At 52.0% G+C, this 70454-nt stretch overlaps 2 protein-coding genes across 2 annotated transcripts; one reads left to right on the top strand and one right to left on the bottom strand.

Annotated features, from left to right (window-relative positions):
- Positions 1 to 14233: 14233 nt before the first annotated feature.
- Positions 14234 to 25116, top strand: LOC102942192 (C-type lectin-like). The gene is made up of 6 exons (XM_043522003.1): positions 14234 to 14266; positions 14780 to 14859; positions 16113 to 16207; positions 17006 to 17146; positions 21117 to 21228; positions 24798 to 25116. Exons 2-6 carry the CDS (start codon positions 14793 to 14795, stop codon positions 24863 to 24865), a joined length of 483 nt encoding a protein of 160 aa, XP_043377938.1. The 5' UTR covers positions 14234 to 14266; positions 14780 to 14792; the 3' UTR covers positions 24866 to 25116.
- Positions 25117 to 55243: 30127 nt separating this feature from the next.
- On the bottom strand, positions 55244 to 68017 carry LOC114021053 (regenerating islet-derived protein 4-like). Its single transcript, XM_037903344.2, has 4 exons — positions 67814 to 68017; positions 67226 to 67363; positions 59398 to 59512; positions 55244 to 55602 (listed from the first exon to the last, which is right to left on the bottom strand). Exons 1-4 carry the CDS (start codon positions 68003 to 68005, stop codon positions 55535 to 55537), a joined length of 513 nt encoding a protein of 170 aa, XP_037759272.2. The 5' UTR covers positions 68006 to 68017; the 3' UTR covers positions 55244 to 55534.
- Positions 68018 to 70454: the final 2437 nt, after the last annotated feature.

The raw sequence follows: 70454 nt of genomic DNA, 5'->3' as shown, positions 1-70454 counted from the left end.
AATTCTGCTCTTACCCTCTTTACTTAGGGCTTGCTCTAGAGGAACACTTTCCTGAGCAACAACAGACTCTTTCTGGGTCTCCCTTACATCCAGAATTACCTCTGGCCCATCCAGCGGAATCCCCTTTCAGGCAAACTGACAGACTTCCTAGATAAAAGGTCAGAAGCATTCTCCTTCCCTTCGCCACACACAAGCTCAGGAATCTTTTCCTTCTTGCGACAGGTTTCCACACCCTCAGTAGGTAACACAATCACACACCTTCATGCTCTCCTTGTGCCCTGGCTAGGATCTCACCCTGACTAGACAGAGTTGCTCCACCCTTTCCCAACCACACACTAGCAACAGGCAAAATACAAGCACCAGAATTGTCTGGGCTCTGGGATTTTACATAGACACGAACTGGATGCGACCTAGTTACAGGGCCATTCTCCCGAGCAGACACAGACTTAGGACCCTTCCCTTTCTGGGCTTTATCTGAATCCAGAACCAGCTCCGAGACAACTGCACTACCCTCAACCGTCACAGGCTGAAAGGCCCCTTCTGTCTGCTCCACAGACAAAGAAGAGCTGGAGACACTTTCTCCTTTCCCAGACACACAGCTTGGGATCTCATTCCCCTTGTCCCAGCACACAAGGCTGGTCACAGACAACTGCTCTGAGATCAGGGTAGCTCCCTCCATAGGCAAGTCAATACCCCTGACAGACACAGGCACGTTTCCTTCCCTGTCACAATTCTCCACCCAGCTAACAGGTAAGGTCCAGGGACACTCATCTTCCACTCTCCTCGCCTTCCCACCCTGCTGACTAGACACAGCCATCCGCTCACAAGGCTGTCTAGGCTCATCCAAACTCATCCCATAGAATATCAGGGTTGGAAGGGACCTCGGGAGGTCATCTAGTCCAACCCCCTGCTCAAAGCAGGATCAATCCCCAGTTTTTTCCCCAGATCCCTAAATGGCCCCCTCAAGGATTGAACTCACAACCCTGGGTTTAGCAGGCCAATGCTCAAACCACTGAGCTATCCCTCCCCCCCTTTCCTTACCAAGCACCTTGCCACTCCCTACAGATAAACTGCTGCTCTTCTCACTACCCTGGGCTACTTCCAGCAAATCATATTTACCTTTTCCAGGTTCACTTTTGCAAGCTGTACTAGCCAACAATCCATCACCCATCAAAAATCTACCCTTTCCTTCCTCAGTTAGGGCTTTAACCTCACCATTCACTTTAATCTGCTCCTGAGAAACATTGTCCTCAAATTTGGATAGCATGGGGTTCTGACCCAAAGTTTAATTGACCTGGTTCTGTGGATCCTAGCACGACTACGCCACTGTAATGATGCTGGTTCAGGCGGGACCCAACTGAGAGAGCCAATTCTTCCAGCAGGGCAGTTACAGCCCAAGGTGGGGGTTTCTATGCACACCAAGTTTCAGAGTAGCAGCCGGGTTAGTCTGTGTTCGCAAAACGAAAAGGAGGACTTGTGGCACCTTAGAGACTAACCCATTTATTTGAGCATAAGCTTTCGTGAGCTACAGCTCACTTCATCAGATGCATTCAGTGGAAAATACAGTGGGGAGATTTATATACACAGAGAACATGAAACAATGGGTGTTACCATACACACTGTAAGGAGAGTGATCAGGTAAGGTGAGCTATTACCAGCAGGAGAGCGGGGACGGGGACGGGGACAGGGGAGAAAATCTTTTGTAGTGATAATCAAGGTGGTCCATTTCCCCCCTTCAGTAGTTGACAAGAATGTCTGAGGAACAGTGCAGGGGGGGAGGGAAATAAACATGGGGAAATCGTTTTACTTTGTGTAATGACCCATCCACTCCCAGTCTCTATTCAAGCCTAAGTTAATTGTATCCAGTTTGCAAATTAATTCCAATTCAGCACTCTCTCGTTAGAGTCTGTTTTTGAAGTTTTTTTGTTGAAGAATTGCAACTTTTAGGTGTGTTATCGAGTGACCAGAGAGATTGAAGTGTTCTCCGACTGGTTTTTGAATAATTCTTGACATCTGATTTGTGTCCATTTATTCTTTTACGTAGAGACTGTCCAGTTTGACCAATGTACATGGCAGAGGGGCATTGCTGGCACATGATGGCATATATCACATTGGTAGATGTGCAGGTGAACGAGCCTCTGATAGTGTGGCTGATGTGATTAGGCCCTACGATGGGGTCCCCTGAATAGATATGTGGACACAGTTGGCAACTGGCTTTGTTGCAAGGACAGGTTCCTGGGTTAGTGGTTCTGTGGTGTGGTATGTGGTTGCTGGTGAGTATTTGCTTCAGCTTGGGGGGCTGTCTGTAGGCAAGGACTGGCCTGTCTTCCAAGGTCTGTGAGAGTGATGGGTCGTCCTTCAGGATAGGTTGTAGATCCTTGATGATGCGTTGGAGAGGTTTTAGTTGGGGGCTGAAGGTGATGGCTAGTGGCGTTCTGTTATTTTCTTTGTTGGGCCTGTCCTGTAGTAGGTGACTTCTGGCTACTCTTCTGGCTAAATTGTTTAGTCTCTAAGGTGCCACAAGGACTCCTTTTCTTTTTGCGAATACAGACTAACACGGCTGCTACTCTGAAACCTGTCTTCTGGCTCTGCCAATCTGTTTCTTCACTTCAGCAGGTGGGTATTGTAGTTGTAAGAATGCTTGATAGAGATCTTGTAGGTGTCCCTCTCTGTCTGAGGGGTTGGAGCAAATGCGGTTGTATCGCAGAGCTTGGCTGTAGACAATGGATCGTGTGGTGTGGTCTGGGTGAAAGCTGGAGGCATGTAGGTAGGAATAGCGTTCAGTAGGTTTCCGGTATAGGGTGGTGTTTATGTGACCATCGCTTATTAGCACCGTAGTGTCCAGGAAGTGGATCTCTTGTGTGGACTGGTCCAGGCTGAGGTTGATGGGATGGAAATTGTTGAAATCATGGTGGAATTCCTCAAGGGCTGCTTTTCCATGGGTCCAGATGATGAAGATGTCATCAATATAGTGTAAGTAGAGTAGGGGCATTAGGGGACGAGAGCTGAGGAAGCGTTGTTCTAAGTCAGCCATAAAAATGTTGGCATACTGTGGGGCCATGCGGGTACCCGTAGCAGTGCCGCTGATTTGAAGGTGTACACTTTGTCCCCAAATGTGAAGTAGTTATGGGTGAGGACAAAGTCACAAAGTTCAGCCACCAGGTTAGCCGTGACATTATCGAGGATACTGTTCCTGACGGCTTGCAATCCATCTTTGTGTGGAGCGTTGGTGCAGAGGGCTTCTACATCCATAGTGGCTAGGATGGTGTTTAGTTTCAGTTCCTAACAGCCAGAAATTTTCTGTGGTGAATGGATCCACTGACTTTCCTGTTGAAAGATCCAGTGTGGATGGCTTTGAGAAGGGCTCAGATGGGGTGAAAGTTGTTAAGAAAGTTAAACAGTCCTATAACCAAGTGGCTGTGTTGGGCCAGCTTGTTGGGGAGACAAGGTTGTCGAGAAAGGAATGTCTCCACGCTGATTCTGTGAGTGAACAGTCTGTGGCCCAGGTTCAGAGGGACGACTGGGGAGCTGAGGCTGCAGAGCAGAACAGCTGGGCAGTTAGTCTCTCGAGAGTGCAGGGGATGGCAGGTCTACTCTCATCTCTAGACACTTCGGATAGGACTCGTAGTCTCTCAGTGAACTTAACATCTGATTCCATGTGGAAGCCGAGCTTGGTAAGGGAAGGACCACGGGACTTGGAGTCTGGCTTGTTAGTGAAAATGGACGGTTTCTCTTTCAGACGGAGTCCAGCCTTGGGATTGGTAGCAGTGAAGGATCTGAACACTGGTGAACTGGCTCCTGCCTGTGGTAATGCGAATTACTTGGCTGGCAGGGAGCAGAAGGCCTTGCTCATTGCTGTTCGCACAGAGAGCTCGCCCAACCAGCCAATGAATTCCGTTAAGCAAGAGAAATCAGGGTTTGATCCTTCAGGACAGGAAGGAAAGAGACACCTTAATTTTGCAAAGGGAAGCCACAGGCTAACCCTAAAAGGCCCAAACCCAAGTGGTATTGAGCCAAAGGGGTGGCATGACAAAAATGGTTGTAAATGGACACTTGCAATGAATTTGTTGTTATTGCTAATGGTAATTCTTGTAACGAATGTGTTGCTAATACCAAAAACTGCAAAAATGTACAATGTGCCTAATCTTTTGGAAAATCCCTTGAACATGGTAGAAGGAATACATGAGAACACACTTTGTGTTAAAAGGCCTTGTTATACGGATGTTTCACAGTTAATGCCTGTAAACAGTCTTGGAACTTTTCACAGGGGAAAAGACATTCCAAACCTGATGTGCTGTATGAAAAGGGAAGGAGGACTTGGGGCACCTTAGAGACTAACCAATTTATTTGAGCATGAGCTTTCGTGAGCTACAGCTCACTTCATCGGATGAAAAGGGAAACTGAGGCACACTACCATATTGCTTTCATGGCTAAAGGCCAAGATTCCTATACTATGGACAACATTAATATCTACATTGACTTGATGTTAATTGGGTTTCAAACATTTGCCAGAGATTGTATGGATAAGGTAGCTACATTCTTTAGCTCTTGGCAAGATCACATGAGACATACAGGAACAATGCTGGAAAAGCAGATACAATCCGCTATTGTTCTAACCAAGTTTTACCTTGAGTTTGTAAAGAGATTCGTTCATGTTATTGACCATGACTTTGATAAACCATTTCTGTTGTACACTGGTACGGCTTCGAACCCAATGCTGGCTGTAGTAAGACGGAACCCAGGATGGGGAGCTCTTGGGACGCCGTCAGTGACGTTTGTGTCATCCCTTCCTGCAGCAATTTTGCATTGGGGCTGTGATGTTATTGACTTGAACTGGGACCGTATAGATCATCGTTGCAACCAAGGTCCTGTAGTGGCACCAAATCTTATATAAAGGGGGTAAAATAAGGTGTCTAAGACAAGGTGATGGTTTGCTGGTTAGGATGATGCTGTCTGTGTGTGGGTATCATTTTTACAGTTGAAGTTATGAATATTGACTCTGTACTGTCTGTATTTCAAACCTGTGCTCTGCTTCTGGGTGGCGCCCCAGGTGTCAGCTCTGCCTAGCCTGCTGGGTGGCCCATTAAGGACCATCAGCTACACACCTGACCCATTGAGAGAAGGCAGCTTGTGACTCAGCCAGGCATGCGGGGACCTGCCTATGGACAGAACTCTGAGGTTTTTCTATGCCATGTGCTGGATAGCGTGTCCTTGGGACAAAGAAAGCGAAGACCACATGGCAAGAGACTATAAAAGGGTGATGTCTCATCTCCATCTTGTCTTCAGTTCTGCTTCTTGCCTCTGGAGGAACGTTGCTACAAACTGAATCTCTGAACCAAGGACTGAAGGACCCATCCCAGCTGGGGATGTTCTCCAGAGACTTGATTTGAACCTGCCGTTTATTCCATCACTGCTACAAGCCTGAACCAAGAACTTGGCCATCACTGTATGTCATTGATTCCATTGAACCAATTCTAGCTCTCGTCTCTATCTTTTTCCTTTTATGTATAAACCTTTAGATTTTAGATTCTAAAGGGTTGGCAACAGCGTGATTTATGGGTAAGATCTGATTTGTATATTGACCTGGGTCTGGGGCTTGGGCCTTTGGGGTCGGGAGAACCTCTTTTCTTTTACTGGGGTGTTGGTTTTCATAACCATTCGTCCCCATAACGAGTGGCCCTGGTGGGGATACTGGGAAACTGGAGTGTCTGAGGGAATTGCTTATGTGACTTGTGGTTAGCCAGTGGGGTGAGACCAAAGCCTTCTCTGTCTGGCTGGTTTGGTTTGCCTTGGTGTGCACAGAAACCCCAGCCTTGGGCTGTAACTGCCCTGCTTGAAGCAATTTGTCCTGAATTGGCACCTCTCAGTTGGGTCCCGCCAAAACCAGCATCATTATAGGGCGCCCCCCGGATGGGGCAGCTCCTGGGAAGGGCTCACTGGCCAGGGATTGCTGCCGGCTCCGCACGGCCCCTTGGGCAGGGAAATCAAATCCAGGGCCGGGGGAGGAGCAGTGGCGATGGGAAGGTGGCGCCGGGCACTCACCTGCTAAGGGTCATAGAGCCCGATCCAGATGTCACCAGCTTGTGGGAACTGGCTGAGGTACCTGGTGTGACGCAGCAGGGAGGGGGAGTGTTGACCTGGGAATGTGGCAGGGGAGTTTCACTGGGGATGGGAGACCTGAGAGCCTGTCACCTGAGCCGGGAGGGGGAAGGGAGAGGTAACACCTCTGCCTGGGAAACTGGACAAAGGCTGCAGGAGGGAGCCTGCTGGGCGGGGGTTTGTTTTCAGTTTTGGGCTGGGCGGTGGAACGCAGGGAACCCCAGGGCTGGGGTCTGAGCTCCCTGCCCCCCAGAAGGACTTGACTGAGGGGTCCTGGTTGTACCCACAAGCTCTGTTTTAGACTGTGTTCCTATTGTCCAATAAATCTCCCATTTTACTGGCTGGCTGAGAGTCACGGTGAATCCCAGGAAGAGGGGTGCAGGCCCCGGACTCCACCACACTCCGTGACAACTGGCAACAAAACCATCTTCTGCTGCGCTGGGAATGGAGGCGAGATGGGCCCCGCGGCTGGAGCTCCAGCACTCAGCCTGCGGGGAGAGCCACGCAGTCACCTCCACTGTGATCACGGCTGGGGGTACGCTGCCCAAAGGGGCTATGGGGGCCTGGCAGGAGCTATCGCTGCTGAGTCACTGCCTGCCAGCTGGAGGCTGCCCAGGGGGCTGTGAGGTGGGTGGGCCCTGCATCTGGGGCAGGATCGGGCCCTGGCTGCTGTGTGCTGAGGGGGCAGGATGGGGCCCTGGCTGCTGTGGGGCGGGCGGGCCCTGCGTCTGGGGCAGGGTCGCGCCCTGGCTGTGGTGGGGTGAGGGGGCAGGATGGGGCCCTGGCTGCTCAGACAAAGGGCAGTTTGGGTCATTTGAGAGGTGGCATCGACGTCTCCTCAGACTCCTTCGGGGCACCCCCTCCCGCCGAGCCGACACTGGGGGGCAGCCCTGGGTTTCTGGCGGAGAGCTGATCCAGTGCCCTCATGCTCACCCCTGGCCAGAGCCCAGCGAGTGAGTGGGGTGCCTAGGGCATGGCACTTCTGCAGCGCCCGGGCGCTGACGGTGATACCCAAGCCCTGCCCCCACATGCTCACTCCCTGTCTCGGACCCACCTGTCTCCTGCCTCTTGAGGCCCGTCCCCGAGGTCCCTGCTCAGAAGCTCACCTTCCAAATCTGCAAACGCCTCTGCCCCTGAGTACCTGCCTGCGTGAGGCACTGCGTACCATGGCCTCACACCCGGGCAGAGTGTGTGTGTTTGCAGCACCAGGGCGTAGCTCTGAAATGAGGCCACTGGTGGGGCTAGAATCGCTGGGCAGGAGAAGGGAAGGGATGGCAGACCCGGGCGCGGGGAAGCCTTGGGCAAGGCAGCTGGAGTGTGGGGAGCGCTGCTCGGGGAGGAGCTCCAGGGGGCTTAACCTCCACGTGTTCCACCTTGCCCCACGGACACTGCTAGGTTTAGGGCTGGGCCTCGCTTGGTGTCCATTTGATACATTTCTTGTGACTGTATTTTTCTTTCCTCTGCCTAATTCCACTCACCTTCCTTCTGCCCAAGTTGTCAGAAGTAAGTGCTGAGGTTTGGGATGGTCCTTCATTGCTGTAGGAGTTTCTCCCAGCCTGGGACCAGTCCCGCAGAAAGCGGGCGGAGGATCTTTACCCTGGCTGCAGACAGCTCCCTGGGGCCAGACGCGTGGGGCTGTTGCCCATGGTCTTTGTCCTGGCTGGGTCCTGGGTCACTGAGCAGCATCCTGAAGATAAGGATCGAGACCTTGAACTTGCCCAAGGGTCTCTGGGAGGCCAGCGTAGCGAGTGGAGGGCGGGTGTGGCGTGCTCGCGGTAGCCAGTGCTGTTGGGGAGATGCGCTGCAGCGTTCTGTGCCAGCAGGAGTTATTTAAGAGCGACCAGCTTCATGCCCAGCTGTATCGCGCTGCGGCCGTGCCGCTGGGAGGTGACGAAGGCGTGAGTAACTGAGGCCAGGGCACCGTATGCAGGACGGAGCAGGGTCTCCTGGACAGACAGAGGTGGTAAAACACATTCCCTGCAGATGCTGCCATGTGTCAGGCTGGCAGGCCTGCCCTTCTAAGGGGAGACAGGTCCCAGCTGACCCAGCTGATTTGCCTCCCCAGGTGAAGAGTGTGACGGGTTACCCCTGGGGTGCCCTTGGAACTGGGGTACCACTGAGCCCCTCCTGTCCCACCAGCCTGGGCTCCCTTCATGCTGCACTGCTGAGGCAAGCCAGCCAAGCCCTTTGCCAGGCTTCAGAGAACACATACACACACACACACACACCAGTTACTCAAGTGCACCCCCCTCTGTAGTGTAAACCCAAAATTGTCCCGCCTTGTGCTGCACAGAGAACTGTATAGCATCGGTTCATGGAATCCGCCCCCTCCCTTGGGGTGGAGGACGATAATGCAACAGCTTTTTGTCCCGTCCCCCCCCCCGCCCCGTCATGTTTTCCACACTCTGGTCTTAGACCAAACTAAACAAGTTTATTAACTGCAAAGGATAGATTTGAAGTGATTAAAAGGGACAGCAAACGGATCAAAGCAGATTACCCAGCAAATAAAACAAACACGCAAACTAAGCTTAAAATTCTGAAGAAACTGTTGTTTTAGGCAGACGGCAGAGATTCTTGAAGGCCGGCTGCACTTGCTTTCACCTTAAATCTCCAGTTATTCCGTCCACAGGCCAGACACCCTCTAGCCTGGGTTCAGCCCTTCTCCTCTAGTTCCGTCTTTTTCTCCATAGGTGTTTCCAGCAGCCTTCTTTCTTGGGCGGGGAGCCAGTGAAGGATGACCCAGGATGATGTCACTCCCCTGCCTTAAATAGTTTTTGCTTACGGTGCGAATCCTTTGTCTCCCACCCCGGTCAGTGGAAAACCACCAGTATTCTCATGGAGTCCAGTACCAGGCGACTTGGTCACATGTCCCCATAGGGCCACCATAGCCATGACTCAAAGGCTGTTTGCAGCACCCCCAGGAAGGCTCCCTCCCCACCCGGTGGGAGATTAGCATCTTCTAAGACCTATTGTTCTCCCTAATGGCCCTTCCCAGCCATCCATCGAGACGGCTTGCATTGTGTCCAGTGGGCATTCTCCAAGTGTAAACACATTTGTAATAGATGCACAGACAATATTCCTAACCTCAGATACAAAAATGATCTGCCCCAGTTCCTGCCCCAAAGCTGCCCCGATTGCCAGGCCGTGACTGAGCAGCACTATCGCCTGCCCCCTTGGTCCCTCAGGGGCCCCTCTGCACTGGGGTGGGAGTGTTGGTTCCTTTAACTATCACCACCTGGGATGATTTGCCCATTCAGCCTCTTCCACGGCCCCTCCCCCCAGCAGTGCTATGCCCCCCCGCCCCAGGACCAGCGCCCAGCACAGGCTGAACTCAAATCCCCAAGGCTACGAACCAGACAGACGGACAGGTGAGCCCCTGCCCCCTCTCCTCCTCTCTCCCCTCCGCGCTGGGTGCTGGGCTCTCAGTGGCCGGCGAGCTCTCAGGGCCTCATGGCCAGACATGCCCTGTGTGAGCTGCCTACCCGGCTAGCCACCACCCACAGGCCTGCCCCCCTCTCCCCACCGCGCATGGACCGGAGCTGAGCAGCCTGTCCCAGAGAGCGGTGCCCAGGGCCCCATGCTCCTGGCTGGCACTGAACCGGTGTCTCCCTGTTTGTGACTCCTGACACATCACCCCCTGCAGGGTGGCACCTGGCCCCCATCTCACTCCCGCAGCCCCAGACTGTGACACTGTATGATTAAAATATGGCCATGTTTGTCATTGTTGCTACCACTGTTACAGAATTGCAACAAATCCTATAGGGAGTATGTCATGTACGGTATCAATGGAAAAGTTACAATCAAATATGATTATCCTCTTTATATGCATGTATCATTTTTGTATCTGAAGTTATGAATATGGACTGTGTACCTGTATGTCAAATGTGTTTGCTCCTGGGGTAACACCCACAATGCAGTTTGCATCCAGTCAGGCCAGCACATTGTGAATGGACTTTTCAAGTTGACGGCCCATTAAATGACACTCGGCTTGCAGGATGGGCCTTCCTGTGGAGGCGTTAGCCAGAATATGGGTAACAGCTGCTCCTATGACTCATCAAAGCAGGCAACGGCATGTGACTTGTTCATGTCTCTGTTGGTGTCCATTTTTAGCCCCAAAGGGGGCATACCGGAAATGGCCGCTGTTCATGTTCAGAGATGGGCTTTATTTCTGGGGGCCCATAACTATGATATCAGATTTAAGGGAACTTATGTAGTGGTATCCTGTTAATTAAATTGTCTCGTTAAGCAACTCCCATCTTTTCATGTATTTATACCTGCTCCTGTATTTTCTACTCCATGTATCTGATGAAATGAGTTTTAGCCCACGAAAGCTTATGTCCAAATAAATTTGTTAGTCTCTAAGGTGCCACAAGGACTCCTTGTTGTTTTTTGCTGATACAGACTAACACGGCTACCGCTCTGAAACCTGTTAAATGTTTTACTAGTTCTGCCGTTTAAAACTTTCTTTTACCTGAATCAATGTCAGAAATTGACCTGTTTCAAAGTACCTGGTGTAATGGGACCTGAGGGCAGCTGGAGGATGTTAGGGAAACATTATGACAGGTTTCAGAGTAACAGCCGTGTTAGTCTGTATTTGCAAAAAGAAAAGGAGGACGTGTGGCACCTTAGAGACTAACCAGTTTATTTGAGCATAAGCTTTCGTGAGCTACATTCGTATGCATCCGATGAAGTGAGCTGTAGCTCACGAAAGCTCATGCTCAAATAAATTGGTTAGTCTCTAAGGTGCCACACGTACTCCTTTTCTTTTAGGGAAACATTAGCCACTCAGTAAACACTTTGGAGATTAAAGGAGGCTTCCTTGGAATGTTTACAATCATGCAAATGTCCAGTCCAGGCAGTAGAGTGGAGGAGGAGCCCTCAACATTAAATCAGCAGGATCCCAATTTCAAAAATTGTTTGAATGCTTTTCTTAGTTTCTATGCTCTCCAAAATGACGTGGACTCCGAACCGCAAATGTATTTTATTACCTAGGGCTGGCCAGTTTAGGTCTTTCTGGAGGTTAAACTGCAGTTTTCAAATCAATGCAGAGCCCTATGTGGCTGATAAGGCACAACCCCACCTGTAAATGTCCATGATTATCATGAAAACAAACTGATCTATGTTTGTTATGTTGACTGTAATATTGCCTTTGTAACACCAGGCAAATGATTGATAAGCTTGTAAAGCTGGGTTGTGTTAAATATTACACAAATAGCAGTAATCAGTAAGGAAATGTTTTTTTAGGATAATATTTTTGTGACAGAATCATCTAGGCACCAGGATTTGGGGTGTAGCTGACATTTGGGATGGGAACTTTTCTAGCTCATGTTATCTTTAGGATCAGATTTATGGTGAGGCAGCAGCCTCTGCATGGCTAAGCTTACCATTACATTTCACTTTGGAGCTGAATTTTGCATTGCCTCTAAAATCTAGGAAAAAGAATCCTAGACTCGTAGAACTCAACTCCTGAAAGAGCTTCAAGCCCAGCGCCCTTGGAGCGTGAACAGGAACGCGGAGGGGACTGGCTCCTCAGAACGGGGTCTGAGCCTAGAACCGCAGCACAGGTCCCTGCTACACGAGCTAGGGGAGTAACTCCTTTACCCAGCACTAATAGGCTCTTATGGGGATCAGTGACTAGCAGGGACCACCTAACGAACCAGTGAGTCATGCTGACTTAGCCCCATAATTAATTGCTTTGAACCAATGGGAAGCAGGTATCCTTCACCTTTTACAGCAACAGTAATTAACACAACTCACCAGAGAACTAATAGGCAGTTCTTAAGTATCTAGGGGGTGGGATAAGGGTGTATGATCATTGCAGAGCCCTAGAGGGCAGGTGTGTGCAGGGGTCTAGACACAAAGAGTGGCCGACACCCTGTTTCCTGGCACCTGATGGCCTGGCCCTTCCCCCCTGCAAGGTGAGAGCTGAAGGGTTGGAGAACAAAGGGATCAGGTGCCCTCCTGGCCCAGGAAAGTGACAAAGCCCAGAGGAGGAGGGGCTGGAGGGAGTTTCAGTTTGGGGCTGGCTGGGACATGGAGTGAAGTGCAGACGTGGTTGTCTGGCTCACTGCCCCCAAAATGGACCCAGCTGAGGGGTCCTGTTCTCTGCACCTACAAGCTCTGTGTTAGACCATGTCCCTGTCATCTAATAAACCTTCTGTTTTGCTGGCTGAGAGTCACGTCTGACTGCGGAGTTGGGGGGCAGGACCCTCTGGCTTCCCCAGGACCCCGCCTGGGTGGACTCGCTGTGGGAAGCGCACGGAGGGGCAGAGGATGCTGAATGCTCCGAGGTCAGACCCAGGAAGGTGGAAGCTGTGTGAGCTGTGTGTCCTGCAGACAGGCTGCTCCCAGAGAGGAGACTTCCCAAGAGTCCTGCCTGGCTTCATGGGGAGCAGTTCCAGAGCATCGCCCAGGGACTTCAGTGACAGGGACAGTTCCTCAGATTTGTCTCCTTAAAAGCATAGTTCAAGTTTGGGAATCTTCCTCACACCCTCAACCATGAAGACCGACGCAGTGAATTCATTTAGTTTCTCCGCAAAGGCCTTACCGTCCTTGAGGGCTCCTTTAGCGTCTCAATCGTCCAGGGGCCCCCAGGTTGTTTAGCAGCTTCCTGCTGCTGATGTACTTTAAAAAAAATATTGTTACGTTTTGAATGTTTGGCCAGCTGCTCTTCACATTCTTTTTTGGCCTTCCTAATTACATTTTTACACTTCGCTTGCCAGCGTTTATGCTCCTTTCCATTTTCCTCACTAGGATTTAACTTCTACTTTTCAAAGGATGCCTTTTTGCCTCTCATGGCTTCTTTTACTTTGTTTAGCCGTGGTGGCACTCTTTTGGTTCTCTTACTATGTTTTTAAATTTGGGGTGTGCATTTAAGTCGAGCCTCTATTATGGTGTCTTTCCATGCAGCTTGCCGGGATTTCACTTTGTCGCTGTACCTTTTAATTTCCTCATTTTTGTGTAGTCTCCCATTACAGTGCTGTTACATAAATCAATGGTGTGGCCTCGTCGGGATGCTGTGTGCAGTCTGGGTCAGCTCCGGGGTGGAATGATGCCCACATGGAGAGAGATTGACAGATTGGGATGGTTACCTTACAGAGGTGACGCAGGACAGGGGACACGCTAAAGATATATTTCAGAGTAGCAGCCGTGTCAGTCTGCATCCGCAAAAAGAACAGGAGGACTTGTGGCACCTTAGAGCCTAACAAATTTATTCGAGCATAAGCTTTCGTGGGTTACAGCCCCCTTCATCGGATGCATAGAATGGAACAGACAGTAAGATATGCATACATACATACAGAGAAGGTGGAAGTTGCTCTAATAAATTTGTTAGTTTCTAAGATGCCACAAGTACTCCTGTTCTTTTTGCTAAAGACAGAGAATAATGACTGCTCTAGGGAAGGGAGATCAGGCATGTCGGTTCAGCCCATCTCCTAGCATAAGAACACAGGGATTGTTGAATACTGAAAGGCACTAGAAAGTTAATACTTTTCACAAGCATCTTGTGATTACTGTGGCAGTGAGTTCCACAGTCTATATTATGGAGGTCAATAGCTGGATTTACCTGGATAACAAGAACATGCAGAGCTCTAACAGTGAGGATAAAACTATCCCAGAGCTCAGGCTGGCCTATAAACCCTCCTGCTTCAGGGCATGAGCTGGGCGCTGAGCACTGGGGGTCAGGCAGCGACTTCACCAAAGCAGGTTATCTCCTCGCTGCCACTGCTGGGATTCTTGCCCCATCCCATGAGGCAGCTGGTCCTGGCCATGGCCAGAGACAGGAGACTGGGCTACAGAGCCCCGGGCTGGGGAAGAACCGGCTGCAGCCTGGCCGAGGGAGACGGCAGCGATGTGGGGGGAAGAAGGACTCCGGTTCCTGCAGAGGCCCAGGATGGGCCCGTTACCCAAAGCCTCTGCCTTTGATCTCACCCTAACAAAGGCTTCCTGATGGTCCCAGTTCAGCTGAAGGGCAGGTCACAGAGTCTCTGTTTGCTCTGGGTTGGGATCCTTGTATTTGCCAGCCGGGCTGATTTGCATGTTCAGCATCCTGCCCCCCCTTCTCTCCCCCACACCACACCCCCAGTAGGTCTATAAATACCCCTGAGAGAGAGCACCCTGTACAGGCTGAGCTCCGATCCTCATCGCTCCAGACTCGCCACCCAGACAGGTGAGTCCCTGCCCCTCCCGTCCTTCCTTCCTCCTCGCTGGGTGGCAGCCGAGCCCGTGATGGGGCCTCATGGCCGGACTTGCCCTGGGTGAGTCCCTGGGGCCGTCTCTGCCCCACCCCTTCCCCCACAGCGCGGCCCCCGCACCCTGTCCCCCGGGTCGGTGCTGAGCATCCTCTCCCTGGGGCTCCGCTCCCCACGCCCCTGCCTTGCCCTGCCCTGCCCTGCCCTGCGTGGCTGGAGAGGAGGGGCAGGGAGAGCCGCAGGCTGATGGGCCCATGGGAACCAGCCCAGGGAGACAGGCCCCACACAGCTCCCCTGCCCCACGAGGGCCTCTGAGTTGAATCCCCCCGGGTCTGGTATCCCTCTTCGGGCCCATCCAGCCCAGCCAGGCCCCTTAGCAAACAGCCCAGCTCCGAAGCGTCTCCCCCCGGGAAATGCCCCATGGCGGGGTGGGGTCACTCCCAGGGTGTCTGACTCTTGTGGCCCATCTCCCTGGTGTGTTTTGCCCCCAGGGGAAGCGAGAAGATGGGGCCAGTCGCCTACTTCAGCCTCTGCCTCCTCGGCTGCCTGATCTTTAGCTCCTCGCTGGCAGGTAAGTCCCTGCCCGGCCCCTCTGGAAGTAAATTCATTTTCCTTGTCACTCCCAGAGCCTCTGCTCCTCTCCTGCTGCTGGGGGTCACTCCCCAGGGGGAGTCCAGGCCCTGCGGCCCCTCCCCAGGGAGCGGGTGAGAGAAGGTGGATGAAATGCCCCCCAGGGTTGGCTCTTCCCATGAGGACTGGGTGGGGCCAGTCCCTGGGCAACGGGCGCTCAGCCCCCATCAGCTACAGGCTCCCACCCTGCCCTCCCGTGGTCCCCTACCACTGCCTGGATGTGTCCCCATGGGGTCCCTTTCCAAGGGCTGGTCATGGCTCTGCTCCAGCCCTGGCTTCTCCCCCATCTGATCCCAGCTGGGCTGCCCCATTCCCTGCACACTGTGCCTTTCTCCTCTAGACTGTCCCATCCCTCCCTCTGCTGGGATACGGCTCTGCCCCGTCCTTCTGTGCCCCCAGCCCTGAGAAGGGCAGTGCCTGCACAGTGTTCCCCCTCCCCTCCGTCCCAGCCCCACAGATCCCTGCTATCTCCCCTCTTCATGCCCCATCTCCCTGGGCACCTCTCTCCCCTTCCCTCCTCCTACCCCCTAGATCCTTCCATCCAGAACTGGGCCCTGCTCCCGATTTCTTCTCTAGTCCCAGTCTGTGCTAACCCCATTGCTCCCCCAGCTTCACCCCTTGCACCTGGTTTTCCCTTCCCCAGCTCCCTCCCCTCGCCCCCCCCCCCCCCCCCCCCCCCAGTTTCCCTGGTCCCACTGTCCTCATGGCCCAAGGAGAGAAGGGGACAAACTCAGGCTGGAAGGAATTCCCTCTGCCCGAGGGCTTCAGCTGAATTGGGGCCACTGTGGCTGGCAGCTCCATATTCCCCTGCTTCCCAGGGCTGGGAGTCCATGGGGCTCCCTGGGGCAGGGGAGGGTCTATCAGCCACCCCACAGTGCACTGGCTCCTTCCTCCCCCCAGCGAGCCAGGGGGAAAGGAGCCCACGCCCCATTCAAACCCAGAGGCCCTGCCCTGCTGGGATCCCTGCTCAGGGCTGGGTTCCAGGGGCCCCGTTCTGCCGATGTGGGGTCTGGCCAAACCCAGCTTCTTCCTGCAATGCCAGGGCCTGGGGGGTCCTGCCCGCCAGACGCAGCCCCAAACGGGCTCCCGATGTTTTTCGTGCTAATGGGAAAGCCACGGCTCTGCCTCTGAAACAGCCTCTAACCGCGGTGTCCTGTCCTCACCATTGCCCCCCTCAATCCCCTCTCTCTGCAGGGGCACGAGATGTGACCTGTCCCGAGGGCTGGCTGCTCTTCCAAGGCAACTGCTATGGATACTTCTTCCAAGAGAAAACCTGGATAGAGGCTGAGGTGAGAGGCGGTGACGGGGGGTGGAAGTAGCGGGGCTCAGGGGCGCTGGGCTGGAGCCGGAGGCTGCGGGGATGGGGAGGGTTAGGCTCAGTATCGGAGTCAGTGAGTGGGGCTGGGCTGGGGAATCAGCTCCGGTGGGAGGGTGAGAGCCCAGGGCTGGCACATTTCACACTGTCCCAGCCAGAGCCCCGGGAACAGGCTGTGAGGAATCAACCTGCCCTGGCCAGGCTGGGGAGCAGAGTACAATGTAAACGTAGCTCCCGGTGGGGCGCGATCTCCTCTGGACCCAACGCGCCTGTCCTGTGCTGTGTCTGCCAGGGACGGCCTGGGCCAAGTGGGGTCCCGGCTCCAGAGGGGCCTGCTCCTTACTCGGTGTTACCAGAGCAGCTCCCTTGGCTCCGGGGGCAGGGCTGTGCTGAAGGTCTCCGGTTCCATCCCCACTGCTGGCTGGCATGTGGCCAGGGAGTCACTGCCCGGGACCTCATGGCGGGGCTGTGGCCCCGTGTAATGCTGGGGGGGCGCTGGGTGCATGTGGATGTGACCATGGGGCTGGGAATTCCCTGTGCTCGTGCTCTGGAGGGGCTGGGGAAACTGTGGTTCCTGTCATCTACATTCACAGGAGGAGGGAGGCTTCTCCTATTGGTGCTGGGGGTGGGGAGAGGCGCTAACAGGGGGTCCTGTCCCCTCCCAGCCCTTGCTGCCCGGGGGAGGCAGGGCCCCAGAACAGGGCTGGACTCGCTCCTGCTGCTCCCTGCAGTGGGGCTGGGGGGTAACTGGTTTTCTTTCTTCTTGGCCCAGGTTGAGTGCCGGCACCATGGGAACGGGGCCCATCTCGTCTCCATTCACAGTATGGGAGAAAATAATGTGTTGGCCCTTTATGTCAAGCGGTACCACAGAAAGAACAGTCCCGTCTGGATCGGACTCTTGGATCTTGAGCTGGTGAGTGCCCGGTGCCCGCTGGGCCCCTGGCAGCCCCCCTGTGCCCCGGGTTCTGTTTCTCTGCTCAGTGAGGTCATTGTTTGGGGGGGGTGCCACCAGAGCAGGATTTCCATTGGAACGGGGTGAAAAGGGGCTGTAACCGTTTGGGTTTTCAGTCACCGGATCGATCCCCAGCGCCGGGGGCAGAGTATAAACTGCTGGTATTAATATTCACATTCGTTACACAAGCGCCCAGGGACCCCCACACCGGCCCGTTGTGCCAGGCGTGTAAGGTCTGAGCACGAGGGTCAGCCCCAGCCTCACATGGATGAGACGTCTAGACGAGGGCTCGGGGAAAGGGGCAGCCACACGGGCAGGGCGAACAATGCTGAGCCCTGGGAGTGCTGTCGCTCTGGGTGTATTCATCCTCAGGGTGGGCTTAGTGATGGGGGGATCCCCTGGCCAGAGGCGCTTCAGCTCCAGGCCTGTAGCGGGAGCCCTGGTGGGGCCCGATACCCACCCAACACAGGTTCAGGACAAGGCAGTTCCTGGGGCTGGTAGGAACGGGAAGGTGGCAGATACCCCTAGCTACAGAGGCGTAATCACTTACAGTTCAAAGTGGGCAACTGCGGTTCTTGTTTGGCCCCTGGGCCAAGCCAGTTGCGAGTCAGGGCTCTGCAGGCCAGTGCCGGGGGGAGGGGGGCAGCGGGGGGAAGCGCTCCAGTCCAGTCTCTAGCCCAGCAAAGAGGCTGGTTTCCAGGACAGGATCAATTAGTGTCTCTCCCTGGGGCCCTGCCCAGCTGCTGCTGCTCCCCCATGGACTCAGGGGCAGGACGCCGGCAGGGTTGCTGTGTATGGTCGTGTGTGTGACGTGGGACGTGCATGAGGACAAATCTTCTACGTAATCCACACAACCAGCTGCGGAGGCTGAACGGGCCGTTTCTGAGAGCTCTGGGCTGGTGGCTCGTGGGGGGGGGGGGGGGGGGGGGGGCTGGCCCTGCTGCCCGGCGGGAAGCCGGAGGGCAATGCCGCCGGTGGTACCGATGGGAGACGGGGGAGCTCTGTGGGCAGCACTGCGGGGCCGCACAGACGCTCCCTGCTGCAGCCGCTCCTGTCTGGACCAGAGCACGGGAGAGGCTGGTGCTTCGGGGGGCAGCGACGGAGCAGACTCCTGCCCCAGGCTCCCTGCAGCCGACAGGCGAGAGGCTGTCACTTGCTAAACACGCCCGGCTGCTCTTGGCTTCCTCACTTCTCACTGTGATCAAATGCCAGAGACAGAGACCTCCTGGCCCATAGAATCATAGAATATCAGGGTTGGAAGGGACCCCAGAAGGTCATCCAGTCCAACCCCCTGCTCAAAGCAGGACCAAGTCCCAGTTAAATCATCCCAGCCAGGGCTTTGTCAAGCCTGACCTTAAAAACCTCTAAGGAAGGAGATTCTACCACCTCCCTAGGTAACGCATTCCAGTGTTTCACCACCCTCTTAGTGAAAAAGTTTTTCCTAATATCCAATCTAAACCTCCCCCATTGCAACTTGAGACCATTACTCCTCGTTCTGTCATCTGCTACCATTGAGAACAGTCTAGAGCCATCCTCTTTGGAACCCCCTTTCAGGTAGTTGAAAGCAGCTATCAAATCCCCCCTCATTCTTCTCTTCTGCAGACTAAACAATCCCAGCTCCCTCAGCCTCTCCTCATAAGTCATGTGCTCTAGACCCCTAATCATTTTTGTTGCCCTTCGCTGGACTCTCTCCAATTTATCCACATCCTTCTTGTAGTGTGGGGCCCAAAACTGGACACAGTACTCCAGATGAGGCCTCACCAGTGTCGAATAGAGGGGAACGATCACGTCCCTCGATCTGCTCGCTATGCCCCTACTTATACATCCCAAAATGCCATTGGCCTTCTTGGCAACAAGGGCACACTGCTGACTCATATCCAGCTTCTCGTCCACTGTCACCCCTAGGTCCTTTTCCGCAGAACTGCTGCCTAGCCATTCGGTCCCTAGTCTGTAGCGGTGCATTGGATTCTTCCATCCTAAGTGCAGGACCCTGCACTTATCCTTATTGAACCTCATCAGATTTCTTTTGGCCCAATCCTCCAATTTGTCTAGGTCCCTCTGTATCCTATCCCTGCCCTCCAGCGTATCTACCACTCCTCCCAGTTTAGTATCATCCGCAAATTTGCTGAGAGTGCAATCCACACCATCCTCCAGATCATTTATGAAGATATTGAACAAAAACCGGCCCCAGGACCGACCCCTGGGGCACTCCACTTGACACCGGCTGCCAACTAGACATGGAGCCATTGATCACTACCCGTTGAGCCCGACAATCTAGCCAGCTTTCTACCCACCTTATAGTGCATTCATCCAGCCCATACTTCCTTAACTTGCTGACAAGAATACTGTGGGAGACCGTGTCAAAAGCTTTGCTAAAGTCAAGAAACAATACATCCACTGCTTTCCCTTCATCCACAGAACCAGTAATCTCATCATAAAAGGCGATTAGATTAGTCAGGCATGACCTTCCCTTGGTGAATCCATGCTGACTGTTCCTGATCACTTTCCTCTCATGTAAGTGCTTCAGGATTGATTCTTTGAGGACCTGCTCCATGATTTTTCCAGGGACTGAGGTGAGGCTGACTGGCCTGTAGTTCCCAGGATCCTCCTTCTTCCCTTTTTTAAAGATGGGCACTACATTAGCCTTTTTCCAGTCATCCGGGACTTCCCCCGTTCGCCATGAGTTTTCAAAGATAATGGCCAAGGGCTCTGCAATCACAGCCGCCAATTCCTTCAGCACTCTCGGATGCAATTCGTCCGGCCCCATGGACTTGTGCACGTCCAGCTTTTCTAAATAGTCCCTAACCACCTCTTTCTCCACAGAGGGCTGGCCATCTCTTCCCCATTTTGTGATGCCCAGTGCAGCAGTCTGGGAGCTGACCTTGTTAGTGAAAACAGAGGCATGCCATGTCGCAGCCTGTCACCCCTCGGGGCGTTAACAGAGCCTGGGGCAATGTCAGCACGGCCTCTGCCCCTCGGCAGCTCCCCCTGGGCAGCTCCCCCTGCACCCACCCACTGAGGAGCTGCCCACCGAGGGACACGGCCCCATACAAAAGCCTGGGGAATTAATAACAGGGACAGGTCAGGGTAAGGAAGCCAGGACCAGGAGCAAGCTGAGGCGGCCAGGACTGAGCAGGAGCAAGGCTGGGAAACAAGCAGGAGCAGGCCATGGAGCAGGGCTGGAGCAGGACAGGAGCACGGCGAGGCGCAGCAGGCACAGGGAGGATCGCGGCCGTGGCATGAACACACTGAGCAGCCAGAGAGCTGCTGGGCTAAGAGCCGGCCAGCTGCCCTTCCTGCCCAGGCAGGTGGTGCAGTCAGTCCGGTGGCCTGCAGCCGGCTGGCTGCGCTGGTTGGGTTGCCAGGTGACTAATTCTGCTGCAGGCCCTGATCCCCGGCAGTGCAAACCCCAGCTTCATCCAGCGCCCCTGTCCCACAGAACTAACTCCGTGATCTCTGCAGCGGGGAGCAGAGTAACTCTCCTGTGGATGGGCTTTGGGAGCGTCGTCGTGTTGGTCGGTGCACACGGGAGAGAACGGGTCAGCAGCGTGGGTCCGCGGGACAGCGCGTGGGATGACGCTGCCGCGATTGCCTGTCGGGCTGGGCTGGAGATGGACGTGGAAGCTGAGGGCAGGTCGGGGTGCGCTCCCCTCGGCGAAGTGGGGATGGCAGGGGCAGGGGGTGCTGGAGACTCTCCCTTCACTTGCTATTTTCATGCTTCCGAGGGCTTGGGCTGGTCCTGGTGTAACTTCAGCTGCCAGTAAGTGTAGCCCTGGTTGTCAGTGCTGACATTTCATAGCAATGATCAGTGTCTCCAGTGTCACTGGGCAGCCTCTGCCCGTGCCCTTCTCCTGGCCCCTGGGCTCTGGGGCATGTCTCTAGCTATGTAATCTTGGTTTTACAGGGGCTCTGCTCTCCTTTGTCTCTGCAGAATCAAAGCTGGAGATGGGCCGATAAATCCCTGGTCAGCTTCAGTGCTTGGGATAACGGGCAACCTGATAATCAGAACCTAAACGAGGCCTGTGTAGTGTTAGAAAGGCCAGGTAAGTCGGTGGATCAGACCCACATGCATACAAGGGGAACCCTGGCAGTTCTCTGACCGCACAGGTCCTGAGATACTGATCCGAGTTGTCCCCAGTGCGCTCTGGGGTGCCGATCCTTGCTCCTCTCTCTTCCCTGCCCCATGCTGGGAGGGCAGTCAGGAGAGAACCCCTTGTCTGACCTGGTAAAACTCCTACTTACCAGATCCCCGCATCAGATCACATCTCTGCTCCAGTGACAGGCAGGAGAGACATGTGCACGCATGCACGCACACACCCCTCTGACCCCAGACGGGGACTCTGCTGAGCTGTTAACGGGAGATGGCTCTGAGTTGCTGTTGCGCCCCGACGAGGGCCTTGAGCAGGCTGAACTGTGCAAACACTGATCCACACAATGTGGGCACCAGAGCTGCATTTGGCCCCCTCATGGGGTCGTGCTAATCACAAGCATTCGCACACTCACTGGCTGCTTGTGAAAGTGTTGCATAGTCTCAGAACGTTCACACATTGAGCACGAATGACCATGGGCGGCGAGTTCTGTGGGCCCGTGGTGCCCGGGCACCAGGAATGTTCCTGTCCCAGGGGCCCAGCTCCAGCAAAGTCCCCCCCCCCCCACCCAATACACTCACTCCCCCCGCGCTTCCCCCGGCCCCACCTGCCGCCCCATGGTGATTTAAAACAGCCGGGGGGCTCCCGCCACCATCCACGGCGCAGCGGGGCTGAGCGGCTTCCCGCGCGCTCGCTCCACGTGGCTGCCGGCAGGTCCTTGCAGCCCGTGTGAGGGGGCTGGGCCGCTGCGCGCTGCCCCCGCCCCAAATCACCCTGTGGCCAATGGGAAGCTGCAGGGGCGGTGCCTGGAGACAGCAGTGTGAGGAGACCCCCCCCCCGGCCTGCCCCACCTAGGAGCCGCTGCCAGAGGGGATGCCCCAGGTAAGGACTGAACCCCCCCCATCCACTTCCAGAGCTTGCACCCACAGCCCCTCTGCAAACACACCCTTCGGCCCCCAAATTTCCTTCTGCGCCCCCACCCCCGCACACCCTCTCGCTCCCAAACTCCCTCCCAGAGCCTGCACCCCTCACCCCCTTCTGCACCCCGCACCCCCTCCCCCCAACTCCCTCTTGCACTCCCACCCCTCCCCTGCACCTACTTTTGTCCCCAAACTCCCTCCCAGAGCCAGCACCCCCACCCCCCCCTGCACCCCCGCCCAGAGCCTGCACCCAGCACCCAAACTCGTTCCCAGAGCCTGCACCCCAGACCCCCTCCCCCACCAAACTCCCTCCCAGAGCCCGACCCCTCACACCCCCTGCACCCAAACTCCCTTCCAGAGCCTACACCCCCACCCCTCGTGCACCCCAATTGCCTGAACCCCAGACCCCCTCTCCCACCCAAACTCCCTCCCAGAGCCTTAGGCAGGTGTGTGTGAGGAGTTTGCCGGGGGTGGGGCGGGTTTCTAGGTGTTCTGGGCACCTCCAAAATTTCTACAAACCTGCCGCCCCCGCGAATGGCAGTTCCCATGGAAACTGTCTCCTCAGGGGATCATTAGCAAAAGCTGCAGCCTTGGAGCAGACCCCGCGGGGAGGGGAAGAGGTTCCGACGGAGACCGGCCAGTGTTGGTGGATAACGACGGGTCGCTTGGCAGAGAGGTTTTGAACAGGAAAGGGGTGAATTTCACAACAAATCCCCTGCCCCCCCCCCAGATCACTGAGTGCTGTGTCCGCGCGGGGCCTGCCGTGCCCATGGGTGTGGGGCCGGAGGGGCAGGGCTGGAGGGGCAGGGCTGGGCTCAGACCAATTCCACTTATCACTGGGAGAGGCCTGGGCCCGCCATGAGCCGGGTGTGGTAGACAGTCCCACGCTATGGTAACAAGCAGCCAGTGGAGCCCTGGGCTCTGTAGTAATTGTTTAACCTTTGATTGAAACTGTGGTTCGTGCTGCGGAAGGTTGTTCCCTCTGCAAGGTGGTAAGGCTGCTACGTGCTGCTGTGCCTGGCGCTCCCACGCCAGCCGCGCTGGCAGAGAGTGCCCCGTGCCGGTGCCGCCGGCCTCCGTCTCATTCGTAAAGACAGACCACGGGCTGCGTTCGGCGGCAAAGGCGCTCGGCCAGAGCTAATGCCCTGTGCAACGGGTCCCAGGGCCACTAACACGTGACGAGGGAAAGGTTCTGTCAGGACACCAGGGTCCTGTCCCCTCGACCGATACAAAGATTTCCCTCCTGTGACTTCCCCTTGCAGACATTGATACAAACAGGTTACCTATTTCACTCCAGATGTTGTTAGGTACCCCCCTGATTTTATACCCGCTAGTTCAAACAAACATCCTCATCCATGATCCTGTCATCCCCTCCTTACCTTTACAACAGTTGGTGAGTTCTCTTGCCCTCGCGTGGGAATTGGTTTGCACAGTTCCTTGGGAACTCTGGGTGTTCTTCCACCATCCTCGCTGGTCAGGAATGTGCTCACTTAGTTAGCCAATACCTGGTGCATTGCTATTCTGCCAAGGCCAGGCCTAATCGGGTTCACAGCCTTTGATTCACACTGCTAGTTATGCCTAGGGCTCCAGCAAGGCCTACAAAATATTAATAATTTGTTACTTTTATAAACTATTTGTAAAAACCCAAAAAAATACGTTAAAGGAACATGAAGGTCCCAAAGTCAAGGAAGTGGCAGACTAAGGCTGCCCATGTAACCTTAACGGAGCCCCTGGTACGTGTGCATCGTGATAAGGTCTTGAGTTACAGGCTCACTGTCCGTCAGGCCTGATGCCAGCAGATGGGCACAGCCAGGGCTGCAGTCACTGGACGGGGGATAGAGCCAAACAGCAGCAGAAACCCGCACCCATGAGAACAGGGCTCTGAGAGTGGCCTATTCCCGCCGCGGAGCTCCCTGCTGGCCCTGGGGTGCTGCTGAGGGCCTGAGCCCACCCACCCCAGCCCCAGGACTGTCCTCCCCTAGGCGCTCTCTGGCCTGACTCAGCAGGAATACGACTGCCGGGGCAGCCCGGGGCAGGACACAGACACCCCCAGAGCAGAGGGGTCACGGAGTCTGAAGGGGGAACGTGCTGCTCAGTGCACAGTAGCCGGGAACACTGACTCCTGGGCAGGGACACACCCCTCTGCATGGCGGCTGAGCCCGGCCTGGGACAGATGTTCCCATGGGTGTAGCCAGACCCAGGCGGGCAGGACAGGGAGGGGGCCTGGCTGTGGGGCAGCTCGCTCAGCAGGGAGGAGGCAGCAGCCCGATTCCTGAGCGGGTGCCCCCAGTCCCGGGGCAGGGCTCTCGCTCTCTCCTCTGCCCTTTGCTGGGGTGGGGGGCACGTGGGGTGGGGGAGGTAGGAGGAGTAGCACATGGCCCAGGCGTCTCCCCTTTCACGCTGAGCCTCAGCATCTCTTTGTGGGATGGGGCTGCCCCAATCTGGGGTGCTCAGGCCTCCATCCCATCTTCCTCTTCCTCAGGCCATGCACAGCAGCTGGGATCTTCTCCGAGGGGCACGGAATGGGCAGGATTGGGGTCACTGTACGAGCAGGAACAGCCCAGCCTGCCCCACCCCATGGATCATTTCTGTTTTTCTTTCTAGGTTTTCAGAAATGGCACGATTATCCCTGTGAACAAAGATACCCTTTCATTTGTAAGCGCAAACCCTAAAGGCAGCTCACCTGCACCTGGGGGCTCTGAACACCTGGGCTGTGAGTGAATCGGGTCCCTCCGGCTCCCCTGTCAGCTGTCCCAGATCCTGTATCGCCCAGCTGCAAAGCCCCTTCGGCAAAGCACCGCTGTGTTACGCTGTGTCACTCCCGCTCTGCTGTGCCCCCTTCTCTCCCTGTCGCACCCACGCTCTGCTCTTCTCAGCGATCTCAGCACAGTGACGTGAAAATAAACTTTCCCTGGAGCATTCAGCTCAGTGTGTGTCTCCTTCCTCCTGTTCCTGATCCTGGCCTGGACACTTCCATATGTCGCCTGTTCCCTAGTTGTCATGGAGTGTGGGGGAGTCCAGGCCCTGCACCCCTCTTCCTGGGATTCACTGAGACTCTCAGCCAGCCAGTAAAACAGAAGGTTTATTGGACAACAGGAACACAGTCCAAAACAGAGCTTGTGGGTACAACCAGGACCCCTCAGTCAAGCCTTCTGGGGGAGCAGGGAGCTTAGACCCCAGCCCTGGGGTTCCCTGTGTTCCTCCACCCAGCCCCAAACTGAAACCAAACCCCCCGCCCCCACCACCACCACCCCCAGCAGGCTCTCTCCTGCAGCCTCTGTTCACATTCCCGGGCAGAGGTGTCACCTCCCCCTCCCCCCTCTTGGCTCAGGTTACAGGCTCTCAGGTCTCCCATTGAAACTCTCCTGCCACATTCCCAGGTCAACACTCCCCCCTCCCTGCTGCGTCACATCCTCACATCTCTCCCCCCTTCGAGACTGAACTGAGCGGGGTCACTGTGACCAGTGACCTGGGGAAGTTCAGGGCCCCCTCTCCGGGACAGCGCATCCGCTATCAGGTTGGCACTTCCCTTCACGTGGACCACGTCCATGTCGTAATCCTGCAGGAGCAGGCTCCACCTCAGGAGCTTGGCGTTGGCTCCTTTCATCTGGTGCAGCCAGGTCAGGGGAGAGTGGTCGGTGTAGACGGTGAAGTGTCGCCCGAAGAGATAGGGCTCTAGTTTCTTGAGGGCCCACACCATGGCCAGGCACTCCTTCTCAATGGCCGCGTAGTGTTGCTCCTGGGGTAGCAACTTCTTGCTCAAGTACACAATGGGGTGTCTCTCCCCCTTTCCATCCTCCTGCATTAACACCGCCCCAGTCCCGTGTCTGAGGTGACAATGAACACCGTAAAGGGCTTGTCAAAGTCTGGGTTTGCCAAAACTGGGCCACTGACCAGAGCCTCCTTCCATATAACAGTTCGAAAGGTGAAAATCCGGTAGACTCCTGGGGCACCTCCCTGTACGCGAACAGCAGGTGAGGTAAGTACTTGTCCCAATCCTGTGGGTGCTGGTTCATAAAGGTTTTCAGCATCATCTTTAGCGTCCCGTTAAACCTCTCCACCAGCCCATTGGACTGGGGGTGATACGCTGAGGCCCAGTCGTGCCGGACCCCACATTTCTCCCACAAGCACCGGAGCAGGGCCGACATGAAGTTGGACCCTTGGTCTGTTAAGACTTCCTTGGGGAACCCCACTCGGCTGAAAATGGTCAGGAGCGCATCTGCCACGGTGTCTGCTTCAATGGACGCTAAGGGCACTGCCTCGAGGTAGCGGGTGGCAAAATCTACCACCACCAGAATGTATTTCTTCCCCGACCGGGTCGTCTTGCTGAGAGGTCCCACGATGTCCATGGCCACCTTCTGGAAAGGCTCCTCTATGATGGGCAAAGGTCTCAAAGCCGCTTTCCCCTTGTCCCGGGCCTTTCCCACCCTCTGACAGGGGTCACAGGATCGGCAATACTGCCGGACAGTGGTAAAGACCCCGGGCCAGTAAAAGTTCTGTAGCAACCTCTGCCGGGTGCGCCGGATTCCCTGGTGCCTTGCGAGGGGGATGTCGTGGGCCACGTACAGTAGCTTGCGGCGATACTTCTGGGGGACCACCAGCTGCCTCCTGATCCCACAGGACTCTACTTCCCCTGGGGGAGCCCATTCTCGGTACAGGAACCCCTTCTTCCACAGGAATCATGGAATCCTAGAATATCCGGGTTGGATGAGACCTCAGAAGGTCATCTAGTACAACCCCCTGCTCAAAGCAGGACCAATCCCCAACTAAATCATCCCAGCCAGGGCTTTGTCAAGCTGGGCCTTAAAAACTTCAAGGGAAGGAGATTCCACCACCTCCCTAGGTAACGCATTCCAGTGTTTCACCACCCTCCGAGTGAAAAAGTTTTTCCTAATATCCAACCTAAATCTCCCCCACTGCAACTTGAGACCATTACTCCTCGTTCTGTCATCTTCTACCACTGAGAATAGTCTAGAACCATCCTCTTTGGAACCCCCTTTCAGGTAGTTGAAAGCAGCTATCAAATCCCCCCTCATTCTTCTCTTCCGCAGACTAAACAATCCCGGTTCCCTCAGCCTATCCTCATAAGTCATGTGTTCCAGTCCCCTAATCATTTTTGTTGCCCTCCGCTGGACGCTTTCCAATTTTTCCACATCCTTCTTGTAGTGTGGGGCCCAAAACTGGACACAGTACTCCAGATGACGCCTCACCAATGTCGAATAGAGGGGAACGATCACTTCCCTCGATCTGCTGGCAATGCCCCTACGTATACATCCCAAAATGCCATTGACTTTCTTGGCAACAAGGGCACACTGCTGACTCATATCCAGCTTCTCGCCCACTGTCACCCCTAGGTTCTTTCCTGCAGAACTGCTGCCGAGCCATTCGGTCCCTAGTCTGTAGCGGTGCATGGGATTCTTCCGTCCTAAGTGCAGGACCCTGCACTTATCCTTGTTGAACCTCATCAGATTTGCTTTAACCCAATCCTCCAGTTTGTCTAGGTCCCTCTGTATCCTATCCCTACCCTCCAGCGTATCTACCTCTCCTCCCAGTTTAGTGTCATCTGCAAACTTGCTGAGGGTGCAATCCACGCCATCCTCCAGATCATTAATGAAGATATTGAACAAAACCAGCCCCAGGACCGACCCTTGGGGCACTCTGCTTGATATCGGCTGCCAACTAGACATGGAGCCATTGATCACTACCCGTTGAGCCTGACAATCTAGCCAACTTTCTATCCACCTTATCGTCCATTCATCCAGCCCATACTTCTTTAACTTGCTGGCAAGAATACTGTGAGAGACCGTGTCAAAAGCTTTGCTAAAGTCAAGGAACAACACGTCCACTGCTTTCCCTTCATCCACATTGTCATAGAAGGCAATTAGATTAGTGAGGCATGACTTTCCCTTGGTGAATCCATGCTGACTGTTCCTGATCACTTTCCTCTCCTCTAAGTGCTTCAGAATTGATTCCTTGAGGATCTGCTCCATGATTTTTCTAGGGACTGAGGTTAGGCTGACTGGCCTGGAGTTCCCAGGATCCTCCTCCTTCCCTTTTTTAAAGATGGGCACTACATTAGCCTTTTTCCAGTCGTCCAGGACTTCCCCCGATTGCCATGAGTTTTCAAAGATAATGGCCAATGGCTCTGCAATCACATCTGCCAACTCCTTTAGCACTCTCGGATGCAACGCATCCGGCCCCATGGACTTGTGCTAGTCCAGCTTTTCTAAATAGTCCCGAACCACTTCTTTCTCCACAGAGGGCTGGTCACCTCCTCACCATGCTGTGCTGCCCAGTGCAGTAGTCTGGGAGCTGACCTTGTTCGTGAAGACAGAGGCAAAAAAAGCATAGAGTACATTAGCTTTTTCCACATCCTCTGTCACTAGGTTGCCTCCCTCATTCAGTAAGGGGCCCATGCTTTCCTTGACTTTCTTCTTGTTGCTAACATACCTGAAGAAACCCTTCTTGTTACTTTTAACATCTCTTGCTAGCTGCAACTCCAGGTGTGATTTGGCCTTCCTGATTTCACTCCTGCATGCCCGAGCAATATCTTTATACTCATCCCTGGTCATTTGTCCAATCTTCCACTTCTTGTAAGCTTCTTTTTTGTGTTTAAGATCAGCAAGGATTTCACTGTTAAGCCAAGCTGGTCGCCTGCCATATCTACTATTCTTTCTACACATCGGGATGGTTTGTCCCTGTAACCTCAGTAAGGATTCTTTAAAATACAGCCAGCTCTCCTGCACTCCTTTCCCCTTCATGTTATTCTCCCAGGGGATCCTGCCCATCAGTTCCCTGAGGGAGTCAAAGTCTGCTTTTCTGAAGTCCAGGGTCCGTATTCTGCTGCTCTCCTTTCTTCCTTGTGTCAGGATCCTGAACTCGACCATCTCATGGTCACTGCCTCCCAGGTTCCCATCCACTTTTGCTTCCCCTACTAATTCTTCCCAGTTTGTGAGCAGCAGGTCAAGAAGAGCTCTGCCCCTAGTTGGTTCCTCCAGCACCTGCACCAGGAAATTGCCCCCTACGCTTTCCAAAAACTTCCTGGATTGTCTGTGCACCGCTGTAGTGCTCTCCCAGCAGATATCAGGTGATTGAAGTCGCCCATGAGTACCAGGGCCTGCGATCTAGTAACTTCCGTGAGTTGCCGGAAGAAAGCCTCGTCCACCTCCTCCCCCTGGTCCGCAGCACAGTGCACTGTCACCACAGCACAGCCAGGGCCTGGATAAATAGGGTGTGACACAGCAGGGAGGGGGGAGTGTTGACCTGGGAATGTGGCAGGGGACTTTCACTGGGGATAGGCTTACGGAGTGGTCTCAGATGCTGCATCTAGGTCAACGTCTGCCATTTTATTACCAGATTTTCTCCATTTTTCAAAAATGTTTTTCACTTCTCTCTTGCTGCATAAAAAATCCCAACAGACAAGAGGGCAGATCGACTACAGTGAAACAGATGCAGCACAAAATATTGGCAAAAGCACACAGGAAATCAACTGGGGGGAAAATGGAGCAGAAAGACCATTTCCTCTCCAGTCGCTTTGAGTTTCCGGGCGAATGATCTCAGCTTGTTTCTTTGAAGAAGAGCAGGTACAATATTTCCAGCCGGGGTGCAATTTGAAAGATGAAAGTATCTCTTTACAGGGCTGCATCTCCAAAAGTTCAGCATCCCGTGCTGTCAATGATCTAGTCTCCTTCCAGCACCCTGCAGTGAGATACCCCTGTTCTCTCCCTGGCTCGTTCCTCACCAGCTCTGCTGAGCCTCTCTGCCAGGTCTCTCTGGTTGATGTCTCCTAGCACCTGTACAGTGACCTCCACCCCATAACACTCCCCATAGTGACTGATCAGCAGGTTGCTAACATCCACGGGGTCCCCCTTCTCCAGCTGGCCCCAGGAGATGGCTTTATACCCCTTCTCCAGCTGGGCTGCTCGCAGCTTGTTCTTGAATCTCTTGAGATCGCCCCACCCAAGATCATCCAGGACCTCCAGCAGGAGGGCTCTCCCTGTCCTCTCCATACCAGTTCCTCAGAGGGGACCCTGCACAAACTGCAAGGCCGTCCAAAAGCGAAAGAGAGTTGGGAAGGAGTTTCTGCATCTGCAAACAGGTGCAAGGTTAGGTACGTGGGGGAGGGGGCAGAAGGGGGGGAAGTAGTAAAGCTGAGTGAATGCAGCTTGTTAGAACATAGATATGCAGGCCTGCCTGTAAAGGCCTATACTTTAAGAACTTAGGTGTATTTTTATCACTTAGCTAGTTACAGGTGTATAAAAACAAAGAATCAAAATCACAGTCTGCCTGTATATGGGCCTTCTCTCCCTAGGACAGTCTGAGGCCTCGTTCTTAGCCTACGGCCTTTGGCTAAGCAGCAGGGGCAGCCATAAGATGGGAAGCGACCGGTCACGTCCTCACATCCCAACCCAGTCACATTGAAATAAAGTGCCATTGGGCTGTTAGGAAGACGATCCTGTCCAGATAGTGCCCATCACCACCAGATAAAGAAACAGATCTTAAGATGGTTAAAGAAAACTTAGTTTGCTAGCATCCTGTCTGGTAAGAAATCCCTTATCAGTGGTTGTGGTTGTGAAACCCTCATTTCTGTGTGTTTTCTCTTTATGGCCCCCACTTTTCTATTGCTAATCTGTCTGGTGCTCTAATTGTTTCTGTCTGCTGTACAATTAATTTTGCTGGGTGTAAGTTAATTAGGGTAGTGGGATATAATTGGTTAGAGAATTATGTTACAATATGTTAGGATTGGTTAGTTAAATTTCAGTAAAATGATTGGTTAAGGCAAGGGTCGGCAACCTATGGCATGTGTGCCAAAGACGGCAGGCGAGCCGATTTTTAACAGCACGCGGCTGCCTGCCGGGTCCCAGCCACTGGCCCCGCTCAGCCCACTGCCGAACCCAGGCCGGGACCCCGGCAGACAGCAGCGAGCCATTAAAAATCCTGCCTGCCCCGGCCCGCTCTTCTCCGCCCCTGCCCTCAAGAGGGGCAGGGTGAAGAAGCTGGGTCCTGCCGGCTGCTGCTGCAGGGCAGGCAAGCTCCCCCCACCTCTTCCCCCAGCGTGCGGGGTCCCTGCCCCTCGTCTCCCTCCCTGCCACCCGATCGGCTGATGGCCCTTGTGAGGGAGGGGGAGAAGCAGAGCTGGAGCAGCGCTGCTCCAGGGAGGAGGCGGAGACGAGGTGGGGACGGGGACGGGGCCGTGGGGAAGGGGGTGGAATCAGGGCATATCCCCTCCATCCCCTGCCGTGAGCCACTCTGGGCAGGGGCTGGGAGCACCCCCACGACCCCAGCCCACACCCCCAGCCCTCTGCCCTGACCCCTACACCCCCCTCACACACCCCAGTCTCCTGCCCTGACCCCTGAACCCCCTTCACACACACCCAGCCCTCTGCCCTGACCCCTGCATCCCCCCACAACCCCAGCCCTGACTCCAGCAGCCCCTCACACCCCAGCCTCCTGCCCTGACCCCTGAACCCCCTTCACACACACCCAGCCCTCTGCCCTGACCCCTGCATCCCCCCACAACCCCAGCCCTGACTCCAGCAGCCCCTCACACCCCAGCCTCCTGCCCTGACCCCTGAACCCCCTTCACACACACCAAGCCCTCTGCCTTGACCCCTGCACCCCCCTCACACACCCAGCCCTCTGCCCTGACCCCTGCACACCCCACACCCCTCTGCCTTGACCCCTGCACCCCCCTCACATACCCAGCCCTCTGCCCTGACCCCTGCACCCCCATGCACCCCAGCCCTCTTCCCTCACCCCTGCATCCCCCCACAACCCCAGCCCTGACTCCAGCCCCCCCCCACATACCCAGCCCCCCCACCTCTTGCACTGACTCCTGCACCCTCCTCACACCCCCAGCCCCCTGCCCTGACTCTCGAACCCCCCACACATACCCAGCCCCCCACACCCCATGTCCTGACTCTTGCATACCCCACATTCCCACCCCCACCCTGAGAACCAAACGGGAGCTCCTGCACCCCCCCCCCCACATTCCCACCCCCACCCTGAGAACCAAACGGGAGCTCCTGCACCCCCCCCCCCACATTCCCACCCCCACCCTGAGAACCAAACGGGAGCTCCTGCACCCCCCCCCCCACATTCCCACCCCCACCCTGAGAACCAAACGGGAGCTCCTGCACCCCCCCCCCCCACATTCCCACCCCCACCCTGAGAACCAAACGGGAGCTCCTGCACCCCCCCCCCCCCCACATTCCCACCCCCACCCTGAGAACCAAACGGGAGCTCCTGCACCCCCCCCCCCACATTCCCACCCCCACCCTGAGAACCAAACGGGAGCTCCTGCACCCCCCCCCCCACATTCCCACCCCCACCCTGAGAACCAAACGGGAGCTCCTGCACCCCCCCCACATTCCCACCTGCACCCCTCATACCAAATGGGAGCTGCCCAGGTAAGCGCTCCACCCCCAAACCTCCTGCCCCAACCCTGAGCCCCTCCCTCATTCTAGCTCCTGGCCAGGCCTGACACACCAACCCCCAGCCTTCTCCTTCACCCCCACCCTCAGCTCAGCGCAGAGAGAGAGGAAGAGAATGGGCTGGAACCAGGGAGAAGGCAGGTACCCACTCTACGTGGGCAGGGCCGGGATCCCAGACCGGCAGTGGGCTGAGCGGGGCCGGCAGCCGGGACCCTGGCTAGCAGGAGCCGGCGGACGGAACTCCAGACCGGCAGTGGGCTGAGTGGCAGCGGGCTGAGTCGCTCAGCCCACTGCCAGTCTGGGGTCCCGGCTGCCGGCCCCTTGCCAGCCCGCTGCCGGTCTGGGGTCCCGGCCGCCGGCCCCTTGCCAGCCAGGGTCCCAGCCACAGGCCCCGCTCAGCCCGCTGCCGGTCTGGGGTCCCGGCCGCCGGCCCCGCTCAGCCCGCTGCCAGTCTGGGGTCCCGGCTGCTGGCCCCTTGCCGGTCTGGGGTCCCGGCGGCCGGCCCCGCTCAGCCTGCTGCCGGCCTAGGTGAACGAACCCCAGGCTGGAAGCGAGGTGAGCGGGCTGGCGGTGTAAGATCAACATTTGAATTTAATTTTAAATGAAGCTTCTTAAACATTTTGAAAACCTTGTTTACTTTACATATGACAATAGTTTAGTTATATAATATATTGACTTATAGAGAGACCTTCTAAAAACGTTAAAATGCATTACTGTCCCGCAAAACCTTCAATTAGAGTGAATAAATGAAGACTCGGCACCCCACTTCTGAAAGGTTGCCGACTCTGGGATAAGGTATAGCTGAGAATATTACTATACAAACTGGGGTCAAAGAGGAAGTGGGAAGGGAAATTGGAATCAAGTTTGCTAAAGGGGGGAATGGGAACAGATGAACTGGGACACAGGCAAGGATCTGTGGCGTGGGAGCCGGGGAGGGGGACGCGGGGTAAGCGCGCTGCGGCATGGGAGCCGGGGAGGGGGATGCGGGGTAAGCGCGCTGCGGCGTCGGAGCCGGGGAGGGAACACTGGGGAACAGACTCTATCGGCATGTAGAGAGAAGCCTGACTGGAGTGAAGGGCATGGGAATATGCTTGCTTGGAAACTAACCCCAATAAACATTGCATTGTCTGCGCTTCGGACTGCTGGTCTTCTGCTGCTTGCTGTCTGCGTGACAAGGCCCAGAGGAGAGGGCGAAGGGAAAGCCCTCCAACGCAGCTGGCAGTGGAAGGGGACTGTGAGTAGTGCAGCGGGTGGCAGGGCAGCCAGCCAAAGCAAGGTGCCTTCTCCCCAGGTGGGAGGGGAACTCGCACAGATGCACCTCTGAACCCTGGGTCCTCACGGACGAAGGACAACCACTGCGAGTGGGGTGTGGTGAGGAAGCAGAGAGGGGCGCGGGAAGGGTCCTTTGGTTGTAGGACTCAAGGACCTGAGGCAGAAGATGCTGCCCCACGTACTCATGGGTGGGCTTGTGGCATTTTCCCTAATTCATGCCGGGTGACGTCTCTCATTAAAAATTTCTGTCCTACACTCAGACTCTGTGCTTGCGAGAGGGGAAGTATTGCCTCTTAGAGGTGCCCAGGGGTGGTGTGTAATTTTTCCAGGTTACTGGGTGGGGGCTCGAGCCGATTCTGTGTTGTATTGTTGAAAAGGAACCCCTAGATACTGAACCCGGCCCTGGTTGCTGCCGGCTCCTCCTGGCAGAAGGGTTAAGCAAATAAGGATACAGAGAGACAGATAGATTAGCTAGGGGTCTGGGCGGGGGAGGGAATAGGTGAGTGAGTGGAGTCTTTTTCTTTCCCCAAAAGTGGTTATTTGATCACACCCCCAGAGGCTCTAGCTGTGGTTCTTTACCCAGGCCAGTTGTCAGCTGTGTCTGAGAGAACTTTATTTCCCACTTCCATGACCTCCAGCTGTTGCTTCGATTTCTGGGACACCTGGTAAACTTTAAAGGCACAAGAAAAATCACAGTACAGTGGGGTGCCCAGAGCCAGCGGATTGCTACAGCTCTGATCATCCTGGGGTCCTTTACAGACTGAGATGAATCGAAAGCATGTGGGGGCACAGTGCCACCTATGGACTGACAGAGGGAATGCAGGACCCAAGTCGTCTGTCTTGCACCAATTTTACACGAGTCAAATTCCACAGATGCTGGAGGAGTCATTCCCTATTCACCCCAGAGCAGAGGGAAATTGGCACCAGTCTTTTGAAACTGGCTTCTCTGCAGGAATATCAGAGATGGGCGCTCCCTGCGTTTCATCCAGTAATAACAACAGTGCTTGGGACTTGCATGACGTACATCTTGGAAGAGACTGACAAATGTTAACTCATTACATGTCAGATGATAAAGACCTGTTTGGCCACCAGATCCATCACCCTCTCCCCCGCGCCCCAGTAACAGAACCATCAACATTTACATTGAAGATATTCCAGAAAATGTACTCAAGGCTGTACATTTGTAGAGGGAGATCAGCAACATCCCTGAACCCAGAGGTAATGGGTCAAATCCTTATTACACGTCCGTATATCTAAGCAGGAATTTATACAGCCCATGTCACCATAGGATCAGAGTTCCTATGGGCACACACTAAGGGGAGAAGCTCTCTCTCCAGTATCCATCATCTGGTACCTAGGCACCTACAGTTACAGTGACGGGTTCGGTCACAGAAACCCCCTTGGGAGTGTCACCTGATGTGCTGAGACTACCTCTGAGCCCGTTTTCTCTGCCAGTTTTGGCCTCCAGAACCCTGACTTGTCAAGACACACCAGTCTGCTCCAACACAGACCCAGGGTCTGAACCACACACCCCAAAGCTGCATTCTTAACTGAAAACAGGCTTAGCAAGTGCTCCTGTCTCTAGCACCCAGACACCCAGCTCCCAGTGGGATCCAAACCCCAAATAAATCTGTTTTACTCTGTAAAAAGCTTATACAGGGTAAACTCATAAATTGTCCGCCCTCTATAACACTGATAGAGAGACATGCACAGCAGTTTGCTCCCCCAGGTATTAATACATACTCTGGGTTAAATAATAAGCAAAAGTGATCTTATTAAGTATAAAAAGTAGGATTTAAGTGGTTCCAAGTAATAACAGACAGAACAAAGTAAGTTACCAAGGAAAGTAAAACAAAACACGCAAATCTAAGCCTAATACAGTAGGAAATTGAATACAGGTGAATCTCACGCTCAGAGATGTCCCAATAAGCTTCTTTCACAGACTAGACTCCTTCCTAGTCTGCGTCCAGCAATCCCTCACACCCCCATAGTTACTGTCCTTTGTTCCAGTTTCTTTCAGGCATCTCTTGGGGGTGGAGAGGCCATCTCTTGAGCCAGCTGAAAACAAAATGGAGGGGTTTCCAGGGCCTTTTATATTCTTTCTCTTATGGCCTGAAACCCCTTTGTTCTCCTGTGCAAAATCACAGCAACAAAATGGAGTTTGTAGCCACCTGGGGAAGTCACATGTCCATGAATGATTCAGCTTTTTGAAGGCCATCACCATTGTTTGCATGTTAGTTTGAATGTTCCCTGGAAAGCTCAGATGCGGATTGGCGTCTCCCAAAGTCCATGGTCAGTTAAGTGTTTCTTGGTTGGGCACTTACTGAGCATAGGCCTCTCTCAAGAAGCTGACCAAATGCTTCACTGAGGCTACTTAGAATCAAACACAAGAGATACAAGTACATAGCCAATATTCATAACTTCAAATACAAAAATGACACACACATATGGATAGCATAATCATAACCTTTCCATAGACACCCCACTTGACCTCCTCTGTACAAGATCTGTTGCAACCATAGGACCCTGCTTGCAACAATGATCTGTATGGTCACAGTTAATGTCAATAATGTCACAGTTACCATTCCAATTAACCATGGCAATAACTTTGACTCCTGATGGTCCAGGAGCAGTTCAGAGCCAACCTGTACAGTCAGAATCCCCCATGGTGGCACCTTCAGCTTTTGTCTATCCAGAGAACCCTGATCTACCATGGGCCCCACAAGACACCAGCTAATGCCTCAGCCCTGATTCCCCATGTGAAGTCCTGTCTGAGTGTCCCTGCACCTGCACTTCATTGTGCCTATCACTGTAACCTCTACCCTGAATGAAGGGTCATGATTATAGAAGTCCAAAGATGGATGTCACTCTCTGCCCCATTTACAGCCACTTCTGCAGGTGGGATCAGTCTAGGTGGATGTTTTCCAGGGCAGAACCTTGTCAAGCAACTACTAGGGACAGGTCTCGCTCCAAGAGGCGGGTCTTGTTCTGGGTGTTAAACTGTCAGGACTCAGGCTTAATCTGATCCCCAGTGCCAGTGAGGATGCTCTGCCCCACTCTCCCATGAGTTTCACTCTATAGGACCATCAGAGGGCTGGGCCAGAGGGTGAATACCTTAGCAGCCTTACCCGCCTCCCCAGCCAGAACGCAGAGCTATGGCTGACTCCTGGATTCCAGGTTCATGGACAGGGAGCATCAGAGGCCGTGGAGCTTGCCTGGGCCCAAGGGGCTCACTGGTGTGAGGGGTCCCAGATGCGGTCTTGGATGTTACTCCTGCAAGGGCCCTGCAAACTGTGGGCCCAGGAGTTGGTGGCTGTGCTGGAAGATGTTTCCTAGAAGTGCTACAGAGAAGCGGAGAAGCTGAGGAGAACCTAAACAATCAGATTCAGGAAACATCAGTACCCCAGGATCAAGGAGGACAGGAGCTGGTCAACAAGGAGTCAGAGAAAGGAAGTCAGAGAAGAAGCTTGGGAGTTCAGAACCACCAGAAGGAAGAGGTCAAGGTGACATTCTGCATGGCTGGAGACAGACAAAGATGGGCCAGAAAGCCAAGGAAAGTGTGGGCCCCTTACTGAATGAGGGAGGCAACCTAGTGACAGAGGATGTGGAAAAAGCTAATGTACTCAATGCTTTTTTTGCCTCTGTCTTCACGGACAAGGTCAGCTCCCAGACTGCTGCGCTGGGCAACACAGCATGGGGAGTAGGTGGCCAGCCCTCTGTGAAGAAAGAAGTGGTTAGGGACTATTTAGAAAAGCTGGACGTGCACAAGTCCATGGGGCCGGACGCATTGCATCCGAGAATGCTAAAGGAGTTGGCGGCTGTGATTGCAGAGCCATTGGCCATTATCTTTGAAAACTCATGGCGATCGGGGGAAGTCCCAGATGACTGGAAAAAAGCTAATGTAGTGTCCATCTTTAAAAAAGCGAAGAAGGAGGATCCTGGGAACTACAGGCCAGTCAGCCTCACCTCAGTCCCCGGAAAAATCATGGAGCAGGTCCTCATGGAATCAATCCTGAAGCACTTACACGAGAGGAAAGTGATCAGGAACAGTGAGCATGGATTCACCAAGGGAAGGTCATGCCTGACTAATCTAATCGCCTTCTATGATGAGATTACTGATTCTGTGGATGAAGGGAAAGCAGTGGATGTATTGTTTCTTGACTTTAGCAAAGCTTTTGACATGGTCTCCCACAGTATTCTTGTCAGCACGTTAAAGAAGTATGGGCTGGATGAATGCACTAGAAGGTGGATAGAAAGTTGGTTAGATTGTTGGGCTCAACGGGTAGTGATCAATGGCTCCATGTCTGGATGGCAGCCGGTATCAAGTGGAGTGCCCCAAGGGTCGGTCCTGGAGCCGGTTTTGTTCAATATCTTCATAAATGATCTGGAGGATGGTGTGGATTGCACTCTCAGCAAATTTGTGGATGATACTAAACTAGGAGGAGTGGTAGATACGGTGGCAGGTAGGGATAGGATACAGAGGGACCTGGACAAATTGGAGGATTGGGCCAAAAGAAATCTGATGAGGTTCAACAAGGATAAGTGCAGGGTCCTGCACTTAGGACGGAAGAATCCAATGCACAGCTACAGACTAGGGACCGAATGGCTCGGCAGCAGTTCTGCAGAAAAGGACCTAGGGGTTATAGTGGATGAGAAGCTGGATATGAGTCAGCAGTGTGCCCTTGTTGCCAAGAAGGCCAATGGTATTTTGGGATGTATAAGTAGGGGCATAGCCAGCAGATCGAGGGACGTGATCGTTCCCCTCTATTCGACATTGGTGAGGCCTCATCTGGAGTACTATGTCCAGTTTTGGGCCCCACACTACAAGAAGGATGTGGAAAAATTGGAGAGAGTCCAGCGAAGGGCAACAAAAATGATTAGGGGTCTGGAACACATGACTTATGAGGAGAGGCTGAGGGAACTGGGATTGTTTAGTCTGCAGAAGAGAAGAATGAGGGGGGATTTGATAGCTGCTTTCAACTACCTGAAAGGGGGTTCCAAAGAGGATGGCTCTAGACTGTTCTCAGTGGTAGCTGATGACAGAACAAGGAGTAATGGTCTCAAGTTGCAGTGGGGGAGGTTTAGGTTGGATATTAGGAAAAACTTTTTCACTAGGAGGGTGGTGAAACACTGGAATGTGTTACCTAGGGAGGTGGTAGAATCTCCTTCCTTAGAAGTTTTTAAGGTCAGGCTTGACAAAGCCCTGGCTGGGATGATTTAGTTGGGGATTGGTCCTGCTTTGAGCAGGGGATTGGACTAGATGACCTCCTGAGGTCCCTTCCAACCCTGATATTCTATGATTCTATGGCAAGCTGTGCCAACCAGAGAGAAGAGAACCAGGAGGAATTCCACACAGCTAGAAGTTTGAAACATCTTCTGTATTTTCCACAGTATGCATCCGATGAAGTGAGCTGTAGCTCACGAAAGCTTATGCTCAAATAAATTGGTCAGTCTCTAAGGTGCCACAAGTACTCCTTTTCTTTTTGCAATCCATAACAGGTCCTCAAGGTGGGAACTGTGGAAGAGATCTGTTAAGAGCCAGCTGGTCCCATTGAATAGAGAGATGTACAGGACACACCTGTGGATGGCTGCTTGGCCCAACCTGTAGGAAAATCAAGCTTCCCCAGAAAGAGATCACTAACCATTCAAGGAACATAGATGATCCTTGTTGCTGATTCTATAAAGAACTGAAAGAATGTTGTGCAAGGGTAGACAGACAACAGGACAGTGTGCGGTCCTCCCAAAGCCAAGACACAAAATGTCATTTTAAGATTGGAGAGGCTTCTGAAGTCAGCATGCAAGGATCCACTGGTGCTGGTTCACATCAATACTAATGACACTATAAACTACACAGGAAACTTGTAAGTGTGCTGAAGAATAATAATATCCACATCATCATCATCTCAGAGATCCTTCCTGTCCCGTGAACGAAGGAAGGCAGAAGGCAGAAAGTTCAGGAAGTAAATCACTGGTCAGGTAAGTGGTGCAGGGTTTTGGTTTTGTGGAACAGTGTTTCACCTTCTATAGATACAGGGGACTGGACAGTTTGGATGGCCTCCCCCACAGTAGGCCATCCTCGGGGACAGGCTGGCTAGAGGAAGCAGGAGAGTGTTAATCTGATAACAATAGGGGAGGATAGAAAACAGGTGAGAAATAAGCACTTGGTTAGCACACAGTGGAGATGTTGCGAATCAAAGTAATCAAGAATCAAAGGACACGAGGAGAAGAAATTCTTTAATTGCCTATACACCAATGCTAGGAACCTGGGTAATAAACAACAGGAATTGGAATTGCTCATTTATTAGTATAAATTTTATCTAGTTGACATTCCTGAAACCTGGTGGGATGATTTGTGTGGCTGGAATCAAGGGTTGCCAGATTTCTACTGAATTAATAGCCTAAAGTCACTTAAAACATACCCCAAAACTGGCCCAGTCCATTTATTTATTTATTTCTGTACTTTGCCCACTTGTCACAATGCACGGCTGACGAGGCAGATGATAATGGCAACACTGACTTAGGCCGCTACAAATGAAAGAATTTAAAAAGTGTAATGTAGTTGGTAACTGACCATTTCCCCCGGGGTGCAACCTGGAGCTGGAGTACCACTGAGCCCCCTGTCTCACCAGTCTGGGCTCCCTCTCACACTGTAGTGCTGTGACAAGCTGCAGACCCGCTCCAACACTTACACAAACCGGGACACACCGAGCTGCAGTTACATGAATGCTTCTTCTCAGCCACACATGAGCTAACAATAGAGAGGCTCCAACCAAGATACCCCCAGCCTAGGACCCCGGAGCTGTACCGTCCTGCCCTGGTCAAAAACCTGACCAGTATTTGAGTTATTACTTACTCCATCCCTCCCTCAAATTGGAGAGGACAATACACAAGCCTTTGTTAACTGAGCTGAGATTTTTCCTCAAGCACTTCACTCAAACCACACTGTTTTTAAGTAAAATATAAAATAGATTTATTAACTACAGAAGATAGATTTTAAGTGATCATAAGTGATAGCAAACAGATCAAAGTAGATTACCATAAAAATAAAAGAAAAACACAATCTAAGTTCTCTACACTGGGTAAGATTTGAATGAAGCAGTGTCTCACCCTGTTAGATAGTACAAACAGTCCACCATATACAGTCAGGCTTCCTCCTTTCCTGCCTGGGACCAGCAGTTCCCCCAGGTCAGTCTTTCTTTGTCCCTCAGGTGTTTCCAGGTGTTCTGTTGTGTGGGGAGTGAGGCCAATTGGTAATGGCACTTCCCCCTTGTATAGCTTCTTCCATGTGAAGGGAACTTTTCTTTGTTTCAAGCAAAGCCCATAGCACAGTTTGTGGGGAAAATACAGGTACCAAAATGGAGTCCAGTATCACGTGACCTAGTCACATGCCCTTGCATGCTTTGATGATTCATGGCAGCCATTATCCATATGCTGACTGAAGCATCTACAGGTGAAGATAAGCCTTTCTCATGGCCCATTGTCTTTGCTCATGGGCCATCCAACTTGGCTAGGCCATTCTCAATGTGCTGACTAGACTGGATGTAAAGCTTTGTGGGTGTTACCCAGGAGCAAGCACATTTGAAATACAGATCATAGAATCATAGAATATCAGGGTTGAAAGGGACCTCAGGAGGTCATCTAGTCCAACCCCCTGCTCAAAGCAGGACCGATCCCCAACTAAATCATCCCAGCCAGGGCTTTGTCAAGCCTGACCTTAAAAATATCTAAGGAAGGAGATTCCACCACCTCCCTAGGTAACCCATTCCAGTGTTTCACCACCCTCCTAGTGAAAAAGTTTTTCCTAATATCCAACCTAAACCTCCCCCACTGCAACTTGAGACCATTACTCCTCGTTCTGTCATCTGCTACCACTGAGAACAGTCTAGATCCATCCTCTTTGGAACCCCCTTTCAGGTAGTTGAAAGCAGCTATCAAATCCCCCCTCATTCTTCTCTTCTGCAGACTAAACAATCCCAGCTCCCTCAGCCTCTCCTCGTAAGTCATGTGTTCCAGACCCCTAATCATTTTTGTTGCCCTCCGCTGGACGTTTTCCAATTTTTTCACATTGTTCTTGTAGTGTGGGGTCCAAAACTGGACATAGTACTCCAGATGAGGCCTCACCAATGTCGAATAGAGGGGAACGATCACGTCCCTCGATCTGCTGGCAATGCCCCTACTTATACATCCCAAAATGCCATTGGCCTTCTTGGCCACAAGGGCACACTGTTGACTCATATCCAGCTTCTCGTCCACTGTCACCCTTAGGTCCTTTTCTGCAGAACTGCTGCCGAGCCATTCGGTCCCTAGTCTGTAGCTGTGCATTGGGTTCTTCCGTCCTAAGTGCAGGACTCTGCATTTGTCCTTGTTGAACCTCATCTGATTTCTTTTGGCCCAATCCTCTAATTTGTCTAGGTCCCTCTGTACCCTATCTCTACCCTGCAGCGTATCTATCTCTCCTCCCAGTTTAGTGTCATCTGCAAACTTGCTGAGGGTGCAATCCACACCATCCTCCAGATCATTAATGAAGATATTGAACAAAACCGGCCTGAGGACCGACCCTTGGGGCACTCCGCTTGACACCGGCTGCCAAGTAGACAAGAAGCCATTGATCACTATCCGTTGAGCCCTACAATCTAGCCAACTTTCTATGCACCTTATCGTCCATTCATCCAGCTCATACTTCTTTAACATACTGGCAAGAATACTGTGGGAGACCATGTCAAAAGCTTTGCTAAAGTCAAGGAACAACACGTCCACTGCTTTCCCCTCATCCAAAGAGCCAGTTATCTCGTCATAGAAGGCAATGAGATTAGTGAGGCATGACTTGCCCTTGCTGAATCCATGCTGACTGTTCCTGATCACTTTCCTCTCGTGTAAGTGCTTCAGGATTGATTCCTTGAGGACCTGCTCCATGATTTTTCCAGGGACTGAGGTGAGGCTGACTGGCCTGCAGTTCCCAGGATCCTTCTTCTTCCCTTTTTAAAGATGGGCACTACATTAGCCTTTTTCCAGTCGTCCGGGACTTCCCCCGATCGCCATGAGTTTTCAAAGATAATGGCCAATGACTCTGCAATCACATCTGCCAACTCCTTCAGCACTCTCGGATGCAGTGCATCCGGCCCCATGGACTTGTGCTCGTCCAGCTTTTCTAAATAGTCCCGAACCACTTCTTTCTCCAGTGAGGGCTGGTCACCTCCTCCCCATGCTGTGCTGCCCAGTGCAGTAGTCTGGGAGCTGACCTTGTTTGTGGAGACAGGCAAAAAAAGCATTGAGAACATTAGCTTTTTCCACATCCTCTGTCACTAGGTTGCCTCCCTCATTCAGTAAGGGGCCCATGCTTTCCTTGACTTTCTTCTTGTTGCTAACATACCTGAAGAAACCCTTCTTGTTACTCTTAACATCTCTTGCTAGCTGCAACTCCAGGTGTGATTTGGCCTTTCTGATTTCACTCCTGCATCCCCTAGCAATATTTTTATACTCTTCCCTGGTCATTTGTCCAATCTTCCACTTCTTGTAAGCTTCTTTTTTGTATTTAAGATCAGCGAGGATATCACTGTTAAGCCAAGCTGGTCGCCTGCCATATTTACTATTCTTTCTACACATCGAGATGGTTTGTCCCTGTAACCTCAATAAGGATTCTTTAAAGTACAGCCAGCTCTCCTGGACTGCTTTCCCAGTCATGTTATTCTCCCAGGGGATCCTGCTCATCAGTTCCCTGAGGGAGTCAAAGTCTGCTTTTCTGAAGTCCAGTGTCCGTATTCTGCTGCTCTCCTTTCTTCCCTGTTTCAGGATCCTGAGCTCAACCATCTCATGGTCACTGCCTCCCAGGTTCCCATCCACTTTAGCATCCCCTACTAATTCTTCCCGGTTTGTGAGCAGCAGGTCAAGAAGAGCTCTGCCCCTAGTTGGTTCCTCCAGCACTTGCACCAGGAAATTGTCCCCTACCCTTTCCAAAAACTTCCTGGATTGCCTGTGCACCGCTGTATTGATATACAGATATCAGGGTGATTGAAGTCTCCCATGAGAACCAGGGCGTACGATCTAGTAACTTCCGTGGGTAGCCAGGAAAAAAGCCTCGTCCACTTCATCCCCCTGGTCTGGTGGTCTATAGCAGACTCCCACCACGACATCACCCTTGTTGCTCACACTCCTAAACTTAATCCAGAGACACTCAGGTTTTTCTGCAGTTTCATACTTGAGCTCTGAGCAGTCATACTGCTCCCTTACATACAGTGCAACTCCCCCACCTTTTTTGCCCTGCCTGTCCTTCCTGAACAGCTTATATCCGTTGTTACGAATTACACCTGGTAGGACACGCACACAAGTGCTACGAATTACACCTGGTAGGACACGCACACATGTGCTACGAATTACACCTGGTAGGACACGCACACATGTGCTACGAATTACACCTGGTAGGACACGCACAGTTCGAATCTAGGCTGAGGCACAGAAATAAAGTCCACAACTGCAGAGTTCCCAAAAGACACTAAGTTTATTACGCTCGAGCGTGGTGCCCCCCTGCTAGCCAGGAGGGGACCCTGAATACAGATTATACAAAGGTTATATACTTTTTAGCAAAGCATGTTGCCCTCGTGCATCGGAAACCTTAGCCAATAAACAAACCCTTGTCTTATCTACCACCTATCCCTGCTTGGTGCATTCCTTGTGCTATACCAGTATGTTAATTACACAGCATGGTCCTAAAGCCATGCATCAGTAACTTTTATTATCAGGATGGGAGGCCTCACATCAAGGCCAAGAGACAGGGAGTTAGAGACTGACAAAAACCAGATACTGCAAATCAAGGCAGGCTGGCGACAAGGAGGAGGATTTTCACACGGATTCGGTATCTAAGGATTACTCCTCCTGGTGTATGATGTGCTGGCATTTAGACAATGGTGGGCCCCAAACCAAAATGGAGTCACATGTGCTAACTTTTCCTTAACACCATCCATGACAGTACTCCAGTCATGGGAGTTATCCCACCAAGTCATAGATCCATAGATATCCAGGTCAGAAGGGATCACTATGATCATCCAGTCTGACCTCCTGCACAACGCAGGCCACAGAATTTCACCCACCACTCCTGCAAAAAATCTCATACCTATATCTGAGCTATTGAAGTCCTCAAATCCTAGTTTAAAGACTTCAAGAAGCAGAGAATCTTCCAGCAAGTGACCCGTGCCCCATGCTACAGAGGAAGGCGAAAAACCTCCAGGGCCTCTTCCAATCTGCCCTGGAGGAAAATTCCTTCCCGACCCCAAATATGGCGATCAGCTAAACCCTGAGCATATGGGCAAGATTCACCAGCCAGATACTACAGAAAATTCTTTCCTGGGTAACTCAGATCCCACCCCATCTAATATCCCATCACAGGCCATTGGGCCTATTTACCATGAATATTTAATTACCAAAACCATGTTATTCCATCATACCATCTCCTCCATAAACTTATCGAGTTTAATCTTAAAGCCAGATAGATCTTTTGCCCCCACTGCTTCCCTTGGAAGGCTATTCCAAAACTTCACTCCTCTGATGGTTAGAAACCTTCGCCTAATTTCTAGTCTAAATTTCCTGGTGGCCAGTTTATATCCATTTGTTCTTGTGTCCACATTGGTACTGAGCTTAAATAATTCCTCTCCCTCTCCAGTATTTATCCCTCTGATATATTTATAGAGAGCAATCGTATCTCCCCTCAGCCTTCTTTTAGTTAGGCTAAACAAGTCAAGCTCCTTGAGTCTCCTTTCATAAGACAAGTTTTCCATTCCTCGGATCATCCTAGTAGCTCTTCTCTGTACCTGTTCCAGTTTGAATTCATCCTTCTTAAACATGTATTCCATGTTCCATGTGTTCCAGTATTCCAGGTGTGGTCTTACCAGTGCCTTGTATAACGGTATTAAAACCTCCTTATCCCTACTGGAAATACCTCTCCTGATGCATCCCAAGACCGCATTAGCTTTTTTCATGGCTATATCACATTGGCAGCTCATAGTCATCCTATGATCAACCAATACTCCAAGGTCCTTTTCCTCCTCCTTTACTTCTAATTGATGTGTCCCTAGCTTATAACAGAAATTCTTGTTATTAATCCCTAAATGCATGACCTTACACTTCTCACTATTAAATTTCATCCTATTACTATTACTCCAGTTTACAAGGTCATTCAGATCCTCCTGTAGGATATCCCTGTCCTTCTCTGAATTGGCAATATCTCCCAGCTTTGTATCATCCGCAAACTTTATTAGCACACTCCCACTTTTTGTGCCGAGGTCAGTAATAAAAAGATTAAATAAGATTGGTCCCAAAACCGATCCTTGAGGAACTCCACTGGTAACCTCCTTCCAGCCTGACAGTTCACCTTTCAGTAGGACCCGTTGTAGTCTCCCCTTTAACCAATTCTTTATCCACCTTTCAATGTTCATATTGATCCCCATCTTTTCCAATTTAACTAATAAGTCCCCATGTGGCACGGTATCAAACGCCTTACTGAAATCTAGGTCAATTAGATCCACTGCGTTTCCTTTGTCTAAAAACTCTGTTACTTTCTCAAAGAAGGAGATCAGGTTGGTTTGGCACGATCTACCTTTTGTAAAACCATGTTGTATTTTGTCCCATTTACCATTGACTTCAATGTCATTAACTATCTTCTCCTTCAAAATTTTTTCCAAGACCTTGCATACTACAGATGTCAAACTAACAGGCCTATAATTACCCGGATCACTTTTTTTCCCTTTCTTAAAAATAGGAACTATGTTAGCAATTCTCCAATCATACGGTACAACCCCTGAGTTTACAGATTCATTAAAAATTCTTGCTAATGGGCTTGCAATTTATTGTGCCAATTCCTTTAATATTCTTGGATGAAGATTATCTGGGCCCCCCGATTTAGTCCCAGTAAGCTGTTTAAGTTTCGCTTCTACCTCAAATATGGTAATGTATACCTCATAGAATCATAGAATCATAGAATATCAGGGTTGGAAGGGACCCCAGAAGGTCATCTAGTCCAACCCCCTGCTCGAAGCAGGACCAATTCCCAGTTAAATCATCCCAGCCAGGGCTTTGTCAAGCCTGACCTTAAAAACCTCTAAGGAAGGAGATTCTACCACCTCCCTAGGTAACGCATTCCAGTGTTTCACCACCCTCTTAGTGAAAAAGTTTTTCCTAATATCCAATCTAAACCTCCCCCATTGCAACTTGAGACCATTACTCCTCGTTCTGTCATCTGCTACCATTGAGAACAGTCTAGAGCCATCCTCTTTGGAACCCCCTTTCAGGTAGTTGAAAGCAGCTATCAAATCCCCCCTCATTCTTCTCTTCTGCAGACTAAACAATCCCAACTCCCTCAGCCTCTCCTTATAAGTCATGTGCTCTAGACCCCTAATCATTTTTGTTGCCCTTCGCTGGACTCTCTCCAATTTATCCACATCCTTCTTGTAGTGTGGGGCCCAAAACTGGACACAGTACTCCAGATGAGGCCTCACCAGTGTCGAATAGAGGGGAACGATCACGTCCCTCGATCTGCTCGCTATGCCCCTACTTATACATCCCAAAATGCCATTGGCCTTCTTGGCAACAAGGGCACACTGCTGACTCATATCCAGCTTCTCGTCCACTGTCACCCCTAGGTCCTTTTCCGCAGAACTGCTGCCTAGCCATTCGGTCCCTAGTCTGTAGCGGTGCATTGGATTCTTCCATCCTAAGTGTAGGACCCTGCACTTATCCTTATTGAACCTCATCAGATTTCTTTTGGCCCAAACCTCCAATTTGTCTAGGTCCTTCTGTATCCTATCCCTCCCCTCCAGCGTATCTACCACTCCTCCCAGTTTAGTATCATCCGCAAATTTGCTGAGAGTGCAATCCACACCATCCTCCAGATCATTTATGAAGATATTGAACAAAACCGGCCCCAGGACCGACCCCTCGGGCACTCCACTTGACACCGGCTGCCAACTAGACATGGAGCCATTGATCACTACCCGTTGAGCCCGACAATCTAGCCAGCTTTCTACCCACCTTATAGTGCATTCATCCAGCCCATACTTCCTTAACTTGCTGACAAGAATGCTGTGGGAGACCGTGTCAAAAGCTTTGCTAAAGTCAAGAAACAATACATCCACTGCTTTCCCTTCATCCACAAAACCAGTAATCTCATCATAAAAGGCGATTAGATTAGTCAGGCATGACCTTCCCTTGGTGAATCCATGCTGACTGTTCCTGATCACTTTCCTCTCATGTAAGTGCTTCAGGATTGATTCTTTGAGGACCTGCTCCATGATTTTTCCAGGGACTGAGGTGAGGCTGACTGGCCTGTAGTTCCCAGGATCCTCCTTCTTCCCTTTTTTAAAGATTGGCACTACATTAGCCTTTTTCCAGTCATCCGGGACTTCCCCCGTTCGCCATGAGTTTTCAAAGATAATGGCCAATGGCTCTGCAATCACAGCCGCCAATTCCTTTAGCACTCTCGGATGCAACTCGTCCGGCCCCATGGACTTGTGCACGTCCAGCTTTTCTAAATAGTCCCTAACCACCTCTATCTCCACAGAGGGCTGGCCATCTCTTCCCCATTCTGTGATGCCCAGCGCAGCAGTCTGGGAGCTGACCTTGTTAGTGAAAACAGAGGCAAAAAAAGCATTGAGTACATTAGCTTTTTCCACATCCTCCATATCCTCATTCCCATTTGTCATCCTACCATTACCCCTAAGATCCTCTTTAGTCTTATTAAAGACTGAGGCAAAGTATTTGTTTAGATATTGGGCCATGCCTAGATTATCCTTAACCTCCACTCCATCCTCAGTGTTTAGCAGTCCCACTTCTTCTTTCTTTGTTTTCTTCTTATTTATATGGCTATACAACCTTTAACTATTGGTTTTAATTCCCTTTGCAAGGTCCAACTCTACTTGACTTTTAGCCTGTCTCACTTTATCCCTACATGTTCTGACCTCAATAAGGTAGCTTTCCTTGCTGATCCCTCCCTTCTTCCACTCCCTGTAGGCTTTCTGCTTTTTCTTAATCACCTCTCTGAGATGCTTGCTCATCCAGCTTGGTCTACAACTCCTGCCTATGAATTTTTTCCCCTTTCTTGGGATGCAGGCTTCTGATAGCTTCTGCAGCTTTGATTTAAAATAATCCCAGGCCTCCTCTACCTTTAGATCTATAAATTCTTCAGTACAATCCACTTCCCTAACTAATTTCCTTAATTTTTGAAAGTCAGCCCTTTTGAAATAAAAAACCCTAGTTGCAGATTTATTTTTGTTAATCCTTCCATTCAGTTTGAACTGAATTAGCTCATGATCACTTGAGCCAAGACTATCCCCTACAACCATTTCTTCTGTGAGGTCCTCACTACTCACCAAAACCAAATCTAAAATGGCATCCCCTCTAGTCGGTTCAGCAACTACTTGCTGAAGGAATCCATCAGCTATCGCATCTAGGAAAATCTGAGTCCTATTATTATTACTAGCACTCGTCCTCCAGTCTATATCCCATGATCACACAGTTTCCATTAGTATTTACTTCATTAAAAACATTAAAAAGGGCTCTATCCATATCCAAATTAGATCCCGGTGGTCTATAGCACACCCCAAGCACTATCCCAGGGGAGGCTCTAATAGTTTTCTTCTCCAATGTAATTTTTGCCCAGACGGACTCAGTCATATCCATTTCATTGCTTCTTATTTCTTTACTTTCTACCTCATCATTGATAGACAATGCTACTCCACCACCTTGACCTTTATTTCGGTCTTTCCTAAACAGCACATACCCTTCAATACCCGTCGTCCAGTCATGACTACTATTCCACCATGTTTCTGTTATCCCTAGAATATCTGGTTTCACTTCCTGCACCAGTAGCTCTAGTTCCTCCATTTTGTTACCTAGGCTCCTCGCATTGGTGTACAAACATCTTAATTTTTGCTGTTTGGCCTCACTCACATTCTGTACCCTATTAGGCACGGTCATTCTACAGCCAGTATAACCTATTAGACTGGTATCTACACTGCCCTTCCACCCACCCACGGCTGTATCCACTCTTACTTCGTTTTCTTTCCTCTCAATGCTAAAATCCGGTGTGGAGATTACCTGGACATCTCCCAACCATCTCCCCCAGATTCCTAGTTTAAAGCTCTCTTAATCAGTTGTGCCAGCCTCCATCCTAGAAGTCTATTTCCTTCCCTACTCAGATGAAGTCCATCCCGAGAGAACTGTCCTCTGTCCATGAATGCCTCCCAGTGGCCATACATCCCAAAGCCCTCCTTATAGCACCACTGCATAAGCCATTTGTTGATAGTCATAATCTTGTCACACCTTTGTTGCCCTTCACTAGGAACAGGCAGAATCCCACTAAAGATCACCTGAGCCTCGATTTCCTTAAGCGTCTTCCCCAGCCTAGCATAGTCTCCCTTAATACTTTCCAGTGAGAATCTAGCCGTATCATTTGTTCCCACATGAAGGATAATTAGGGGATTCTTTCCTACTCCCTTTAGAATCCTTTTCAACCTTAGGTCTACATCCCGTATCTTAGCACCTGGAAGACAGCACACCCTCCTATTCTCCGGATCAGCTCTGGTTACAGGCCTATCTATTCTTCTCAATAAAGAGTCCCCAATCACATAGACCTGCCTTTTCCTGGTGACGGTGCTATTCTCCAGTCTATCCCCTGTTCCTTCTGGCTGCAAGTTCTTTCCATTCCTATTCTCCCTTGTAATCCTCTTTAACCCATCCTGTATCCTCCTGGGGCTCATATTTGGTGTAGTCTCCATTGACTCTTCCCCTTTTCCTATAGGACTAGCCGCTCTTCTCTTCTTCCTTGCCCTTCCACCTTCAGTGACTACCTGCTGAGCCCCTTCTTCATTTTTCAACTCTGCAAACCTATTCTTGAGCTCTATTTCTCCTTCACGAGCCCGTCTTTTCCTCTGCCTGGTTCTTTCAGTCACATGCTTCCACTGACCACTTTCCTCACCCAGCTGTCTCCCCTCAGAATTCCCCAGTCCTGCTTCCATCTGCAAGTCTGAGCTTTTCCCTTCAGATACTTCCATAATCTGCTCAAACCCCTTCCTAAACTCTACCAGACTTTCCACCTGCATCTCCAAACCTCGGATCTTTTCCTCCATCAGCTCGAGCAGACGGCATTTCATACAGACAAAACTCTTACCGGGTACCCCCTCCAGGATCATGGACATACGGCAGCTTCCACATCCAGTCATCTCCATTGTGTCTTCCACGACATGGGTCACTCCCACTGCTGCCTCTGTGTCTGTCATCCCCTTCCCACCTAAACCCTGTTCATCTGGGAAACACAAACCCCACCCCCCACAGCAACAACAACCCCCCAACAAGCACCACAAGACAAACTCCCCTCACAAACTCCCCCTCAGACTCCCCTGTTTACAGCTCTGGTTGCTGGCTCCTGGGCCGCTGCAGCGCCCTGTGTCTCTGTTATTCCAGTCGCATCCTAATTCCTTGACTGTGCCAGGACTTCCAGTTCTCCCTGCTTGTTTCCCCGGCCTCCTGCGTTTGTGTATAGGCACTTGAGATAACACCTGATCGTCCCTCTGTCTCAGTATGAGGCAGGAGCCCTGCCCACTCAACACATTCTTAATTCTCACACCTGTTGTAAACATCCCAACCCACAGTGAGCCAGAGTCGCTCCAGCTCTGTATCGCCAGTGTTCGGCTGAGAGCTAGGGGCCTTAGCATGAGCTGGCACCTGGTCTGCCAGTCACATAAGGTTTTTGACATTCTCATAAAGAATCGAGGGAATTTTGGTTTAGATTAAATTACTATAAAGTGGATTCACCACTGGTTGAAAGACTGTACTCAAAGAGTACTTATTAATGGTTTGCTGTCAGACTGAGAGGGTGTCTCTGTGGGCCCCATAGAGGACAGCACTGGGTCCAGGACTAGACAATATTTTCCTTTATGACTTGGATAATGGAGGGGAGAAAATATTAGGCCTTGTCTACACTACACAGTTTTGTCGGCGCAAGTTACTCTGACAAGCAAACCCTGTATTAATACATTGCGTGTGCCGGTTCACACAAAGCTCCTTCTGTTGGTGGAGCACGCCCACAGTTGGTGTTCTAACGTGGACAGTCAGAGCAGTGCGCTGTGGGTAGCGAGCCCACTGCGCTCCTTGCCACCTTCTGCAGCTCGGAGCTCTGGGAAGATGGGGTGGATCGCAGTGCATCATGGGTGCAGGCTCTACATCTCATGATGCAATTTTTTCTGTCCCATCATTCCATGGGCTTCCGATGGCCTGTCGGCATTTTTCAACTGCCCCTGTTTACTGTGTGCCTGCCATCTCTGTCTGGAAGGATGGAGCCAGCACTCCTCTCTGCTGTTTTGGTCCCTGTTATGAAGCTCGCAACTCCAGGTTGCTATTGGTCGGCTGCAAATCAGTTTGGAGTTGGGAAGTCCACTGTTGGGGCGTGCGGCAGTGTTAGTACTTCGTCGGCCCCTTCAGTCCGGGGGTGGGAGGTAACACAGCCTCTCTACGCTCCCGTCCGTGTTCTAAACCCCTCTGTAATTAGCAGTGTGTGACCCAATGGCCAGAGTCTATCGACTTCCGCTTCCATAGTGGGGTAATGCGGCCTAGTGGCCAGGGTCCATACAGTGCACCACTAGGGCAGTGCGGCCCAATGGCCAAAGTCTACCTAATTCCCCTCCCCTGATGGGGTAATGCAGCCTAGCAGCCGGAGTCCATAAAATGCACCCCTAGGGCAGTGCGGCCCAATGGCCAGAGTCCTACCAACTCACTGTGTGGGCCATCCCCTCTCAAAGGTGAGTGGCCGAGGTAGGGGGACCGAGGCCCGGCCCCTCCACCAGGTCCCGACCCAGGGCCCTGTTGGTGGTGAGTTCTTCTCACCAGTGGTCTGGCGGGGATCTTCCTGAAACACACCGGCCTGAACAGTCTCAGCACCGTTCCCCTTTAAGGACTCTCTGGGTCACTTCCTACCTCTTGCTCAGATTCTGCCAGATCTGTGGCATCCTCTGCATCCTGGGGTGCAGGCCTCTCCTCTGTTGGAGAGAGTGACAAGCCTCCTTCCCCTCCAGCAGTTCCCCCTGACTGAGCAGCTCTGCAGACTTTTATACCTGACTTCCAGATGGAGCATGCCCGGCAGAGCCTCAGAGGCAGGGCTTCTTCTGCTAGGAGGGAAGGATTAACCCCTGATGTAGCATCACAGGGTTGCATTAATGCAGGTGTTCAGGACCATTAGCCGCATTGTCCTACGAAGGACTGTGACTCTTGGCAATGTGTGTGAAATAGTGAAAGGCTTTGCAGCAATGGGATTCCCTAACTGCTGTGGGGCGACAGATGGAACACATATCCCAGTTTTGGCCCTGGACCATCTTGCAATGGAGTAAATCAATAGAAAGGGGTACTTCTCTATGGTATTGTAGGCACTTGTGGAGCACCGTAGGCATTTCACTGACATTAGCGCAGGGTGTTGCATCTTCAGGAACACTGGCCTGTACAGAAAGTTGCAAGCAGGGACTTTCTTTCCAGACCAGAAGATTCCAGTGGGGGATGTTGAAATGGCCAGTGATCCTGGGAGACCGAGCATACCCCTTATTCCCATGGCTTATGAAGCCTTACACAGGAAACCTGGACAGCAGCAAGGAGCACTTCAACAATATGTGGAGAGGGTGCAGAATGATCGTAGAATGTGTCTGTGGCAAATTAAAAGCATGCTGGCGCTGCCTTTGTGGCAGTTAGACCTAAATGAGGAAAATATTTCCATGATCATAGCAGCCTTCTGAGCACTCCATAATATTTGTGAGGCTAAGGGTGAAAAGTTTCCCGCAGGGTGGAGCGCGGAGGCGGATCGCCTGGGAGCTGATTTTGAGCAGTCAGATACCAGGGCTCTTAGAGGGGCACAACAGGTCGGGGACTATTCGAATCAGGGAGGCTTTGAGGCACCCCATTCACAATGAGCACCAGCAATGTGTCTTTCTATATAGCACTCCGCCAAGCTTTGTTAACTTGCTGCTTTGCATGAAAATTGTGATGATTCCTGAGTGGGATTCCTACTCCACAAATGATCACATTGCCACTGTGTATTAATCCCAGCAGCAGCCACCATGTGTAGGAGACAAATAAGTGTGTGTGCTACATGTCCCTCGCAGTGCCTGATCCTAGGAGTCTGCTACAGCTCTCAGCTGCTGGCTCTTAGTCCTCTAGCACCGGCTGTGGAGGGTCATAATTAAGGCAACGTTTTAGTCATGGGTATTTTTAGTAAAAGACACAGATGGGTCACGGGCTGTAAACAAATATTCATGGCCTGTGACCTGTCCATGACTTTTACTAAAAATACTGGTGACTAAAACTGGGGGGTGGGGGCTGCCCAGAGGCCCTGTGGGTGCTGGGGGAGGGCGGCCCTGTGCTGGGGTGGGCAGGTTGGGGGGGTGTGACCCGGGACACCTGCTGGTGATGCAGAGAGGGTGGGCAGCAGCGCATGGCCTGGGACCCTGCTGGTGCTGGGAGTTGGTGGGGCTGGCAGGCTCCCTACCTGGCTCCACGCCTTCCCCCTCCCCAGCAGCAGAGTTTGGGTGTGGGAGGAGCAGGGGATTGGGGCAAGGGATAGGGTGAGGTGGGCTCTTGGCAGTGCTTACCTGGGGGGCTCCCCACAAGCAGCGACATCCCCCTCACTCAGCTGCCAGGGGGAGGCGTGGCCAGGCAGCTCTGTGCGCTGCCTCTGCCTGCAAGCACCACCCCCACAGCTCCCATTGGCCGCCTTCCAGACAATGGGAGCTGCGGGGATGGTGCCCTGGGTGGAAGCAGGTGCGCAGAGCTGCCTGGCCACATCTCTGAATAGCAGCTGAGCGAGGGGATGTCACCGCTTCCAGGCAGCCCCCCAGGTAAGCGCTGGTCGGGGGGTGGGCATGGTGGCCTGGGACTGCCCCAGCAGTGGCTGGTGCTCCTGGTGCAGGGGCTGCCTGAGCTGCCCCCAAGCCAGGCTCACCGGCTGCTGCAAAAGTCCTGGAGGTCCCGGAAAGTCACAGAATCCATGACCTCCGTCACAAACTCGCAGCCTGAGTCACGATTCCAGCTCTGCGGGGCTCTGATGTTTACAGACACGTCCCTGCTTTGCGGCACTTAGTGCCTGAGTGGAGATGAGACCAGGAGGAGATGACACAGGGAGGGTGGGCCAGAAAAGAGGAAACTCTGCTTATTGCAGATCTCTGGAGGGAGACCAAGTCCTGTCCTTTATCCAAAAGGCCAGGCCCATCCTGCCTCCCTCTGGGGGTTCCCTTCCTCTCCTCCAGTGGGATCTGGGTGGTTCAGGACACAGTCAGAGGGGGCAGGATGGACTCATCTACATGGGGGCCAGGAATGGGACAGAGGAGAGACACAGAACTGCATGCTCAGGAGAGTTTATTATTGTAGTGGGATGCAGACATTGAGGGCAAGGGAGGGAAGGGGCAGGAATGTAACTCGAACAGAGACACTTGGGGGAAGAGAGTTTGCAGCTGGGGAAGTGAGATCTGGTCTCTCAGGGAGGGAGGGGACTGGTCCTTGAAGTAGCAAAAGCGTCCGAATGTCTGGGACGTTGCCTGATCATACCCAAGGAGCCCAGGTCTTTTGCATCCCAGGTGCTGAGCTCCCCCTTCAGGCGCAGGCGAGCGACTCCCCTCGCTAGAGTTCATACTTGCAAATGTAGGTGTTGTGGTTGTTACAGGTAATATCATTCCATTTCTTAAAACCTAGAAGGCAAACAGAAATCACTGGGGCAGGGGAAGGGCAAGTGGGGCCATTCCTGCCCTTACAGTGACCCCCCCCTCATTGCACCCTGCTGAGAGAAGACCCCTCCCAGCTCCTGTGCAGGAGGCTGTGAGGATGAGGAGGCTGAAGGTGAAGGCCCATGTGCCTCAGACAGGGACAGGTTCCATCGCTCCCTGAGGGACGCTGAGTCAGCGTGACAGTGGAAGACCCTCTTCTGTTGTGTTGGAATGTGTCTGATGAGAGCACAACGGGGCCTCTTGGTGCTAGGTGCTGTGTCCATACACACGCTGACAGACAATCCCTGCCCAGAGAGCGCACAGTCTAAATAGACAAGAGGTGGGAAGGGAAACTGAGGCCCAGAGTGGAGAAGTGACTTGCCCGAGGTCACCCAGCAGCTCAGTGGGAGGGCTGGGAATAGAAGCCAGGTCTCTGGAGTCAGAGTCCCGTTCCTGTCCACTAGACCGTGCTGCCTCTCGATCTGCGACTGCTGTTACCACCCATCCCCCCCAACACCCCTCAAAAGGCCAGAAAGGAGAGCGTGAGCGCCCTGGCTAGGTGCCAGCAGGGAGACAAGCTCAGGAAGTGTGACACCAGCTCGCTCTGTGCTGAATGAGCCGGCCCTACCTCCATCTCCCGCACATCTGGGTTTGTGTGTGGCCCAGGGCCAGCGTCTCTCCCCAAGGGACAGCACAAAGGATTCTGGCTGGTGAATCTTGCCCACATGCTCAGGGTTTAGCTGATCGCCATATTTGGGGTCGGGAAGGAATTTTCCTCCAGGGCAGATTGGAAGAGGCCCTGGAGGTTTTTCGCCTTCCTCTGTAGCATGGGGCACAGGCCACTTGCTGGAGGATTCTCTGCTCCTTGAAGTCTTTAAAGCACGATTTGAGGACTTCAATAGCTCAGACATAGGTGAAGTTTTTTGCAGGAGTGGTGGGTGAGATTCTGTGGCCTGCGTTGTGCAGGAGGTCGGACTAGATGATCATAATGGTCCCTCTGACCTTAGTATCTCTGAATCTATGAATTGCTGTGAACTTCACCCTTTCTCCCCTTTGCAGTGCCACAGAGCCCTGGGAGCGTTATTCAGAAATGGTACCCACACTGGCTTTGCACATTTTTCACTTTAACGATTTGCTGAGTGGGTGATTGGTCATGCAGGTCACATGGCATTGCTCCCGCTCCATGATTGGATGAATGACTCTTTTTCAGTGGGAGATAATGGAAAAGCAAATCCTGCCCAGTGTGCGGTTGGGGGAAGGAGCATTCGTGCCAACGCTCCTGAGCCCTCAGACTCAGAAGCGTCTGAGGCTGGGCGAGTCACGTGACTAGCATGGCCCATGAGCAACGATCAGGGGAGAGCCGCATCCGTCTGTATCCACAAAAACAACCAGGAGTCCGGGGGCACCTTAAAGACGAACAGATTTATTTGGGCAGAAGCTTTCGTGGGTAAAACCCCACTTCTTCAGATGCATGGAGTGAAAGTTACAGATGCAGACATAAATATACTGGCACATGAAGAGAAGGGAGTTACCTCACATGCGGAGAACCAGTGCTGACAGGGCCAATTCGGTCAGGGTGGATGTAGTCCACTCCCAACAATAGATGAGGAGGTGTCAATTCCAGGAGAGGCAAAGCTGCTTTTGAAATGAGCCAGCCACTCCCAGTCCCTCTTCAAGCCCAAATTAATGGTGTTAAATTTGCAAATGAATTTTAGTTCTGCTGTTTCTCTTTGAAATCTGTTTCTGAAGTTTTTTTGTTCAAGTACAGCTACTTTCAGATCTGTTACTGAGTGTCCAGGAAGATTGAAGTGTTCTCCCACTGGTTTTTGAATGTTATAATTCTTGACGTCTGATTTGTGTCCATTTATTCTTTTACGTAGGGACTGTCCGGTCTGGCCAATGTACATGGCAGGGGGGCATTGCTGGCACATGATGGCATATATCACATTGGTAGATGTGCAGATGAATGAGCCTCTGATGGTGTGGCTGATGTGATTAGGCCCTATGATGGGGTCCCCTGAATAGATATGTGGACACAGTTGGCAACGGGCTTTGTTGCAAGGATAGGTTCCTGGGTTAGTGGTTCTGTTGTGTGGTGTGTGGTTGCTGGTGAGTATTTGCGTCAGGTTGGGGGGCTGTCTGTAAGAGAGGACTGGCCTGTCTCCCAAGGTCTGTGAGAGTGAGGGATCGTTTTCCAGGATAGGTTGTAGATCGTTGATGATGCGCTGGAGAGGTTTTAGTTGGGGGCTGAAGGTGATGGCCAGTGGCGTTCTGTTATTTTCCTTGTGGGGCCTGTCCTGTAGTAGGTGATTTCTGGGTCCTCGCTTACAGACAGCCCCCGAACCTGAAGCAAATACTCACCGGCAACTACACACCACACCACAGAAACACTAACCCAGGAACCAATCCCTGTAGCAAACCTCATTGCCTACTCTGTCCCCATATCTCCTCATGTGACACCATCAGAGGACCCAACCACATCAGCCACAGCATCAAGGGCTCATTCACCTGCATGTCTACTAATGTGATATATGCCATCCTGTGCCAGCAATGTCCCTCTGCCATGTACATTGGCCAAACCGGACAGTCCCTACATAAAGAATAAATGGACACAAATTGGACATCAGGAATGGTAACATACAAAAGCCAGTGGGAGAACACTTCAATCTCCCTGGACACTCAGTAACAGATTTAAAGGTAGCTGTACTTGAACAAAAAAACTTCAGAAACAGACTTCAAAGAGAAACAGCAGAACTAAAATTCATTTGCAAATTTAACACCATTAATTTGGGCTTGAATAGGGCCTGGGAGTGGCTGGCTCATTACAAAAGCAGCTTTGCCTCTCCTGGAATTGACACCTCCTCATCTATTGTTGGGAGTGGACTACATCCACCCTGATCGAACTGGCCCTGTCAACACTGGTTCTCCACTTATGAGGTAACTCCCTTCTCTTCATGTGCCAGTATATTTATGTCTGCATCTGTAATTTTCACTCCATGCATCTGAAGAAGTGGGGTTTTACCCACGAAAGCTTCTGCTCAAATAAATCTGTTCGTCTTTAAGGTGCCACCGGACTCCCGGTTGTTTTCATGAACAATGAGTCACTCATGAATTAGCGAGTGAGCTTTCCCTGTTCACCCAGCTCTCTGTCCTATTGCCAGCGAATGGGATGAGACCTTCAGCCCCTCTCCGCCCACCAGGCCACTCCAGCAACACGGATAGCTGGAAGCTGGCTTAAACGCCAGCTGGGGATTCCTTGTGCGTAGGGAAACCCAGCAGAGACAGCTGCCCTGCCCAGTCCTGGCCCCCGCAGCATAAGGGACAGGCAGGGTGTGGCGGAAGCCACTGAGCTCTGGCCATCCAGGTTGTGACTGCCGCTGTCAGAGCAGCCCTGAGGTTGCTCTAAATTGCCCTGGGGCCCAAAGAGCCCCCTGGTTGCCTCCGGAATCAGGGTGGCAAAAGCCACCAGGGCACCAACTGAAGAACCCATACCCCACCTCTGTGGCCCCTAGTGGGCAATAGCTCTGCTCTGGTCTTTCCCTTTAACTGAGCATCTGGGGCCAAATGTACTGCATGGCCCTGCCTCGGACTGGAGCTGAGCCGAGCCTCAACCTGGGACGCGTGCGGGAGGAGTTCCCAGGTGAGATAAGGGGATTATCTCTGGAGCCCAGCAGTGTGAGCTGAGAGAGCGAGGCAGGGTGCCTGGACAGGAGGCCATCTCTGCCAGGGTCCTGTCTTGGCTCCTTTGTGGGTGAATGTGTGTTTGAGCCGTCTGCTTACCCCTGTAGTTTAGCAGCTCGATACAGTACTCAACGTTACCCACGTTGTTTGGTTCCCCAGGGTTCCAAGCACTGTAGTGATACAGCGACCCATCTGTCCACTTCCAGCAATTGTTCTGCAGAGACAGGGAAGAAAGGTTGTGGGGTCCCGGGGAGAAGAGACCTTGGTGATAAGGCACCATAGAAACACCTGAACCCAACAAAGATGTGCCCTACTCAGGCAGTGGGAGGGAGTCGGGGAAGGTCTGTAGGGCAGTAGGTGGGGAGAGGCCAGCTCAGGGGAACAGGCCCTGGAGACCCTGATCCAATAGTAACACTTAGCACATCAACGTTACCTTCTGCCTTCCAAGCTCTTTGCCTGAATTAACGAAACTCCTCGTAATGGAACAGAGTCGCTCTAGAGTATGTTCTAGTCCCTAAACCCCATGGGCACAGCCCGCCATGGGGCACTGGTGGTTTTAAGGTGGGTGATCTCATCTTGTTTAAGCAAAAGAAAAGTGCGTCTGTGATGGAGATGCTGGTTGGGTCAGGGAATGGGATACAGGGCCTTTTCTCCTGTAGTGGGCTGAGCACCAGTCTGGCCCCAAGTTAGCAGGACTGGCTAGCTCAGTAGAATCAGAGAAGGGGACATGGGGCCTTTCACCTCTAGGGGTGCTGGCTCTGGCTTTGGGAGTCAGAGTACTAGATCCAATCTCTTTCCAGGCCAGGGGGAGCTAGATGGCTGAGGAGACTAGAAAATGGGATACAGAGCCTCACACTTTTCCGGCTCCGGGTTCAATCCAGCCTCAGGTCTGAGGAATCATTACCTGTTTGATCATGGATAAATTCATGGAGGTTAAGTCCATTAATGGCTATTAGCCAGGATGGGTAAGGAATGGGTGTCCCTAGCCTCTGTTTGTCAGAGGGTGGAGATGGATGGCAGGAGAGAGATCACTTGATCATCACCTATTAGGTTCACTCCCTCTGGGGCACCTGGCATTGGCCACTGTCGGTAGACAGGATACTGGGCTGGATGGACCTTTGGTCTGACCCTGTGTCATAAATATAAAGGGAAGGGTAACCACCTTTCTGTATACAGTGCAATAAAATCCCTCCTGGCCAGAGGCAAAACCCTTTCACCTGTAAAGGGTTAAGAAGCTAAGAGAACCTCGCTGGCACCTGACCCAAAATGGCCAATGAGGGGACAAGATACTTTTAAATCTGGAGGAGGGGGGGACAAAGGGTTTGTCTGCCTGTGTGATGCTTTTGCTGGGAACAGATCAGGAATGCAGCCTTACAACTCTTGTTAAGTTAGTAAGTAATCTAGCTGGAACATGCATTAGATTTCCTTTTGCTTAATGGCTGGTAAAATAAGCTGTGGTGAATGGAATGTATATTCCTGTTTTTTGTGTCTTTTTGTAACTTAAGGTTTTGCCTAGAGGGATTCTCTATGTTTGGAATCTGATTACCCTGTAAGGTATTTCCCATCCTGATTTTACAGAGGTGATTCTTTTACCTTTTCTTTAATTAAAATTCTTCTTTCAAGAACCTGATTGATTTTTCATTGTTCTTAAGGTCCAAGGGTTTGGGTCTGTGTTCACCTGTACTAGTTGGTGAGGATTATTATCAAGCCTTCCCCCGGAGAGGAGGCATAGGGCTTGGGGGGATATTTTGGGGGAAGACGTGGGCTCTTTCCCTGTTCTTTGTTTAAAACGCTTGGTGGTGGCAGCATAGGGTTCAAGGACAAGGCAAAGTTTGTACCTTGGGGAAGTTTTTAACCTAAGCTGGTAAGAATAAGCTTAGGGGGTCTTTCATGCAGGTCCCCACATCTGTACCCTAGAGTTCAGAGTGGGGAAGGAACCTTGACACACTGTATGGTCTTTCTTAATGGGATCCATAGCCTGTGTCTGTGTGTGCTGTTCAGGGAGCCTCCTGACCCCAGCGCCCCCATGAAAAGTTTGGCTGGAAAGGAAACTGATGGAGACAAAGCTTCAGATGGAGCTTGACAAGTTTACAAAGGGGATGATATAACAGGGTTGCCTGCCATAGCGGGGGCTGGACTCGGTGAGCCTGCAGGTTCTTTTCAGTCCTACATTCACATAAGCAAGGCTTGAAAGAGCTCTGCCCTGACAGCTAGTGATGAGCTGGGCTTCAGGACCGGACCGTATTTAAATGAACAAACCCAGTCTGGCTAGGTATGAGCAGACAGAGCTGGGTTGGCAAAGTGATCAACTCTGGCTGGTGTTGGGTTACAAATCGCTTTAGTACTGAACGTAGGCTAATGAAATGTTGTTATCCTTACTGTATCAGTAAAGGGCAGCAGAACGGTGCTTAGCCTGCCCTGACTGAGGAGGTCACCCTCAACTGAACTGAACTCGCTAACCAGGCGGCTCAGATGCCAGACCCTGTGAAGGGTGAGAGGGGGTGGGGATAGGTGTCTTCCCTGGAGGTATGGGCTCTGCCTAAGAGTCTTAGGCATGGTTTAAAATGCCCCTCCTACTGTTCAAAGACAGAGCTAATTAAGGCTCCATTAGGGGTCTTTTTTTTTGTTAAGTGATCACTACAGCTGAAAACGTCTGCTGTGGGACAGCGTTTCTGCCAAGCCTGCTTCAGCAATGAGGTTCTCCATGGAGAGCCGAAAGTCACTGACAGCCAGGTGGAACCTCAGCAGACCAAGCTGCAGAGATCACAGAAGAGAGGCAGGTGGCAAGAGAAAGTGGCGGTGTGCGTCGGTGACAAGCGGCACAGGAAACAGCGGGTGGGCCTCAGCAAACAGCGGAGCAGAGAGGTGGCCGCCGGGCAGGGCAGATGATGCCAGAGCAAGGGCCCGGATGGTGGAGTGAACAAGATGCGTTCTCCTCCCTATCCCACGAGGCTGTGAGGTGAACACGCAGATGCACCTCTGAACTCGGGGTGTTCACTGACTAAGGACAACAAATGTGAGTGGGGTGCGGTAGACAGAGAAGGGAGGGGTACTGTGACACTGCACCCCATATTCTTCATAGTGATAGGATTATAGCATAATTATGATGGATTTTATGCAAGATAAGTCATGTGAGGTGTGACTGGAAAAGTTATGATTTGCTGAATATGATTATCCTCTTTGTATACATATATAGTTTTTCTATCTGAAGTTATAAATACTAACTATGTATCTGTACTTCAAATGTAGTTACACCTGGGTATCATCCACTAGGCAGCATGCTTTCAGTCTAAATAGCTGGTTGTAAAGGGCTTATTCAGGGTTATGGGCCATTAGAAAGAACAATAGGCCTTAAGAGAAGCTTATCCCCCACCTAGTGAGCCTTCCTGAGAATGCTAGAGACAGCCTGTGAGTGATGGCTGCTATGACTCTACAAGGACATGTGACCAGGCCACATGATGCTGGACTCCATCTTGGGATGTCAGTATTTTTCCACAAACCGCTCTGGGAACCAAGCTTTGAAACAAAGGGTTCCCACCCTATGCTAAAGGCAGAGAGTGACATCATCTGTAGTTCTTCACTCCCCACACAAGGAGACTCCTGGAAACACCTGAGGAACAAAGACTGAACTGGGGGAAGTGCTGGACCCAGGCTAACGGGATTTCTAGCCTCTGTATGAAACACCTAGGAATTCCAAGCTGTAAAGCAAGCATAGTTTGTGCCTTGAGACTCTAAAGTCTGCCTGTGCCATGAGTAAGGGTGAGAATCTGCTAATTCATACCCAATCTATTTAGTATATTAAGCTTAGTTTGCTTTATTTGCCAGGTAATCTGCTTTGATCTGTTTGCTATTACTTATAATCACTTAAAATCTATCTTTTGTAGTTAATAAACTTGTTTTTGTTTCACTCTAAACCAGTGAGCTTTGACTGGAGTGCTTGGGGGAAGCCTCTGCTTGGTTACCACAAGTGTGCCTTTTTCTCTTCACATTGAGGGAGCGTCGGACCGGGTAATAAACCTTTACACTGGCCAGATTTGACCAGGGCAGGACGGCGCTGCTCTGGGGTCCTAGGCTGGGAAGCTGGTTGTCAGAGAGCCTGTGTGTAACTGCAGCAGGGTGTGTCCCTACCAGTGTGAATGCTGGTGAAAGTGCAGGCTGGAGGGCTTTGCAGCTTGTCACAGCAGTACAGTGTGAGAAGAAGCCCAGGCTAGTGAGTCAGGGTGCTCAGTGGTACCCCAATTCCAGGTGGCATCCTAGAGGGGAACCGATCACAGGTAAATGAAAGGGTTTTGGACTCAACCCTGAAACAGAAGGGCGCTACCCAGCACACTATGGGGTGGGGGGTTTGTTCATGGTTTTATGTTTGGGAATCCTGCTTGTGGTGTTTTCCCAAATTAATGCTGGGTTCCTTCCCTCCTTCTATTAAAAAATGACTTTCTACACCCACACTTGGTGGGTATGAGAGGAGAAGAAAAGGGCAGAAAAGGTGGGGGAGTAGCACTGTATGTAAGGGAGCAGTATGACTGCTCAGAGCTCCGGTACGAAACTGTGGAAAAACCTGAGTGTCTCTGGATTAAGTTTAGAAGTGTGTGCAACAAGAGTGATGTAGTGGTGGGAGTCTGCTATAGACCACCGGACCAGGTGGATGAGGCTTTCTTCCGGCAACTCACGGAAGCTACTAGATCGCATGCCCTGATTCTCATGGGTGACTTTAATTTTCCTGATATCTGCTGGGAGAGCAATACAGCGGTGCATAGACAATCCAGGAAGTTTTTGGAAAGCGTAGGGGACAATTTCCTGGTGCAAGTGCTAGGGGAGCCAACTAGGGGGGGCGCTTTTCTTGACCTGCTGCTCACAAACCAGGTAGAATTAGTGGGGGAAGCAAAAGTGGATGGGAATCTGGGAGGCAGTGACCATGAGTTGGTTGAGTTCAGGATCCTGACGCAGGGAAGAAAGGTAAGCAGCAGGATACGGACCCTGGACTTCAGGAAAGCAGACTTCGACTCCCTCAGGGAACAGATGGCCAGGATCCCCTGGGGGACTAACATGAAGGGGAAGGGAGTCCAGGAGAGCTGGCTGTATTTCAAGGAATCCCTGTTGAGGTTACAGGGACAAACCATCCCGATGAGTCGAAAGAATAGTAAATATGGCAGGCGACCAGCTTGGCTTAATGGTGAAATCCTAGCGGATCTTAAACATAAAAAAGAAGCTTACAAGAAGTGGAAGGTTGGACATATGACCAGGGAAGAGTATAAAAATATTGCTCGGGCATGTAGGAAAGATATCAGGAGGGCCAAATCGCACCTGGAGCTGCAGCTAGCAAGAGATGTCAAGAGTAACAAGAAGGGTTTCTTCAGGTATGTTGGCAACAAGAAGAAAGCCAAGGAAAGTGTGGGCCCCTTACTGAATGAGGGAGGCAACCTAGTGACAGAGGATGTGGAAAAAGCTAATGTACTCAATGCTTTTTTTGCCTCTGTTTTCACTAACAAGGTCAGCTCCCAGACTGCTGCGCTGGGCATCACAAAATGGGGAAGAGATGGCCAGCCCTCTGTAGAGATAGAGGTGGTTAGGGACTATTTAGAAAAGCTGGACGTGCACAAGTCCATGGGGCCGGACGAATTGCATCCGAGAGTGCTGAAGGAATTGGCGGCTGTGATTGCAGAGCCCTTGGCCATTATCTTTGAAAACTCGTGGCGAACGGGGGAAGTCCCGGATGACTGGAAAAAGGCTAATGTAGTGCCCATCTTTAAAAAAGGGAAGAAGGAGGATCCTGGGAACTACAGGCCAGTCAGCCTCACCTCAGTCCCTGGAAAAATCATGGAGCAGGTCCTCAAAGAATCAATCCTGAAGCACTTAGAGGAGAGGAAAGTGATCAGGAACAGTCAGCATGGATTCACCAAGGGAAGGTCATGCCTGACTAATCTAATCGCCTTTTATGATGAGATTACTGGTTCTGTGGATGAAGGGAAAGCAGTGGATGTATTGTTTCTTGACTTTAGCAAAGCTTTTGACACGGTCTCCCACAGCATTCTTGTCAGCAAGTTAAGGAAGTATGGGCTGGATGAATGCACTATAAGGTGGGTAGAAAGCTGGCTAGATTGTCGGGCTCAACGGGTAGTGATCAATGGCTCCATGTCTAGTTGGCAGCCGGTGTCAAGTGGAGTGCCCCAGGGGTCGGTCCTGGGGCCGGTTTTGTTCAATATCTTCATAAATGATCTGGAGGATGGTGTGGATTGCACTCTCAGCAAATTTGCGGATGATACTAAACTGGGAGGAGTGGTAGATACGCTGGAGGGGAGGGATAGGATACAGAAGGACCTAGACAAATTGGAGGATTGGGCCAAAAGAAATCTGATGAGGTTCAATAAGGATAAGTGCAGGGTCCTGCACTTAGGACGGAAGAACCCAATGCACCGCTACAGACTAGGGACCGAATGGCTAGGCAGCAGTTCTGCGGAAAAGGACCTAGGGGTGACAGTGGACGAGAAGCTGGATATGAGTCAGCAGTGTGCCCTTGTTGCCAAGAAGGCCAATGGCATTTTGGGATGTATAAGTAGGGGCATAGCGAGCAGATCGAGGGACGTGATCGTTCCCCTCTATTCGACACTGGTGAGGCCTCATCTGGAGTACTGTGTCCAGTTTTGGGCCCCACACTACAAGAAGGATGTGGATAAATTGGAAAGAGTCCAGCGAAGGGCAACAAAAATGATTAGGGGTCTAGAGCACATGACTTATGAGGAGAGGCTGAGGGAGCTGGGATTGTTTAGTCTGCAGAAGAGAAGAATGTGGGGAGATTTGATAGCTGCTTTCAACTACCTGAAAGGGGGTTCCAAAGAGGATGGCTCTAGACTGTTCTCAATGGTAGCAGATGACAGAACGAGGAGTAATGGTCTCAAGTTGCAATGGGGGAGGTTTAGATTGGATATTAGGAAAAACTTTTTCACTAAGAGGGTGGTGAAACACTGGAATGCGTTACCTAGGGAGGTGGTAGAATCTCCTTCCTTACAGGTTTTTAAGGTCAGGCTTGACAAAGCCCTGGCTGGGATGATTTAACTGGGACTTGGTCCTGCTTTGAGCAGGGGGTTGGACTAGATGACCTTCTGGGGTCCCTTCCAACCCTGATATTCTATGATTCTATGATTCTAAGTATGGCCTCTTAGAGGTGCCCAGGGGTGGTGTGTAATTGTCCCAGGTTACCAGGTGGGGGCTTGAGCCAGTTCTGTGTTATATTGTTAAGAGGAACCCCTACATATTGAACCCAGGCCTGGTTGCTGTCAACTCCACCTGGCAGAAGCGTTACATTTGCAACTGCTACGTCCCCATCTGGGGCCTCCTTCCCAGCCTGTGACTGCTCCCCCTTCATCTCCCTGCCCTAAGGAGCTGGGGGCTCTCCTAAGGAGAAGCAGGTGATGACATGATCCCCAAGCTGAGGGAGCAACCAGCAGTGTCAGGGGCAATCCAGAGGTCACTGGGGAGCAGAGACTCAAGTTTTGGGCAGGAAAAAGTCGCTAAAAAACTTGGTGAGGGTGGAGTGGAGATGGGATGTGCGGGGAGGGCACTGCACATTGCATGAAGTGGGAGAGGGGAAGGGAAATCAGGCAGTAGTTGGAGAGGCAGGTTCAGGTCAAAGGTTCATTTGATGACCAGGGAGACCAGGGCCTGATTGTATTTAGAAGGGAAAAGCCAAAGGGGAGTTAGACCTCAACGTAGGATGGAGATGGAAAGGGTGCAGGAGGGCAGGGGTTAAAGGTGGAGTGCAGTGGGCGATGCTGGTGCCCGTGACAGGGAGAAGGGGAGAAGGAATGGGGGAGGGAGATCCTGGCAGCTCCTATGAAGGGTCCATGGAGCATGGTCTCTGCAGAGTGCCTGGGAAACCTCCAATAGAAGAAGCAGCTGCCAGAGGCCAAAGCCGGCTGTGGGCACTCACATGCTGGGGGTTGTGGAGTCCGATCCACACAGAATCCCTGGAGCCTGACGTCTGGATGTATCTGGCCACCACGTTCCCTTCTGCCTCATTGAGAATGGAGGCGAGGTGGGCCCCCTTGCCTTGCTGCTGACACTCCACCTGTGGCAGGAACATCAGTGAGGCCTGTTACCCCCATGCAGGGGGACGCTGTTTGGCACTGGTGTGGGGTCCTGCCCCACCAGGCTGCAGCAGGAGCAGGGACGGCTGTGAGGAGAGAGCCCCCTCTCTGTGCCTGTTCCCCGAGCCCCGGTGCCTGGCACCAGCCATGTCACCTCTGCAGCCTCCCCATCCCACCGCTGCAGAGACACACCCACGGACAGGGACAGCTGGAACAGCTGTATAGTGGGGGTGCTGAGAACCATTGAACCAAACTGTGACCCCTGGATGTAATGGAAACCACTTCAAGCCGGGGGTGCGGCTGCACGGCCAGTACCCCTAGTTCCAGCACCTATGCCCAGGGACCAACGGTGATGTCACCAAACCCCTTCAGCCCCCACCCCTCCCAACTAACCCACACTTCACCAGGGATCCCTGAGAGGAGCCTTGTACCTCAGCGTCTGCCCAGGTCATTTTTCCGGGGAAGAACCCATAGCAGTGGTGATGGTAGTACAGCCAGCCACCGGGACAGGACCTGGCCTCTACTTCTGATCCGACAGAGGAGGTGGGATGGGGAGAGAGGAAATGGCGGGGAGAGGCTGTTTCGGAGAAGAGAATGGGATCAGAGCTGTCAGTTGTCATCATTCCAGCTTCTGCAGATCTCAAAAATCCTCTGAACTTTTGCCTTCTCTCAAAATGGCCACTGTCTCCTGTTACTTTCAATGGAGCTGAAGCCACTCAGTTAAAACAGCTGCCCCTCCCTTGCCCCCTTTGTCTGTGGCAGTGAGGCTGTCCTAGTGAAAATTACCACTGTCTCCCTTCCCGAGGGGACAGGAGCTGGGCTGCCCTCAAGGAAGATGGTCGCCTCCTATCTTCTGTGCAGGGGCACTGGGGAACCTGATGGGGCGGGGTAGCAAGGGGGTTGAGTCAAAGTATACAGGGGATTAGGGGGTGAGGTGGGCAGCACTGGGTGTTATGGGGACACTGGTGGGACTGGGAGCAGAGGGGAGGTTGGGGGCATTGTAGTATATTAGAGGATGAAGGGACACCACACACTCATTTGCCAACCTAGTGAGGAGGGCTTTAAACTGGGTTGAAAAGGGGCAGTGACAAAATCCCACAGGTGACCTTAGCAGAAGATTAAATGTTGGGGGAGGGGGAAATGGAAAATTACAATGGGGTCATAGGAGCAACAAGAGGGATAACAGTGTGGGAATCTGCTCTGCATCTCAGGTGTCTATACACAAATGCAAGGAGTATGGGGAATAAACAGAAGAACAGGAAGTATGAGTATATAAGCTAAATTATGACTTAGTTGGCATCACAGGGACTTGGTGGGATAGATCTCATGACTGGAATATTGGCATAGAGAGGTATGGCTTGTTCAGGAAAGACAGTCAGAGAAAAAAGGGAGGAGATTTTGTATTAGACATCAAGAATATATACACCTGTTCTGAGGTCCAGAAGGTGAGAGACAGACCAACTGGAAGTCTCTGGGTAAAGATAAAAGGGGAAAAAAAGAGGGGTGATGTCATGGTAGGGGTCTACTCTAGATCACCAAATCAGGGGGAGAAGGAGGTGGATGGGATATTTCTAGAACAAATAACAGAAATATCCAAAAGACAAGACCCCTGGTACTAATGGGGGGACTTCAGCTTCCTAGATATCTGTTGGAAAAGCAATATGGCAAAACATAAAATTTTAAAAAACATTCTTAGAATGTATTGGAGATAACATCTATTTCCCAAAGCGCAGAAAGTAAAAAGAAGAAAAGCCATGTTAGACTTAATTCTGACTAACGGGGAGGAACTGGTTGAGAATCTGAAGTGAAGATAATTGGGTGAAAGTGACCATGAAATGAAAGATTTCATGATTCTAAGGAAGAGAAGAAATTACAGCAGCAGAATAATCACAATGGACTTCACAATGGATGACTCCAAGCTGGGAGGGGTTGCTAGCACTTCAGAGGACAGGACTAGAATTAAAAATGACCTTGACAAGTTGGAGAATTGGTCTGAAATCAACAAGATGAAATTCAATAAAGATAAGTGCGAAGTACTTCACTTAGGAAGGAAGAATCAAATGCACAAGTACAGAATGGCACTCACTAACTGGCTAGGGGGTAGCACTGCTGAAAAGGATCTCGAGGTTCGAGTGGGTCACAAACTGAATATGAGTCAACAATGTGATGCAGTTGAGAAGAAGGCTGATATCACCCTGGGGTGCTGTGCAACCCCACAGTGGGCAAACAGAGGTTAGGGAACTGTGGCTCCACCACACCTGTAGGAATTGCTCCAACTGGAGGAGGAGTTAAAGGGAAGGGGAGCAGCTCAGTTGGGGTAGCCCAGGGAAGAGAGCAGACCTGTGACCTGCAGCTCCAGCAGAGGGGAGCTGAGCTAAGGGAAAGGCAGAATCTCTCCCCACGACAACTGTCCATATCCTCACTGAGGGAAGGGAGGACCTATTACAGAAACAGCCTGGGAGCGGACTCCCAGGACTCCCATGGACTCTGAGTTTTGCTAATTCCCCTGTACTTGGCTTGGATGGCCCTAGAAGGGGAAGGCCCTAGGGCTGATCGGGCCCAGGAGGGGGCCATATTGCAGGAGGAGGCAGATGCCAACGTGAGAGAGGAAGAGAGCTACCCCTGCACGCAGCCGCCAGAAGGTGCTGGGTGGTGAACGGACACTGTTCACACCATCCAAACCCAGACAGTGTCCTGGGGACAATCGCGGGGAGGGGGTGGTAGGAAGTGGCCCAGGGAGGGCAGCCTTAAGCTGCCCTGGCTGTCAGATAACTGAGAGCCCCCAAAGGGCCCTGGGTTGGAGCCCGGTGTAGTGGGAGGGCTTGGGGCCCCCTGCCAACAAACCCCCTGCAAGTCACGTGCCTAAGCCCTGACCACTAGGGGACGTTCCCCTACCGACTAACCGCCGAGCGAGGACTGTCACAGGTGTGTTAACAGGAGTGCTGTGTGTAAGACGCAGGAGGTCATTGTCCTGCTTGGCTCGGCACTGGCGAGGGCTCAGCCGGAGTTCTGTGTCCAGGGCTGGGCGCCGCACTTTCAGAAAGACGTGGATAAGGTGGAGAGAGTCCAGAG

Source organism: Chelonia mydas, chromosome 1 (assembly GCF_015237465.2).
Source record: "Chelonia mydas isolate rCheMyd1 chromosome 1, rCheMyd1.pri.v2, whole genome shotgun sequence".
Lineage (NCBI taxonomy): Eukaryota > Metazoa > Chordata > Testudines > Cheloniidae > Chelonia > Chelonia mydas.
The sequence above is the reverse complement of the archived record's forward strand: the minus strand, read 5'-3'. Positions and strand labels throughout refer to the sequence as shown.

Bases quoted from the DNA above. Each gene is read 5' to 3' on its own strand.
- LOC102942192 (XM_043522003.1), top strand. From the start codon at position 14,793: ATGGGGCCAGTCGCCTACTTCAGCCTCTGCCTCCTCGGCTGCCTGATC. The intron at 17,147-21,116 runs GTGAGTGCCCGG...TTGTCTCTGCAG, and splicing joins GACTCTTGGATCTTGAGCTG to AATCAAAGCTGGAGATGGGC. The intron at 21,229-24,797 runs GTAAGTCGGTGG...TTTTCTTTCTAG, and splicing joins TGTAGTGTTAGAAAGGCCAG to GTTTTCAGAAATGGCACGAT.
- LOC114021053 (XM_037903344.2), bottom strand. From the start codon at position 68,005: ATGATGACAACTGACAGCTCTGATCCCATTCTCTTCTCCGAAACAGCC. The intron at 59,513-67,225 runs GTGAGTGCCCAC...CTGTCTCTGCAG, and splicing joins GACTCCACAACCCCCAGCAT to AACAATTGCTGGAAGTGGAC. The intron at 55,603-59,397 runs GTAAGCAGACGG...TTTGCCTTCTAG, and splicing joins CGAGCTGCTAAACTACAGGG to GTTTTAAGAAATGGAATGAT.